This window comes from Sorex fumeus, unplaced genomic scaffold (assembly GCF_029834395.1).
Source record: "Sorex fumeus unplaced genomic scaffold, SorFum_2.1 ptg000008l, whole genome shotgun sequence".
NCBI lineage: Eukaryota > Metazoa > Chordata > Mammalia > Eulipotyphla > Soricidae > Sorex > Sorex fumeus.
The window spans coordinates 45,084,170-45,156,258 of record NW_026606065.1 but is presented as its reverse complement, the minus strand read 5'-3'; positions in this window follow the sequence as shown (position 1 = coordinate 45,156,258).

The following is a 72,089-nucleotide window of genomic DNA, read 5'->3' as shown; positions in this document are numbered from 1 at the left end:
GTTCCAAGCCGCTCTCTTCCTCCTGCGCAGCTCGAGTGCCAGGTCATTTGTCATGTTGACCTCTCGACCTAGGTACACATAGCTGTTGCATTCGGAGATGGTCGTTCCATTGAGAGCGAATGGGGCGTCAGGAACAAGGCTGTTTCTCATAAACATTGTCTTCGTAAGATTCAGCTGTAGTCCTACCTTTCCACACTCACGGTCAAAGTCGGCCAGCATTTGTGCCGCTTGGCTGATGTTTGGTGTTATTAAAACAATGTCATCAGCAAAGCGGAGGTGGTGTAGTTGCCGACCATCTATCTTCACTCCCATTCCTTCCCATTCCAGTCGTCGCATGATGTTCTCGAGGGTGGCACTGAAGAGTTTTGGTGAAATGGTATCACCCTGCCGCACCCCTCTCTTGACATCAACGATCACTTCTTTGTAGAATGGTGAGATCCTGGTAGTGAATCCGCAATACAGCTCACGGAGGATCCTGATGTATTGGGCTTGAATGCCCTGATTGGCTAGGGCTTCAATGACGGCTTCCGTCTCAACAGAATCAAAGGCCTTCTTTAAATCAATGAACGTTAAGCAGAGCGGCATCTTGAACTCCCGAGAAACCTCAATGAGTTTGGTTATCGTGTGGATATGGTCGATGGTGCTGAATCCTTTGCGGAACCCTGCTTGCTCACATGGTTGTCCTTCATCTAGTGTTCTGCCAATCCTATTCAGGATGACTCAATAACTGGTCTCATTCCTCACAAAGCTAAAAACAAAATAACCATGTGATTCTTCAATTCTTAATTTGGTTTCTATCTGGGGAATATTAAATCATTAGCTCAAAAATTATATGTACCTTAAATGAGTTCAACAAGTTGTATGTACCTCAGGGATTGCTCATGATAATTAAGCTATGACACACCCCCACTGTTCACTGATTGAAAAAAATTATGTATATATACACATAAGTCACTATTAATCTACAAAACCTGAATTTTTGCCATTTATTTGAAAGTAGAAGGAATCCGAATAGACTATGCAAAGCAAGATAATTCTGAAGAAGAAATAAATGAAGCTGATTGGTTACTCTCATTTTGTTTCCTGAGAGGTTTTAATGATGTGTGTGAAATATACACAAGGCTTTCTGTTTTAAGACATACTCTGACCTACCGGGTAACAATCTAGCAGCAACATGATTGAGGCAAAGGTTGATATATAGAAAGAAGGAAATACACACCTATTTTGATTTCTCAGCTCTCCATCCCCTTCTCCTTAATAAACCAAGTGAAAAAGTGCAAGACTATGACTTCAATAGCCCAGTCAATCAACCTTATATAAATCAAATTATAGACTATTCCATCAGAAATTGCAGCGGATAAATCACTTTCAAGCTCTAATGGAACATAAACAACAGACTTCAATATGCTCAATAAAATACACTGGATTTGTTAACATGTTATACAAATCTATAAAAATAGAATTTATTGGGGTTAGAGTGACAGTACAGCGGGTAGGCCATTTGCCTTGCACGCAGTTGACCCAGGTTCGATTCCCAGCATCCCATATGGTTCCCTGAGTACTGCCACGAGTAATTTCTGAGCACAGAGCCAGGAGTATCCCTGTGCATTGCCAGGTGTGACTCAAAAAGCATTTGATCACTTGACATCCTGCTACTCATCGATTTGCTCAAGCAAGTGCCAGTAACGTCTCCATTCATCCCTGTCACATGCTAGTGTAGCCAAATGGTGAGCAGATGCCACTGGGCTGCACTAACATGTGACCCAAAAAGAAAAAAGAATTTATCAAAATTTATTAAATTTATTTATTAAATTTATTAAATATATGTTCTATGATATTCTGTTAGCCAAAGTGCTTCCTATGTCAAACCTCAAATCATTGAATCAGAGAATACAGTGACTTCTCTAAGAAAACACCAAAATTAGCTTGGTTAACAATGCTTTGGTATAATTTTTAGAAGAGCACAATGAGAAATTGGATAATTTCATTAATTTGGTGGTCTTTTGTATGCATTTGTACAAAAAAGAGAAATCGGACCTCTGAAAAAAATTAAAAACTCTCCTATAATAATGCATGCCCTAAGAAGCATATTTTTTGTAGTCCATAGAGCTAAAAAAAATTGGTCTGCCTAATAAAAGTTAGGTGACCATGGGGAAATTTCTTCAATTCAACTTTTGAGCATCTAAATAAGAAATTAAGTGTGAGAAGTATTTTCTTTGAAACTTCTATAAAAATAGACACAATTTCTCACTACCAGGTACACAGTCATTTTGCTGTTCCATAACAGCATGTGGAATTGAAGATAATTAATGAGAAATGATAATTCTTCTTGTAAAAAAATTATAGATCTGCTCCATTTTCTTAAAATAACACAGAACAAATATTTGGCTTTAATTGGTATTTTTCTGGTTAACTCCACATTATAATATTCATTAGTAAATACAGAAACATTTTATATAAAATACTAATTAAAGGGTGTTAACATTTATAAACCCAACATATTCCACAATTTAAAATTTTTCTGATTAATGTATACATACAATTTATAGATAAAAATAAGGAATAAAATGATTTTGGGGGGCCATAATCTAAATATTAGCTAAAGCTTTTTGTTAGTTCACTGTAATTTTGCATTGTTTTTACAAAAAGTAATACTTTGTCTAGTTAAATACATGAACCTTAATGCATGAATATTAATGCACAACTTAATTCTGTTGAATATGATTACATGTTCAACAGTTTAAATTTAAAATGCCATAGTCTAGCAGTAGAATGTTTTTAAGCCTTTGACTTGAAATAAACTCTTAAAATTCTTTGAAGTTTTTCAGTTTGATTAAGTGATTTTCCAGATTAGTAAAATTATAATTCTATTATGTCAAGAAACATTTTCCTGCATTGAATAATTTCTTATTGTTATCTTTGGGTTTATAATTACACCCAGCTGTTCTCAACACATTGCCCTAACTCTGTGCTGGGGATTGAACATAGGTTAGTTGTGTGGGCACAAGCAAGGCAAGTACTTAACCTGCTACAGTATTTCCCCAGCTCTTTGGAGAAAGTACTCAGTTTTTTAAAGTACAAATTGAAAGACATGTACTTTTTCTGTTAATATTCTTTTCGTGATTCATTTCATAGAATGACATGATTAAATATTTTAGTCAGATTCACAAGCAAACTAAATGTGTCTACCTTAAAATTATCCAATTAAGTTCAGTAATATGGAACCAAATACTCAGATTAATTTTTATGATATATTTTGTCATTTAAAATGATTGAATGATGTAGCCAACAGTTTTAGAGATTTGTGAAGCAAATGATTTGACAGACACCAATATTTCCTCAGTTGTTTTTATCCCCCTGTGCTTACTCATAAATATTTGAGGCACTGTAATACTGTAAACAAGACTGATTGTATTATGTTTAAATTCAATTCTAATAAAATGCCTGTTTTGAAGGAAAGCTTATAAACATCTATACTTAATTATTCAAACCTTTGTCCTTATGCTTTGATTAAAATCTCCTCTATGTTAAACTTTAACATTTCACTTTTTTGGAGGGGACAGGCCTCATACTGTAATGTATGTTATTTTCTTAATTAGCATAAGCATGCCCGCCTGCCTTCTGTCTTCCTCTCTCCCTTCCTTTTGATCCTTATTTTGTCTACTGAATCATCAGGTAGTTAATGATTTTTTTTTAATTTTGGCAAGATCCATACGGTTTTCTATAAAACTGAAGCAGTTTTCATCATCAACCAACAGTACATAAATTTCTGTATCTTATATCTTCACCAAAATCTTGAAAGTCAGTATCATGGAGAGCTTTGCCTCTGCTTTTTAAAATGCATTTTATAGTTCCAGGCATAAAATCTAGTATGAATCATTTTGTGAACCCATTTTTGTGCAGGGTATAAGATAGAGATCCAATCTGAATTTTTCATACAGTCATTCAGTTATTTTCAATGCCAAAGAAGTAACTGCTCTTTATTTTATATTTTTGGATCCTTTATTTTGTAAATCAAATACATACATACATATATATATGTATTTTGAAACTTTAATTCTTATTTTTTCAGTTATGTTGCTGGTATCTCTTTATATTTTAGTGCTACTCTAGCTTTGATTAATTTATAAATCAAAGGAAGTTTGAAATATTTTTTTTTCTTTTTGGGTCACACCTGGCGATGCACAGGGGTTACTCCTGGCTCTGCACTCAGGAATTATGCCTGGTGGTGCTCAGGGGACCATATGGGATGCTGGGAATTGAACACGGGTCAGCTGCATGCAAGGCAAACGCCCTACCCGTTGTGCTATCTCTCCAGCCCCGGTTTGAAATAATTTTAAGTTGTAGATATTTATGTCATTTTTGCTCATTTCAGGTATTCTTTTTAAACTGCTTGTGGTCTGCTGTGGTTCCACAAAAAAAATTCAGTATTATTTCCTCAATGTTTTTTGAAAAATCCCTTTGGCAATTTGATAGAAGTTGCACCTTTCCTATAGAGACTATAAAACCCAGTTCCCGGAAGAGAACAGCGCAGAGTCTCCTGCCCCCGCGCCTGGCTGTCCTCACCGGGTCCTCTTGGAGGGTAGAGTTTTCTCCCTGCCCTGACCAGGACTCCGGCAGCCGAAGACGTCCAGAACCAGCCACCACCATGCTGAGACCACTCTCCGCACACATGAAGGTACCAGCAGAGGAACAAAGGCATGCAGGTCCCGGGGCTGAGATCTCCAAGCCTGCTCGGATCGGGCTGAGCATCCTCCACCCAGATCCTCCAAATGCCCGTAGGTGGGGGTCACACCCAACAACTGACCCCCTGGAGCCGTGTAATCCCATCAACATCTTATTGTGACATCTTATTATCTCATTTCTACTTTGGACAAACTGGCAGGCTACCGAATGTAACCTGCCCACATGGCAGAGTCTGGCAAACTCCCCATGGCGTACCCAATATGCCAAATACCAGTAACAATGATGGGTCTTATTCTCCTAAAGAGCCTTGAATATGGCACTTTATTAAAAATCTCAGAGCTAGGATGAAGTAGACGTTACTGGTGCCTGCTCAAGGCAATTGACGAATAACAGGATGGTCGTGATCACAATATCGCACCTTTCCTATAGAATGCTTTGGAAAGGATAGTCATTTTAACAATGTTTATTCTTCTAATGGACTGGAGTGATAGCACAGTGGGTAGTGTGTTTGCAGTGCACGCAGCTGACCCAGTTTCTATTTCCCCGTCCTCTATGAGAGCCCAGCAAGCTATGAGGAGTATCCTGACAGAATGGCAGAGCCTGCAAGCTCCCTGTAGGGTATTGACATGGCAAAAACAGTTACAATAGGTCTCACTGTGGAGATTTACTGTTGTCCCCTTGAGCAAATTGAAGAACAATGGGGCACAGTGCTACATTGTTACAGTGTTACATTCTCCTAATACATGCCATGAAATCTCTTTTTAAGCCTTGTGTCTTCTGTTTATTTTGTCTAAGGCATAGTTTTTAATGGACAACTCATTCATCACCTTTGTTAATTTTTTCCCTAGATGCTTAATTTTTCATTATTCTATTTTAAATGTATTGTTTTCCTTTTTGTTTGGTTTGTTGCTTGCATGTTGAAAACAACTAATTTTTGTCTAATAATTTTGTAGCTGCCACTTTACCACATTGTTTTGTTTCCTATTAATGTGTGTATGTGTGTATGTGTGTGTGTGTGTGTGAAAGGATTTTCTAGGTAAGACTATTCTCATATTCAGATAATGAATATAATATTTTTTACTTTTTAATTACTTTCCATTAATATAATAACTTTTGTCTTTGCAAACTTACCTATTTAAAAACTAGTAGTTTAGTGCTTTTTTGATTCTAATGTCACACAAATGATTGCCAAAATAAAAAATTTTGGAGCTCTATATTCCATGTATGTCACAGCCTCAGTTTAATAGAATATTAAAATGTTATTAATTTGTGTATTTTATAGTACATGCACAGAGATATACATATATGAATATAAATACACATATACATATATGTATATATATACATATATGTATGTACATATAATTATAAATCTGGGCTTACAAATGTTCTCTTTATGTTAAGGTATTTAAACTAGATTATCATTATTTTTTTCTTTTTTGGCCACATCAGCCCTATTCAGTTTACTGCTCTGCTTAAACTCAGTAATCATTCCTGGATGAGATTAGGAGAGAGTATGAGACTGAATGGATTAAATAGTGTTGTTAAAGTGCAAGGATTAACCTTTTAACTCTTACACTTTGTTTGACTCAATATTTAATTTTTATTGTCAATAACTTATTGAATTTCAAAATTCCTAATTTATGATTACTTTCTTTCAATAAAAATAAACTATGTAGAATTGTAAATCAATGAAGAAAATTTCATTATTTTTGTCAGTAGGAAGGGCATTTGTTCTATTCCCTAAAGTACTATAACATACTTTTAATAAATATGATATTGCTTTTGAAAGCTTCAAGAAAAATAAGATATTCTTTAATTGCTTCATTATCAATAAACTAATATGCTTTTTCATAAACTGTTTCAAATAAATGCACATCTTCAGAGTACACATAATGCACTATCTTGAAATAATGGAGGCTAAACAATTCAGTTTTATTGCCCACTAACTATTTTGTGTTTTACAAGCTGGTGTTGTTTTAGTCATATTTGTTGTATCTTCATATAATATTCATCCATAAATAAATTTTAGCATTCCATCTTATTCTGAATTTCTCAAGATATACTTTCCTCCAACATACTAGGTTAAAGCATCATATTTGATTTTTTTTATTAAATCCTAATTCCAAATTTTCTTTCCTATTTTAAAATTATGTTGTTCTAATTTCAGTAATCAAAAACATACTGTCATGAATTACTGTTTTCAAACTCCATGAGTAAAACAATATCTGGAATTTCATGGGTTTGTCTATCATACAAACAACAAAACACATTGAGAGGGATTATAATAGAAAGAAGAAATAGTTGAGCAAACGCCAGCAAAGTATTAAAAGCCAGCCTCTATTGATTTAACTATAATTGCTCTTTGTTTACTCTGAAGCTGATGAAGAGAACTAGTGTGGTGCTTGAGTAATAGAGATACAGGGGAAGGGCATTTGTTTTTTCTTGCAAGAGGCCAACCAGAATTTGATCCCTTGTATCCCAGATTATCCCCAAAACATCTCCAGGAGCAGTTCCTGAGTGAAAAGCCAGCCCTGAGCATCTGCAGGTGTGGCTCCAAAACAAGAAACAAAACACACACACACACACACACACACACACACACACACACACAGACATGCAGACAGACAGAAAGAGAACTAGTGTGTCCAAGTTTCTGTATAGAGACATCGGAATTGATTCATTAATATATCCTACTCCATTCTGTGAAGCTCAGAGCTAGACCTTGGCAAATTATTTTTAGTACCAGCTTTAATGAAGGCCACCAGGGACATAGTGGAGTTCTCAGAACCCAACAAGACCACTCTGGGAGTTCTCAAAGCCCATAAATTGTGTAGCAGTTGAACTCAAATCTCTGAAATACAAGGCATGTACCTTTGAGCAAGGTTTTTGGAGCAATTTTCATTGACTCTAATCTCATTTTTCAAAATACATGTTAAGCCTCACTTTAACCTAAATTGATTTACCTAATATAATTTCTTATTTAGTAATAATTTCCTTTATATTGATCACAATTAGTTTCATTTTTAATTTTATATGACTTAGATATTTTATCTCACAGTTAAGTTTTAAGTTCCATGAAGATGATACTGTTTATTAGGTCATTATTTTACGATGTTTCAAAATTGTTATACAAATAAATAAATACCTCATTCTCTATATTTCTAAATTCTGTTTTGCCCCTCTTTGGATTGAAGGGGGCATGTCTGGCGATGCTCAGGGATTACTCCTGGCTCTGCATAAGGAATCGTTCCTGGCAGTGCCCGGGGTGCCATATGGGATGTCTTTCAGCCTTCCCACCCCGCAGGCTTTCCAACTTAGGAAACTCAGTTCCAATGGAAGAATGTCAGGTTTTGATTTCATTGAACATTGTCTCTTTTCTTAATTTGATTTTCTATATACTACATGAGTGAGATCTTCAGGATTGTGTTTTCTTCTGATTTATTTTGTTTGCTGTTACATCATCCGGTTCTAAGAATGTCCAAACAAAAGACAAGATTTTATAGCTGACTACTGTTTTATTTAAAATATGTCCTTTATTTACTCATGTTTTGATAGCACTTGGTTTTTTTCTATGTCGTGATTATAGTAAAGAGTGTTTCAATGTATCTTTTTTTAAAGTTATATATACATATTTTAAATTAGTGTTTTGTTTTCTTGAGATAGATTCCTTAAACAGAAATGTTGAAGCATATGGTAACGATTTCATTTTGACTTAATTTTATATCTCAGGGGTTTTAGGTTACATCTGTCAGAGTTCAGGCTTACTCCCCGATTTGTACTCAGGGATCATGCCTAGCTGTGTTTGGGGAACTATATGTGCTTCCAGGGATCTAACCTGTGTCAGCAGCAAACTATGCAAGCATTTAATCCCTCTGGTATCTCTCCAGCTCTTCTTCCAATTCTGTTTCCTCCAGATTTCTCTATAATGTTTTCCCCCAAAGTTGAAATAGTTTACTTTCTCACTAACTGGGATTGAGAGATTCTTTTCTCCACATATCCCCACCCCATATTTACTTCTTTACTCTGGTCTTTTAGACATAGAGCATCCTAACCAGTGGGAGGTAAAATCTTATTGTTACAGATTTCTCTCATAATTATTTTTATGATGGCCATTCTTTTATTGAATTACTTTATTTATTTATTTTGCTTTTTGGGCCACACCCGGCTATTCACAGGGTTTACTCCTGGTTTTGCAATTAGAAATCACTCCTGACAGTGCTTGGGGGACCATATAGGATGCTGGGTATCAAACCTGGGTCACAAGCATGTAGGGCTAAACACCCTACCCACTGTGTCCCAGTGCCATGATCACTCTTTTAGTGTCCGCTACCCACCTGTATATCTTTTAGAAGACTTGTTAACCACATCAACTTTTATGTCATTTTTATTTTACTTCAATCTTTTTGAGTCTTTATATTGCTTAGATATATATCTTGAGCAACCTCAGAATATGCATTTGTTCTTATTTTTGGCAGTCTACTATGTTAAAAATACATATTTTTTTAGCTTCCTCAATTTTGATCTCCTCTCTTAAGTTGAAGAATTTCTCAGTTGATATTTCTTCGACCAATACTGTTTCCTCTATTTTTAGAACTCTAAAAATGTTAATGTTTTTGATGCTATTTCATAAGTATCCTATTTTCTTCTGCATTTAACCCCCCCGCCCCTCTTGTTTTCAGGCATCCCTCCTGGCTCTGTACTCAAGGATCATTCCTGGCTTGCTCCATTGACCATATGGGGTACTGGGGATTGAACCTAGATTGTACATATCCAAGACAGGTACCCTACCCTTTGTACTATTGCATCAGCCAAAATTAATTTTTTATGTTTTTATTTGTTTTATAATTCCCTCAAACTTTACTCAAGCTCACTGAATCAATATTCAACTTTTTGCAGTCAGATGTTGAGGTCCTTTGTAGATTTCTTTTAATTTTACTGCTGCATTCTTTAGTTTACTGATTCTTATTTGAATTTTTTCTATGTTCTCTTCTTATTAACGTTCTCCTTGATTGATTTACTCAATTCAGTGGGAATCAATAGGGTTGCTTCTTTAAAATCTTAGTGTGTTGAGAAAGTTTTAATGAGTTTGGTTTGCTTTCCAGATTTCTGTCTTCATCCTGCCATGCATTTAAATTTTTATTTTCTTTCATTGTCCCTTAGTGTTTTTCAGAACGTTTAGAACTCTTCCTAATTGCACCTTGATGTTTTCCAGGGATTTATTTCATTGCATAGGAATTTCTTATCTTTTTAATTAATTGAGGAGTTCTTCTTTTGCTCCTGACTCCTCTGTATCTGAAGTAACCTTACCCTGCTCTGTCTTCCTTTACTCCTGTAGTCAGCTAATTCCTTGAGAGTGCAGCCCCTGGAGGTTCAGAATTCTCAGAATTCTCATCCTGTTTGTAGCTACATGTTCCTTGGTGGAATCTTGACCCTTGGTGGGGGTATCCTCTTTCAGACACACCTGAGATCATCGATGGCTATACTACCCTAAAAACATCCACTGTAGCACTGTAGCATGTCCTCCAGTTGTTCATTGATTTGCTTGAGCGGGCACCAGTAACATCTCACAACAAATTGTGAGACTTGTTGTTACTGTTTTTTGCATATCGAATATGCCACGGGTATTTTGCCAGGCTTTTCCGTGAGGGCTAGATACTCTTGGTAGCTTGCTAGGCTCTCCGAGAGGGGCGGAGGAATCGAACCTGGATTAGCTGCGTAAAAGGCAAGCATCTTACCTGTTGTGCTATCGCTCCAGCCCCAAAGTATCCAATCTCACCAAATATACAAGAGCACTCATGGCCTACCTTTGGGTTACTGATTAATCAAGCTTTAGTGCAAGTCTTAATAAGAGAACAGGAAAAAATGGTCACCGTATTGGTTATCTTTATTCTTTCCAGATTTTAGTCTTTTTTTCTTTCCTTTTAGATACGAGATGTTATCAGATAATGCTAGTTTTACTTAACATATTTATTTTGTTTTACTTCTATTCTCATTTGCTGAATGTTACAAATGTATTTTTGTGCATGATCAAATTAATTTGCTTAAAGAACCTATCTTAAATCACAGCCATATGCTACAATAAAGTTGCAGTTAAATTATTCTTTGTTGATAGTTTTTAGGAAACATTAGTTAAGAAAATAGCAAAAATCTGCCTACCTCATTAGTGAAAATAAAACATTATTTACTGAGTATATATTCTTCCCTTTCTTTCCATAAAATGTCTTTTTTCTTTAAAATGTTTGTTTTAAGGCCTTAACACTATCCCAATCCTAAAAACATAAACTTTAAAGTACCATTTAAGCCAATTGAATCTTGTTTCCACAAGACTATAACCATTTGGTTATATTTGTGTAAGACAAATTTAATAAAAACACTAATATTATAAGTATATATGTAAGTATATTCATGATAAATGCATGTCTCCTATATGCAATCTGAAAATATAAACTAAATATACAATAACAAAATAATATCTATTTATCATCATTATTATGCTTAAAAGCATTTATGTGATAGAGTTTGGGGATGTGAAGGAATCTGAGAAAGAAAAAAAAGACAATTCTACTTAAAATAGCATCCAAAACAACAAATACCTAGAATTCAAGTTAAGTGAAGAATATTAAAAACTTATATGACAAAAACTATAAAATCATTTTTGGTTTGTTATGTTGGTCATATAATCTGTATCAGTTACAATACATTCACCATTGTTAAGGTTATTTCTTCAATCTCTGATGATGTTTTAGTGTTGTTTGCTGTCCAGAGTCGATTTAAGTCAGATAAATGAATAGATTTAAATAAATGAGATAGATCAGAGAAACAAAAAGGTGAAAGGATTTCTTCATCAATAGTAGTGCTGTTGCACTCACTCCATTGTCACAAATTCGGAATTTACTTTTAAAAAAACCTGAAAATACAAATTGCTCTATAAATAAGACATGAATTCTCACCAAAAGTTTAAGTTAATCCTGAACTCAAATGCAACAAAATACCTCTATTTTAAAAAAAAATAAAAGAAAAAATAGTTAAAATACTAATGACTGAGCCAAGATTTTAAGTGAATACTCTTTTGTTCATTCAAAATAAAGTTAACTTAATTTCTAACTTGAAAAAAATGGGGTGGGGATTAAGTCATAGTGATGGTGCTCAGGTCACCTGAATCTGTAAATTTTTCTTTATTAGATTCAAAATTTTAACATAATGTTTGTCATTCAGCTATGATAAAACTGCTTTAAGTTACTGCCTGTATATCAGCAAATTATTATTATTATTAATGTATTTGAGATTTGCCTTGATTGTTTATTTATATAGGAGTTGCACCCAAGGCTTATACCTGACTCTAAATTCTGGGATTACTCCTGGTGTGGTTGGTAACCAAATGGGGTGCCAGAGATCTATCTTGGGCTGGCAATATGCAGGAGCAAATTCATTACCTACTGTAATATCTACCTAGTCTCAGTAGTCTTCTGTTTTTTTAATTACTATAAAATAATTTTATTTTAATTCAATGTGTTTTATATGTCATAATTCTCTGAGCTACATATCTTGATTGTGACCAAAATATGCCATAACTAATTTGAATCTCAGCCTTCTGTTCTATAATTTATATTGTTTAAGAGCAATAAACAATTGAATTGTTTAAGAAAATTCTATTTGAATAAGTGCAGAATTTTTACCCACAAATTTGTATAATCTTTAATAAACATAAAAGTAATGAAAAATGCAGTAATATAGAGTGCTTAGAACTTTTAGCTTACATTTTGATGTAGTGTATTAATCTGTACTTAAAATCATTTTTCCTCATGACAAATGTAATATGGAGATTAAAAATTAACAAATATGACATAATAGATTGCACATATAACTTTATATGAAATTTTTACCAGACATATTTCTCTTTTTATAGCTTCAATGTGACCTAGATTTGGAATATTTGATAGCAGCTGTTATAATTTCATTAACAATGAAGATATATATATACTTTTTGTAATTCTAAATTCTAAATAATATATTTGTAGAGGAAAAAGGCAAAACTATTAGGAAAAACCTATTAGGAAAAACCTGTGTTTATAACCTCCTGTTATCACAGCAAATCTACACCTACATTTTATTTTATTTTTATTTATTTATTTTTAAATTTTACTGAATCACCATGATGTAGTTACAAGCTTTCATGTTTGGGTTATAGTCACAGAGTGATCAAACACCCATCTCTCCACCAGTGCACATTCCTACCACTAATCTCCCCAGTATACCTCCTTCCCTCCCCCTGCTTTTGTGCAGACAATATTTCCCATATTCTCTCTCTACTTTTGGGCATTATGGTTTACAATACAGACACTGAGAGGTCATGATGTTTGGTCCATTATCTACTTTCAGCACACATATCCCATCCCAATCAGTTCCTTCAGCCATCAATTTCTTAGTGATCCCTTCTCTCTTCCAGCTGACTTCTCCCCTCCAATCATGAGGCAGGCTTATAGCTAAGGAGTCATCCTTCTGGCCCTTCTATCTACTGTCTTTCAGTGTCAGTCTCATGTTATGTTCTTTTATACTCCACAAATGAATGAAGTTCTTCTACATCTGTCCCTCTCTTTCTGACTCATTTCACTTAGCATGATACTCTCCATGTCTATACACTTATAAGCAAATTTCATGACTTCATCTCTCCTGACAGCTGCATAGTATTCCACTGTATAGATGTACCAAAATTTCTTTAACCAGTCATCTGTTCTAGGGGACTTGGGTTGTTTCCATATTTTGGCTATTGTGAACCGTGCTGCAATGGACATATAGGTACAGATGTGATTTCTACTGTGTTTTTTTGCATCCTCAGGATATATTCCCAGAAATGGTATTGTGGGGTCATATGGAAGCTCAATTTATACTTTTTGAAAGACTATCCATATTGTTTTCCAGAAAGGCTGGACAAGTCTGCATTCCCACCAATAATGAAAGAGTGTCCCTTTTTCCCCACATCCACGCCAGCACTGGTTGATTTTGTTCTTTTGAATGTTTGCCAGTCTCTATTTCACCTACACTTTTATAAATCTATACAGAAAACAATCTTTAACATTAATTAACAATTTTATTATCAGGGAGGGTAAAATAACACGGGATGAGGGAAAACACTTCTGACAAGGGCGAACAAATTTCTATCCTGAAAAGATTCATCAGGTAAGGAACTTTATCCTGGAAGCCTTTGGAATAGGGGTCAGTTAGGCCAAGTACCCTGCACCCCAACCTTATGTTTGTATGACTTATAACTGAGAACAAGAAACATGTAAGAATATGGAATGAAAACAAGAGTCTTCAGTGATTCTGTTTCGGCAAGGAAAGTATAAAGCAAAAATAAACAAATGGGATTATCAAAAACTAAAATGTGTCTATAATGAGAAACATTTTAAGGCAATTAAATGGGAGAAATATTTGCACACCACATATCTGATAAATGCATGTAAGAAATTTCCAAAATTCAACAACAACAGTACAAACAACTACATCAAAAATATATATTGGAAGAAAAATATAAGCAGATATATTTATGGAGAAGTTACATGCATGGCTAAAAGGCAAATGAAAAAACAAAGTCACTGATTGTCAGAGAAGTATCTCAAATATTAATGAAATATCAATTTACATGTGAGAATGGCCAACAGCAAAAATGTCCCCCAAAATATGAACAGAAGTGTGGTGAAAAGGTGTTGTCATAGACCCTTGATAAAAATTCCAAGTCATTTAGTCTCTGTGAAATATAGTATGGAGAAATATAAAGCTAAATAGATAAAGATAAAACCAACATGCTGCCCAAATTCCCATCTAAGTCAGCTATAGATAACATAAAAGCAGCCATTCCAAAATAGATATGCAAACTAAATTTATTGCAATGCTGTTTATAGTAGTCAAGATTGGAATCAGTCCTAATGTCCAATATCCAATGGGGAGATGAAGAAAATATTGTATATTTCTTATAGTGTATGCAAACACTAGGAATATAAAAGGGATATGAAAGGATAAGTCTTACCAGTGTTAAACACAAGTGACACTAGACAATATTATTCTAAGTGAAACGATTTATAACGTAAAGACAAATACTGATGATCTCACTTCAATGCTCTATAAAACAAATAAAGGCAGGGAATGGTTTATGTATATTATATATAGATCATTAGACTCTGATCACAAAATGGACATTAGCACTGTGTATATGTGTGTGTGTGTGTGTGTGTGTGTGTGTGTGTGTGTGTGTGTGTGTGAGCATGTGTGTGGGTGTGGCAGTGAAGAACGGCAGTGATACAAGAGTATACAATCATTGCACCGAAAGGACAGCAAGGGGTGGTAGGGCATTTATTTTGCATATAGTCAGCCTGGGTTCAATCTCTAGCAACCCCCATGAGTGATCCCTCAGCATAGAGCTATGAGAAAGCCTTCAGCACTGCAGAGTGTTGTCCCTAAAAAAAAAAAACAAAAATAAATTAAAAGTGAGCACTCAATTTTCTGTGATAGAAATTGGTTCTTTGGGGTGTGTGTGTTCTGCTTACATAGTGTACGTTAAAAAAAGTATAAGCATATATTTATAAATAAGTATTACTTAATAAAAATTAAAGAGGCACAAAATTTAATAAATAGTTTTCAAGTTTTATTACTATACAAAATACAATTCAAAACAGAACAATGTATAACAATGAAACTGTTGGCATTTAGAATGCTAGCATGGTACTCACAAAAACCTATTTCATATTTCAGAGTTTAGAGGAAGACTTTAGAAAATATAGTTATAAGCCAATTTGGAATTACTATTGTTGATATTAATGATTATTATTTCAGATGAGAATTTCTCACAATGTAATATGCATTCAAGAAATTTGCTGTACTGAAAAAAATGTACATTTAGATTAAGTTAAGTATGAATGGGTAATGAAATGTTGCATTCATAATTGGCTCTCAAGTGACTAATTTAGAATACAAGATGAGAAGCAAGGTTTATATTATTTAATCAAATCACTTCATTTTGATATAAATATAATTATATATATTTTTGAGTCATCCCCTGTATTTAGCACAAAATTACAATTAGTTACGTTTTATTGAAGTTACATTTGTGAATGTTTTTCATTCATTATGTATTCTTATCATTCATTAAAATTCAGTTTTAGGCTAGATAACTTTGATCTTTATATGCTAAAATTTATTCAAAATATACCTATAATAAAAGACTCCTAATAATTTTTATAATCAAAAATTAACATGGACTAAAAAGCATTTAATTATCACACAATATGTGATGCCAATTAATAAACAAATTGATTTGTATTACTAATTTTAAGAACACATAACTGTTACAAATGAAATAAATATTAAGTATTTCCCATCAGCTTGTGACTATTAAAAATAATGTTCACTCCTCTATGAGAAGACAAAAAGCAAGATGAGTGCTATTTATGTAACTATATGAATATGTGTATATATATATATATAGTTTATGTATAATATAAGTAAAAGGCCCTCCCATTGATCATCGATTTGCTCGAGCAGGCCCAGTAACGTCTCCATTGGAGACTTTGTTGTTACTGTGTTTGGCATATCGAATACGTCACGGGGAGCTTGCCAGTCTCTGCTGTGCGGGCAAGATACTCTCAATAGCTTGCCAGGCTCTCCGAGAGGGGCGGAGGAATCGAACTCGGGTCGGCCATGTTGACTGCGTGCAAGGCAAACGCCCTACTGCTGTGCTATTGCTCCAGCCCTTGTATAATATAAAGATAAAGGCCCTCCTGTTGATCATCGATTTGCTCGAGAAGGCCCAGTAACGTCTCCATTGGAGACTTTGTTGTTACCGTGTCTGGCATATCGAATACGTCATGGGGAGCTTGCCAGGCTCTGCCGTGCAGGCGAGATACTCTCGGTAGCTTGCCAGGCTCTCCGAGAGGGGTGGAGGAATCGAACTCTGGTCGGCCATGTTGGCTGCGTGCAAGGCAAATGCCCTACCGCTGTGCTATCGCTCCAGCCCCTTGTATAATATAGACTTATTAAATTATATAATGTAAGCAAAAAGTATAAACTTGCACACACATACTTATTTCATATATGTGTGTATTATAATTGTGCATGCATATTGTCAAACATAAACAATCACTGTCCTCTCATTGTTCATCGATTTGCTTGAGCGGGCCCTGTAATGACTCCATTTTGAGACTTGTTGTTACTGTATTTGGCATATTGACTACGTTACGGGTAGCTTGCGAGGCTTTGCTGTGCCGGCAAGATACTCTCAGTAGCTTGCCAGGCTATCCGAGAAGGGCGGAGGAATCAAACCCAGCTCGGCTGGGCAGGCTGTGTGCCTGTCACCCCATTGATCACCAGGGTTGATTCGGCTGATCTGGCTGGCTAGGCGGGTGTCCCCTTCCTCCCTCACCACTCCATGTGCATCCCTTCGGAAGCTGCGCTCTCGTTCAAAGAGAATAGCTCTCCCAGAATAGAGATGAACCGGTCTTCGGTCGAGGGTATTCGAGTAGCTGCGATCCCCTGCTAGAACCTCCAAACAAGCACCGAGTTCGATTCCTCTGCCCCTCTTGGAGAGCCCAGCAAGCTACTGAGAGTATCTCATCCACATGGCAAAGCCTGGCAAGCTCCCCGTGATGAATTCTTTATGCCAAACACAGTAACTAATATAATAATATATTATTTATTCATTTCTTATTAATATATAGTCTATACATACAAATGTGCCGTATATATGTATGTATACATATTCACGCAAGTCAGTATACTTTCACTGTACACACATTTGTGTAAGACCATATACTTTCATTTTTTCTATGTTGGCAGCTGACTTAATTATTTTAGGTAAAAATAACAGTGAATTATGAGTATCATTAGTAATGCAACCACTACAAATGCAATCATTCTAAATTGCATAGAAGTGTAACCATTTTTTGAATTTTTAACATATGATAAACAGGTCATTAGAGACAATGGAAATTACTTTAAAAAAGGAAACCCACTTTTAAAGTTCAATAAACTCATTTTTATGAGAAAATTGAGATTATTTTCTTCTTTTCCCATCATGCAAATTGTGCTATTTGAAATAAGTTTGCAAGATACCAAAGGAAATTGTAACTTTCAACATATTTTCTTTAAAGAGGATCATATTATATTACTTGGAAATCCAACAGTCTGGAAATTGCTGCATGTTTCAATGTAACATTCATGCAATTTAATGAACTAGTGTATCAATGTACTAGACAAAATAAAAATTAAAATACTCAAGGAATGACAGTACAGAGGATAAAATACTTGCACTTGGCAGACCTGATTTTATCTGCGACATCATGAATGTATGGTCTCTGAACCATGCCAGGATCAATCCCTGAGCAAAGAGTCATGAGTCAGTCCTGACCACAGTCAGATGTAACCATAAAACATGAATCTCAATTGCCTATGAAGGTATTGGGTAGAAAACCAAAAAATTTGAATATAGAAAGGTTAAAAGCCTTTTAGTCAATATTTATGTTTTTTATTAATGGATTACAAATAAAAATTAACAAAATAAGGAAATATTTCACCATTAAATAAATAAAAACCATGCAATAATTTGTCACATTTAATATAAATTATATATACATATATATCTACATATATGTGTATATATACACACATATAGATATATGATTTGGGGTCACACCCATGGGTGATCAGGGGTTATTATTGGCTTTGAGCTCTTGAGTAACTCCTAGGATTACTCAAATTGATTTGAGTTTGGTTATCAGTCACAATGCCTGAATTATTTATTAGATGTTTCTTTATATATATATATATATATATATATATATATATATATATATATATACATACAAACAGACTCTAAAACTCTGTAGTAAGATGTTGAAGTACAAGGAGCTTAGGTTTATCAGGTTGCACCCATCACAGTATCCCCAAGTCACTCCCATTACTTGTGTATATGTAACCACCTCTATGCTCTCTTCCCCCACTGTTGGAGTACAAGGAGCATAGGTTTATCAGGTTGCACCCGTCACAGTGCCCCCAAGTCACTCCCATTACTTTGTTTATCTGTACCCACTTCTGTGCTCTCTTCCCCAACCAATTTGTAAGGTCTCATCCTTCTAGGACACTGAACTTGTACTGTAAGTTAATATTGCCTTTCTCCTCTCCTTGTGTCCCTTGAATAGTTTAATGTCATGCCCTTTTTGTACAGATACAGGAAGACAATTAATATTATGCTTTGTAACTTAGGAGTTGATTGGCCTTGAATATTATTCACTCCTGGGCATCTGCTTTCTCAACTTAAGCCTCAGTTGCCCTCACTTCCTAACACCTCAAAAGCAGGGTCCTGACGTGGTACTGGATGGAACCAGGGCAAGCCAGTAAGTTATGTGCTACCCTGGCATCACGATGGGCCAGACCAAGATGCCACGATTCTTAACTATAGGTTAAGAGTTTGATCATAGGCAAATGCTGTCATGATCCAAAAGTAATGACGAGACTAGAACCCTGCTGCTAAAAATAGGAAAGGTGTCTGGCCTAAGCACTGCAGTCTGAGATCGAGATGGCCCTAGGGGAGCAATTCTATAAGCTTAAGGTATTTCTTACTGTATCCATACAAAATAACTTATATTATATATGCTTATATGTTGATCAGACAAGGAGAAGAGAAACACATCCAGGGAATTCTGTTCTAGTGTAAATTGATCTGCTATATGAGAATCTGTCCTAGAAGCAGCCGTCCCATGTCTCCTGACTAGCTTGGATGAGACTGAACATTTCTCCCCTTCATCTGCCTTCAGTGCGCAAGAGGCAGCTTCCCTTATCTCACAGAGACCTTACTGTGGAGAGGCAGCCTCCTTTATCTCACAGAAACCTTACTGTAAGAGGCAGGCTAGTCATTGAGATGTAGATTCCAAGCTCCAGCAGGCTGATCTCTGATATGCTATCCAAGTGCTTGCAGCTTGTGTAAGGTGAGGCTAAGATTACTGGCATGCAGATGTATAGAAACAATGTATGTTCTGTCATCTCATTGTTCTTTCTGTAACTCTTTTTTGATGACATCTTTGTATTGCTCCCTTAAAGGTATCATGATCTATATAAGGGAGATTTCAGGGCTCTCTGGATGACACGTGCGAACACGTGCCTTAGAGAACCTGGGAACATGTGCCTGAGAGAACCAGAGAACACGTGCTTGAGAGATCCTGGGGCCTCTATGACCTACACTTCTTCCATGTAATAAACTGCTGCTAGACCAATCAGCCTGGCACTCATTTCCTTCATTCACTGGACCATTGCCATCAACCTCCCTGAAGTGGGGAAATGGCCTGAGCCAACCGAACACAGGTGGCTGAAGAGATAGGCCGCTGCCATTCCCCTTGACCGTCCTTTTATGTGTGTTTACACAGTAAGATATAATAAAAATAGATTAATGATACTGTGCAAATTTTGAAATAAAATTGATCTGGATTAATTGTCTCCTTAATCTTATTCTATGAAACTCTGCTTGGTATTGGGTGTTTAGGTGCTGATATAGGGTTTTGAGGTGCTGGATTTATAGCAGAGTGGGCAAACCACTTACCTTTTATGACACCAACCTAGCATTAATCTCTGGTATCTCAGAGCATCCCTGAGTCTTGCTAGGAGTGACCACTAAACAAAGAGTCAGGAGTAAGCCATGAGCACTGCTAGGTGTGCACCCCCACCCCACCCCACCAACTCAAATAGGGTACTTTCATAACTTCCTCAAATATTTTACAGATTTTATTTTGTTTCTTTGTTTTAGAGGTGTTTTTTATAAATTAGTTTCTGTTGAATACTCTAAAAATATTATAATATGTTGATAGTGAAAATTTCAATTATTTATATTTTAAAGGAGATTGTTTAAGAAGTGTCATAAACAGATGGCAAAAAGTTGAAGTAATTGAATCATAAGTTAGCCTCCTATTCCTGTAACACATTGAAAGAGCTTCAATTTGCAAGTGCTTGGTTAGTCAAAGATGGCAGTGATCAATACAGATAATAATTGCTGTATCATCTTTGCTTCTACCTATTTCTGGTGCTATTATTTTTAGATACAGAAGACTGTGAAGGCAGATAATATGTAATTTTCCAACTTTTTTATTCTTTACCAAAACTTAGTCAATTTCCATCAATCTTGATATAAAATGCACTTCTGAGTGTAGAGCTCTCCCTATAAATGTTGGTTTTAGAATATTTTATTTTTATTAAACTTATTTGTTTTGGTTTTGAGGCCATTCCCAGTTGCACTTAGAATGATTTATTTCTCTAGGCTCAGGGATAATTCTTGGAGGTACAGGATGGATATGTGGTGCTGAGAATTATACTAGGGCCACTGGTACACAAGTCAAGAGCTCTGATCTATCTATGACCTCTCCAGTCCTTCTTAGAACTTAGTTCTTTTATGCATTAAAAAACATACTAAATATTTGTGTAGTTTCAGTTCAAGCAAGTTTTTAATCATTATTTATGTCCATAATGATCTTTAAAGAATGTTTCATGTGTACAATTGTCTTTTCCCTTATTTATTTTGCATTGTTTTTGTGTGGGGAGCCACATGAGGTTATTTTCAGGCTTTCTCCTAACTTAGTGCTCAGAGATCACTCCTGGCCAGGCTGAAGAGAAAATGTGGGGTGCCAGAAATTGAACCCTGATCAACCACTTACAAATACCTTCCCCATTGAATAATCTCTCTGCCCCCTCATTCTCTTAATTGTAAGGTAAGGGTGATTATAAAAAGACACATATAAATATTGTATCTCCTAAAAAAAGGTGAATTGAGCTCGCTATTTCACTACTACTTTGCATTTCTTCTTTTATATATGATTTAACTACTTTCTAAAGTAGCTAGAATGATTTTACCAGCATATTTATACCGTAATTGTTTCCCACTGTATGCATCTTGTGAACTATCACTCTTGCTAATAGACTATGTTGAAGATAGAAGAGGAATTTTCTGTTTTATTTTTACAACAGTAATATATATGTATACATATAAATATATACATATAGCTAGAAAATTGCTAAAGTTATTATACTGTGAAAACAAATAAAATGTTCACATTATAAATACATTTAGAATATAAATGATAAGTGAATGCCTCCATGTAGAATTCAGTACAATTACTAGAAGTGTGTACTATTAAATATTCAAATCAATCTAAAGTTTCTTTGCATTGATTTCTTTCTACAGTTTAGGTTTCAATGAGAAATTAATAAAATAGCTTGAAACTGTGAGGGATCAAACAATCTGTAGTTGTTTGTAAGATATGATCATTCAATGTTATATGAACATTTAATAAAATGTAATAGCCTATGAAAAATGCATTCAACTTCAAAGGATTACAATTGAACACAAAAATCTTTGAGCACAGACTTGCTTCAAAACCTCCCATTGTCTACTTGTGATTCAAAAAGCAAACTGAACTCATACAGGTAGCATTTACTCCATTTCAAAACCCAATTTTGAAAGTTCAAAATAATAAAAAATAAAATAGCAAAAATATCTAACAACATCAACAATGTAGAGGCATTTGAAATTCCCAGACTAGACAATTAAGGAACATTTTTCACATATAAAGCAGGTAAGATAGCCTAAGAATAAAACGTATACACCACGCAAATAGAAACCTGCACAGAAGAAAAATTCTCAAATTGTAACACATGAAAATTCTTAGTATCCCCTTGAGATAAATGAGCATGGGGTAGAAGTAATATTTTGGCAGTTAATAACATATTTTAATTCTGATCCTGGTTCTATAGGATTAATTAAATGAATAATTGACCACTATGTCTCAAGGTAGTCTGTATTAATAGTCTCAAAACCTCATGTTTTAGCAGTATTTTTTTTCTCCCTCACACTTTGAGTCTGACATTTTGTCACTACGTTTAATTCGTTATACTTATTCTGGGATCCCAGATGATAGTACCTTAATATTATCATTCGATTCAAACTTTTACTGGCAATGGATAGGAAGAATGGACAAGAAATTCTCAAACTTTGAAAGTCTCCAGTGGAATTGAGACCAGTTTGTGTTGTATTGAATTAAAGACTAATATCTTTAAGCATGATATCTCATTTCTATGTATGCTGCCTTCATTTGAGATTATTTTACAAATAAAAATATATAGAGGAAACTATAGTAATGGTTACAATGTTTGTTGCATTAAGAAATTGCTCAGGCTAAGACATGCTTTAGTATTTTAATAAGATTGAGTGCTATGTTAAGATTGCCTTTCTAAAAATACACAATAGGTGGTGTTGAAGTAGGACATCTGGGTATCACTTGAGTGAACTAAAATTGTCTAAACTTTATCAATATTTCAAAGGTTCCAAGCTCTTGGTTTTACCCAGTTCATACTCCCCACATTCTACACTCATGGAAAATGCCAAATATGAACTGTGACAGAAAATGTAGGCAGAGAAATATAAATACATATTCTAAAGAAAAAGAGCTCTAAAGAAAAACCACATTTCCCCCCAAAGGTACTCTTTTAAGCCCTCTAGATAAATTATTGGATAATTTCCTTGCGGTCTTAGAATTACCTTTTTTTCTAAGAGTTTTTATGTAAATGTAATTTGGGTTCCGACAGATAGTTCTTAAGGCACTTGCATTGCACACAGGGTTTAATACCAAGTACAACCAGGATGACCCTTAATCAAGGAATCAGGAGTAGTTTCTGAGCACCAGTAGTTGTGTCTGAAAAGCAAGCAAACAAACAAAATAAATAAATAAAATATTTTTTCCCATAAAAGTGAACATACTATATCTTGTGAACATTAAATGCTATAAGGATATGCTATGTGATAAAGGAAGTTTCAAGAATATTACTTGAAGTGGTCTTATATAAGTAAAAGATACTTTTAGGACAAGAACGTATAAGTTCATGATCGATTTATTGTTTGCTTTGCGTCCAGTTCCCAGTTCTTAGAAAATCTAACTTTTCATTGTATCTTTGCAACAGGAAAGGTCAAGAGAGCTCTTTGACATCAAATTTATTTTATTTTGATAAGGGCCACAGTCAGCAGTAATAGGGTGATACTCTAGAAGATGTTGGGCAGAAGGGCATGTCCGAATGTTCAGTTCCAGTGATGCATAGTGGAAAACAGTATGCACAATTCAGTGGTGAGCACATATCACTGAAGTCATAACTACACACAGTATTAAATGCCATAAAGCCATACTAAGAAACGAAGGGTTAGGCAGATGATATTGGGGTGTCACTCTAAGGCTCTTTCACTTTGTGATATCATTCGACCACTCCCTTGCCTCTGTGAAGTCACTTTGTTGGGCACTTATCTAATTTTGAGATAATGACAGAATCAGTCAGTATCACATCAACCAATAGAATCACATGGAGCTTAGTATTTAATAGACAAATTGGGGGTAAACAGAAAAATTCAATCTTGTGTACTATTAAATTATGATTGTACTATATCCACAAATAATGATATTAGGCTTTGATAAGCTAGTGATACTTAACTGAAGTACAATTTTGTTGACACCTACTTTTATGGGTCTCACCAAATATTTCTGTTGTTTTGTGCCACATCCAGCCATGTTCAGGTTTTACTTTTGGCTCTTTTCTCTGGCGTCAGTTCCCAGGGGACTATGTGTGGGGATTAAGTATGGGTCAGCTTCATGCAAGACAAGACCCTTGCCTACTGTACTATCTCATTCAAAAGCAAAATTTTAATTAAAAAGATCACTATGACAATGATATTTGGAAATTATCACTCTGGACAAGACCTGACTGCAGAAAATTGATAAAGGGATATAAATGCTATACTTTCAGTACATGTATCACAAGCCATAATGGCCAAGAGGAAAGATAGAGAGCAGAGACAAAGAGACAGAGAGATGGAGAACAGAGAGATAGAGGGAGCAGAGAGAGAGAGAGAGAGAGAGAGAGAGAGAGAGCGAGCGAGAGAGAGAGAAACTAGAGGCAGTCTGGAGTGTTGAAGGAATTATTCTGGGGAAACTGGTGGTGGTAAATGTACACTGGTGAAGGTACAGGTGTTGGGACATTGTATCAATGTATAAATGAAATTCAATCATGAACAAATTCTTAACTGTGAATGTCACTGTGGTTGAAATTGAAAAAGGAAAAAAAACTATATTAAATTTTATGAAATGATTATTTTTATCTAAGAAAGAGCATAAATGGGAAGGATAAATTACCTTGTGCTCTAAAAGCATATTTTCTTAAAGTTAAAGATCAAGCAAGATTAAATCAGAGCTCAAAGATTTAGACAAATGTGTCATTTAGGTATACCTCATTTTAACTAATGGTCTAAGTCCAAAGAATCCAAGCATTGGCATACTATCTGAATGCACTATGGGGCTTCTTTAGCTGAAAAAAAAAAAGTTTCTGTGCCATATTTTCATCTTATTTGTTCCTTTTGCCTTCTGTAATTATATTGAATGATGAAACAAGCAGAATAATAGCATCTAACTCATCTCTTTTACTCCCACCTTTTTCAAATTTTGTTTCTTCTTTTCTGGACAGTTTAATTTTTTTCATTTTTTAAAATTTCTATTTGCAGAAATGTTCTGAAACTCATGTCTCATGTATCTGAGACATTGATTGTTTATGTGTGTTGAATATGTACATGCAAATAGCATGGAGATATTCACTTTTTTATATATAAAATGTTGAAAATATTAAGCAGAAACTGTGGTAGTATAGTCATTGAAAATTTTGTTTCCTATATATTTAAGAAACTATGATATTTCTTTAGAAAATACTTTTCTAATTTTCATGGTTACCTCTTAAACAAAAATGATATAAAATATGTCACTATGGTGATCATACATTACAAAATACATGAGTATGGTAGCTAAAATTTTACACAAGCACTAAGACGAGCCATGTTAGATGGCTTATTTTATTTAGGTCACTAAGCAGTGCTGCTATGTAAAGAATTAATCCTTGAGTATGAGTCTTTAAATTTCAAAAAACCTTCCAAATTAATTGTTCCACTTAAAAAGTTTATATCACTGATGTATTAGATTCTAAATTCTCATGATTGTCATATATTGCCTAAATTTGATTTCAAGTATTACTTGCTTATTCAGAAATATAAATTCGAAAATGTATTATCTCTAAAAATTCCTTCAAAATGACAATCTATTTTGATTTTTGGCCAAACAAGTGCAGGCTGCTCATGGCTTTTCACTGGAGGATCCCTTGGTAAAATATTTTCATTAAATTAAAGGCCCTTTTTGACTTAAAAACAATTATACAAAATTATTATATCTCAATTTTAAAATAAATACCACAATGTTCAGTAAAAATTTTCTTTCTAGAGAAAAGTGTGCGGCTCCTGGATGACTACCTATTGGGTTAGAATACATAATTACCATTCAATGGGCCCTCAGATCAATGCCGGCAACCATGTGGTTTCCAAAGCTCTGCCATATGTGGCCTTCTTGTCCCTCAAAATATCTGGTCTTGAGCAACACACTCTGCATATACTAAAGCAGTGAACTCCCAGGCATACAAAATTTGTACTTTTATTGTTCATTTATTGTATCTAGTCCTCCTGAGCACTGCTTTATTCTCCTTTCCTCTCCCAATAAAAGAAAGATAATAATGCAGTGAATGGAAAGATTTACTACATGGTACATTTCCATTTTGGAGTTATTAGTGAGCATTTACTTAAATTTGCTTAGAATAGTGAAAATATGAGCCAGAGAAATACCCTCAAACTTACCAGAAGTGATCCCTAAGTACAAAGTTATAAGTAAACCATGAGTAGTGCCAGGTGTCACTCAAAAGTAAAAACAAACAAACAAACAAACAAAAAACAGAAAGTAAAAATAAGGAAAGATAGAGTAATGGAATGATAACATGAAAATAGACATTTACAGAAGAGAAAACACATTTTTCATCAAATTGGATATCTTGAAAGCATTAGCAAAATGTAAACCTCAGGAGATTAGAATTGCTTCTGGCTCTATTTTCTAGAAAATTACCAGAGACAAACATTTCTCTGGGTGATACTATGATATTTGAATATTTATTTTCTCTTTACTAAATGATTCATGGAATAGAGAGATTGTGTAGTAGGTAAGGTGTCTGACTTGGATGAAGCCCAGGTGGCCTTCACAGTCCAATACCCCACAGAGTTCCATGGGCACTGCCAGGTGTGATCCCTGAGCACAGAGCTAATTATAAGAAATAAATACTGCTAGAAATGACCCCATATCACTCACACACACACACACACACACACACACACACACACACACACTCACACATAAAAAATTTAGGTATAAATACAATTAATCAAGAAAATTATATAAAACATTTAAATATTTTAGTTGTTTAGAAGTTACAGACATATAATTATGTAATTTTGCATACCACAAACTCCTGAGGAGATGCTTTTTCTCTTTGCAGAGGGCAAAGTTACAACTGTTGTGTTTAATTTAATTTTAATTTATTTTTGTGTTTGGGGTCACTCATTGGTACTCAGGGCTTACTCCTAGCACTGCATCCAGAGATAATTCCTGAATGTAATTGAGGGACTCTAAGGGGTGTGGTGAATGGAATTCAGGTTTTCAAGGCTGCAAAGCAAATGCTGTATAAAGCACAATTTCTTTGGTTCCATTTATAGATATTTGAAATCTAAAAAATGATGAATGAACAATTAGTAATAATGAATATAAGCTGTGGATGAAAACACTTTTGGTAAAGGTCAATATATCTCTATTTAAGTATTAACTACAAGATAATGACTAATTTTATTTATTTAATGTACTAAATTCCATATGTTAAACTCCTAAGGACAAGAGACTGCATCTGGAGATAGGTGTTTTAGAAGGTTATTAGGCCAAATGAGGTCAGGCAAGTGGAGCCCTAATCTAATAATTTGACCTTGATCTTAAAGGAAGAGAGGTCTCTATACTCTATATTAAACTCAAGAAATCAGTTCAAATGCGTGTCTGATCTTAAAAAGAAAGATGATGATACTGTTAGGACAATATGAAAAGATCACAGAATTTATCAATGCAGAACTATAAAGGACAATATAAAGACCATAAGTATATTTCACAAATACAAATAAAAACTTTTCTGACTTCCATAGTATTTGGAATTTTGAGCTAGATTTCTGAAAAACCATGCTTATGTCAAAGCAGCAGGAAAACCCAGAAGCTCTTCAGAATACAGGAAGGTGATTTATTAAGTATTGATTATTTTTGCCATTATTTTGTTTGAGGGCTAACAGGCATGCTCAGAGCTTACTCCTGGATTTGTGCTCAGGGATCACTTCTGTTATGGGAACTCCTGGGGTGTCAGTGATTTAATCTGGATGGGCCTTGTGTAAGGCAAATGACCTATCCACTGAAATATTTCTCTGGCCCCTCAACTATGTTTTTTGCATTCATGAAATCACACGCAAATAAATCATTTTTTTTTACTTTCTACAAAATGTGTTTAATTTTCCTTAATAATTTATACAAACTAAAAAGATAAGATAAATCACCTTGGTTAAGAAATGATTTGTCTCTCTTCCAGATTGCAAAAGAGTTAAAAGATTATACAAGAGCCGTATAGGTCATGTCATATTATATGCAAAAATTCTCATCTAAATATCACCTGGTTACCTCTCAGTTTCTAAAGCGTTGAAATAACATTAGATAATAATTATAAAAAGGTGTGTTTATCCAAACACACCCAAAACTCAATTGGAGAGCATTAAATATGGCGTCTAAATCTTGAATATGCATTATGTCATAAAGTAACTAGTCAAGATTTGATCACCACCGTGTCTTTAACATAATAAAGCTGTTTAACAAGTTCTTTTTAAAAACTATTACCCCAGGGATTGAAGCAATAGTACAGTTGGAAAGGTGATTGACTGGCATGAAGTCAACCCAGGTTTGATCCTAGGCATCCCATATGTTCCCGTGAGGACCCACAGGAGTAATTCCTGAGTGCAGAGTCAGAAATAATCTCTAAGCATAGACAGGTAGAAACCCCAAAAACCAAAAAACAAAACCAAAATTATTATTCCTGAGGACTATTTTCGAAAACTCTTAAGCTTATTCGCCAACGTGGTTTGGCGCATGCCTCAGGCAATCGCAAGCAAACCTCTGAGCTCGCAAAGCAGTGCAGAGATGCGATCAAGGAAGACCTCAAAGAGAGAAGAGCAGAAGTGCTGGTAGATGCGGCAGAAGCCGGGAAAAGTATTCGTAACGCCCGCCTGTCCTTTGCCAACTACAAGACCAAGATGACTGCACTCCGATGTCCTGATGGATCTATCACACCCTCCAGAACGGCAATGGAGAAGATTATACATGACTTCTACTAAAATCTCTTCGATAGCCATGTCCACTTGCTGACATACCAAATTCCACAGGATGGATATGTCATTCCCAATGTTCTGCCTACCGAAATCTGACACGCCATTTCGTCAGTAAAGAAACGAACAGCACCCAGCCCAGACAAGGTCAGACCTGAACACCTGAAGAACCTGCCGTCAGTACTCATCAATACACTGGCTCGGCTCTTCACATGCTACCTGTCTAAATGCAAGGTTCCGTCCCAATGGAAAACCAGCAGGACTGTATTACTGTTCAAGAAGGGAGACATCCATGACATTGGCAACTATCGCCCAATCTGCCTATTGTCTGTCATCTACAAGTTGTTCACTCGAGTCATCCTGAATAGGATTGGCAGAACACTAGATGAAGGAAAACCATGTGAGCAAGCCGGGTTCTGCAAAGGATTCACCACCATTGACCATATCCACACGATAACCAAGCTCATTGAAGTTTCTCCGGAGTTCAAGATGCTGCTCTGTCTAACGTTCATTGATTTAAAAAAGGCCTTTGATTCTGTTGAGACGGAAGCGGTCATTGAAGCCCTAGCCAATCAGGGCATTCAAGCTCAATACATCAAGATCCTCTGTGAGCTGTATTACAGATTCACTACCAGGAGCTCACCATTCTACAAAGTAATCATTGATGTCAAGAGAGGGATTCAGCAGGGTGATACCATTTCACTGAAACTTTTCAGTGCCACCCTCGAGAACATCATGCAATGACTGGAATGGGAAGGAATGGGAGAGAAGATAGATGGTCGGCAACTACACCACCTCCGCTTTGCTGATGACATTGTTTTAATAACACCAAACATCAGCCAAGCAGCACAAATGCTGGCCGACTTCAACCGTGAGTGTGAAAAGGTCGGACTACAGCTGAATCTTACGAAGACAATGTTTATGAGAAACAGCCCCTTCCAGATGCCCCATTCGCTCTCAACAGAACCACCATCTCCGAATGCAACAGCTATGTGTACCTAGGTCGAGAAGTCAACATGACAAATGACCTGGCACCCGAGCTGCGCAGGAGGAAGAGAGCAGCTTGGAACGCCTTCAAGAGCGTCAAAGAAATAGCTAAGAGGATGAAGAACCTCTGGCTCTGGGCACATCTCTTTGATTCCACTGTTCTTCCTGCATTAACATATGCCTCAGAGACCTGGGCCCTACGCAAACAGGATGAAAATGCTATTCGAGTCTCCCAAAGAGGAATTGAAAGAGCTATGCTTGGAATAACATGTTTCACTCAAATGAGAGAAAGAATACGGAGTTCCGACATCCATCAACGATCAAGAATCAGGGATGCTGTCTCGTTTGCCAAGGTGTCAAAAATCAGATGGGCTGGTCACGTAAAGAGATTTAAAGACGACCGCTGGACTAGAGCTGTTACTGACTGGATTCCACGGGATGTCCAAAGACCATGTGGCCTCCCATGTACCAGATGGTCAGACTTCTTCATCAAGATCATGAACGATCTGTTTGAGGCTCTTCATGTTCCCAGAGCGAGCAGACGCCATTGGGCTACACTAGCACGCAACAGGGACAAATGGAAACATTATTGGCACCTGCTCGAGCAAATCTATGATTAACGGGAAGTCAAGTGATCAAGTGATCAAGTGAGGACTATTTTATTTTATTTATTTGTATTTTTTGCTTTTGGACCAAACCTAAGACTGTTCAGGGCTTACTCCTGGCTTTGTTCTCCTGGTTGACTCCTGACATGATTGAAAAACTATATGGGATGCCCAGTATTGAATGTTGTAAGCTCCATGAAAGGTAAAAACAATCTATCCACTCATTGATTTAAAATATAATAAAGAGTAAAATTATAAACCTCAATGTTTATGAAAATTTAATTTTTAGATATATTGAGTCAAACATTATAAAACATTAACAATATAATTGCATTTTACCCAAAAGTGCAATATTAATTAAACCAATTTAATCTATCATATTTAAATAGTAAATATGTAATGAAGTTTACAAAGTTTGCTATAGATTACAGGAATTCCTTGTCAGTTATATAATTTAATAAAATCACAAAATTCAAATACATCCCTGCCACGCCGGTAACGGCGTCGCCCACGTAGCAACATGCTGCAAGGGGGCTCAGGCAAGGGCCTGGGTCCCTGGGAATTGGAGGTTCGTAACCTACAGGTCTATGCCTCCGGCAGCCCCCTTTCACTGTTTTCTAGGCGCCTCTGACATGCAGTCTTCACTTGCCATTCTGTGGGAATAGGAGCCTGCTTGTTAAATATCTTGATTTAACTTTTGGCCTTGGAAAGATGTTTGCTAGTAGAGTTAATATTAGTTTTTGCAAAATTCTGATTTTTACATGCCTGCTAGTAAAGTAGAGTTAATATTAGCTCTTATGAAGTCCTGATATTTTTTTTAGTTTATGGGTAGGCGTTTTTAGGGAAATAAAAACTTAATGTCAGTAAAAGTAGACAATAAAGGAATTATAAGGAACATAATAGTTCACTCAGATATTTTATTGGAACAAGCGGATCTTTTGCCCTAATCTTAAAACAGAACGTGTACGTGCCCCCTGATGTCTTGGGAACATGACCCATGGTCTGATGTAATGTGTGCTTTGCCACGTTGTTTCTGTAACTGTATAAAAACAAGAACTCTGGATGCAATAAACCGCAGCATCACTCAACCTCTCTTGTGTTGGTGTCTGTCTGTTCAACGCGCCTAATCTCCTGCTTTCCTGTGCACCTTCGCCTGGTCTCCCCTCAGCCTGGTGGTCTTTGACCGAGCAAGTCTGCGGCACATCCCACATCACCTAAAGAAGACAAAATGGAATTTCTAGCAAAATACATCTATATAATTAAAGATTTTTTTAAATGTAGGAGTACTGCTATTTATTCAGCCACTGATTAGCTGATTTAATTGGGCATGAACTACACCTTACTTTTTTTTATTTTTTATAATTTTATTTATTGAATCACCGTGAGAGCAGTTACAAAGCTTTCAGGATTAAGTTTCTGTCATACAATGAAACACCCATTCCTTCACCAGTGCCCATTCTCCATCACCAAAAACCACAATATGCCCCCATCTACACCCTCCCCCTACCTGTGGGGCAGATGACTTCCACATTACTCTCTCTCTCTACTTTGATTATATTTAATATTTTGACACCAGGCCCACCATTATTATTTTGGATTTTACCCCAACACTCAGATCTGCTGAAGAGACAACAGTAGACAATTTGTTTTCTATTGCTGGTTATGAGTAACATATGATGCCGCACAGCTGCAATCATGACCACACGTTTTTGAAATTCTGAAATTTAAACAATTAAATTTGGAGGGATTTCTGCCAAAACCTGCTGGGTTCCGAGATTTGGGATCGTGGCCGTTAAGCAGCTTGATCGGGAGCCAGAGAGCCATTTGTGGAAAGCTACTCGGGGTCTAGTCGGGACAGGAAGGAAAAGGGCCAGCTTTCCTTCCTTTACTCCACCCCCATCCTGTGAGGCCCCACGTGTCTCATCATTGAGAGCCCAAAGTTGACTGTCCAATGGCCTCTGAAGGATGGCGGCCATCAAGCTGCTTTGGGAGAGCAGGCAGAGGGACAGCAACCTTTCCCCCCTGGGGTGGCCTGGCGATAGTAACCTACTGCAGGGTCCAGATGCATTTCTGCCCAAAGCCACTGGGTTTTGAGATTTGTTTCTGAGTCTCTGGGATCATGGCAGTTAAACAGTTTGATCAGGAGCCAGAGAGGCTGTTTGTAGGTCGCAACTCGAGGTCATGTTGGGACGAGGACGAAAGGGCCAGCTCCACTCCCATCCCATGAGGCCCCATGTGTCTCGTCACTGCGGGCCCAAACCTGATTGTCCAGTGGCCTCTGGAGGATGTCGGCCATTGTGCTGCCAGGGGGAACAGGCCAAGGCATGAAACCTATTACCACCTGGGGTGGCCTGGTGCCAGTAACCTACTGCAGGAACTGGACGCATTTCTGCCAAAAGCCCTTGGGTTTCAAGATTTGTTTCTGAGTCTCTGGGATCAAGGCCGTTAAGCAGTTCAATCAGGAACCAGAGAGTCCATGCCTCCAATTATATAGCTGAACCTAAGGTGGTTTGTGAGTGTGTCTCCCACATACCTAACTTTTGGCTATTTACTCTCTTGGTAGACTTTGCCCCAAGGTTTTGGGGTCTGGCCAAAGGCACAGTGGCAATTTTGGGGTATCTGAAAATCTGATGGCGCCATTGAGCTGCTTGCTGATGCATTCACCTCACAGGTACAGACTGACCTGCTGGTGGCACCATACCTCTTATAATTGAAGATGTTAACATTAATATAGATCCTCCCTATTGAGTGACCACACTCTCCCAAATATTTGAGTGATATCATTAATTAACATCTAATTTATATTTGTAGAACTCTACATAAAAATTTCAGGATAAATGAATCAATCAATTTTAGTAGATTTGCAAAAAATAATTTTCATCAAAATATTCTTTAATAATATTATTAAACCAGAAAAATAGTATATGTAGAAGAAAATGAATAAATATATCAAATAGTATTTCTAAATGTAACATGCCAATATACAAGTATGATGATTTATATAATATTTTACTCAAAATGATATGTAAATTAGAACACCTAATTTATGTTACCTCATAAAAACAATGTATAAACCTTTAATAACAATTCAGATATTATAAACTAAATCCCTGACACGAATTCTGTAACCCTACAAGTACAGGAAACTAGTAAAAGAAATCTACAGGCATACAGTAAGTAGAAGATAAGTTGTAATACTATTAAGAACACAAATTAACAAAATGGAAAAAAAGAATAAAAACAGGAGTATACAGACTTCCAGCATAAAATTAAAAATCCTTAGTTAGTTTGGTTTTTCAGTGACTCACATTTTTTAGTATGACACAATGTTTTATGTGATATAATTATTCCTGAAAAATGCTGTTTTCTAAATTCAGCTTAATTGGTTCTGCATTGTAATTGTAAAATCTTTGATGAAAAATAACCTAAAAATTATTATTTGAAAGGTCAACAAAATCGTAAATGTACTCTTGTCAAGAAAAAAAGTGACAGATAATCAAAATTATCAAATGTAGAAGGCCCTAACTTAAAATTTTTGAGAAATTAGAATGATACAAAGGGTGAAGTATAAATAACTTTATGCCATTAATATGAAATGGGAAATTAGTTGGAAGTGATAAACTATTGAAAGTGACAATTTATCTTACAAGACGAAATCACAAGATTAACTCTGCAGTGTGAGGACACAGTCTGAAGTAGAACATTTATAAATCAGGAAGAGGAACAAGAACCTGATTATGAGATGATTTCTCTTAGAATCTTAACCTTCAAAATTATGAATAAAGAATATTTCTTAAGCAAGTAAACCTGTATTTTTTTGTATTAACAGACTGAGTTGACCAGAGTAATTTCTATTTCCATTAAGTTTTTCTAAATTTTTGTCTTAAATTACTTATAGTATGGAAAACATTATTATTCTTTTAGTCCCTTGCCCCTCTTTCCCATTTAAATTAAATTATTTTCACTTATTGATGACTTATGTAACTGTAATTGTGAGAAATCTGGAGAAGCCTTTTATGGTCTTTCTGTCCCCTGGACCCATATTTGATTCTAATTTTTTCATGGCTTCTAATAGTTCCTCTAAATTTGGATGCCTTCTCAATGGTAATGTACTAAGTAGCCTGCTGGTATACTGGACTTTAAAATAAAGGTGTATGCTGCTATTTCTCCTTCTCTCTCTACCTTCCTTCCCCTTTTATATTCTTTCTTTCCATTATCCATCAAAATATCTGTCCATTTATCTATCCAACCACTGCTGATCTTACCAGAGAACCGTTTACTTATTCACTGCTTAAGAATTGGGTTTGTAAAACAGGGCTTAATGTTACTCCTTGAATCCACTCTCAACCCAGGGACCTTGAAACAGAAGAATCAAAATTGTCTACATATTTCCTTCCTGTGGCATATAAAAGGAAGTGACTTATCTATCATGGTGTCACCAGACTTTTTCCTCAAACCAAGTAAAATCAGATGATCCTTTGGACTTGTGGTTTACTTAAAGACCTCTAGAGCTGATGGGAAGAGACTTTTTTTAATTTTATTTATTTTTTAATTTATTTTTTATTTTTAGTGAAACACCATGAGGTACAGTTGTAGATTTACAATTTTTTGTGCTTGGGTTTCGATTATACAATGATCAAATACCCATCCCTCCACCAGTGCCCATTTTCCACCACCATGGATAATATCCCTTCCACCCCCATCCCTCCCATCTCACCCTGCCTCTGTGGCAGGGCAATCCCTTGTGTTCTCTCTCTCCTTTTGAGTGTTGTGGTATGCAAAAGAGACTTTGAGTGGCAAACATGTTCAGTCCATAGTCTGCTTTCAACATGCATCTCCCCTCCTGGGAGGATCCTCCAAACACCCTTTATTTGGTGCTCCCTTCTCTATCTGAGCTGCCTTTTTCCCCTAGAATGCCTGGCTGGCCTCTAAGCTATGGAGTAATCCTCCTGGTGTTGATCTCAGCTATTCTTGGGTATTAATCTCATATTTTGTTTCTTTATATTCCCCAGATGAATGCAATCTTTCTATGTCTCTCCCTCTCTTTCTGACTCATTTCGCTTAGCATGATACTTTCCATGTTGTACCACTTGTATATAAATTTCATGACTTCATCTTTTCTTTTTTTTTTTAAATTTAATTTTTATTTTTTATTTATTTTTTTATCATTTTTTTATTAGTGAAACACCATGAAGTACACATATAGACTTATAAATTTTTGTGCTTGGGTTTCAGTTATACAATGATCAAGTACCCATCCCTCCACCAGTGCCCATTCTCCCCCACCACGGGTCCTAGCATCCCTCCCACCCCCCATCCTCCCCCCCACCCCCCCGTCCCACCCTGCCGCTGTGGCAGGGCATTCCTCCCTGTTCTCTCTCTCTTCTTTTGGGTACTGTGTTTTGCCAGAGAGGCATTGAGTGGCAGTCATGTTTGGTCTATAGACCACTTTTAGCATGTCTCTCCCACCCTGGGAGGGTCTTCACAACACCCTTTATTTGGTGCTCTCTTCTCTATCTGAGCTTCCTTCTCACCTAGCACATGTGGCTGGCCTTCAAGTCATGGAGCTAAATTCCTGGTACTAATCTGAGCCCTTCCTGGGTGTTAGTCTCCCGTTTTGTTGCTTTATGTTCCCCAGATGAATGCAATCTTTCTGTGTCTATCCCGCTCTTTCTGACTCATTTCGCTTAACATGATACTTTCATGTAGTACCACTTGTATGTAATTTCATAACTTCATCTTTTCTAAGTGCTACATAGTACTCCATTGTGTAGATGTACCAAAGTTTCTTTAACCAGTCATCTGTTCTTGGGCATTCAGGTTTCTTCCAGGTTCTGGCTATTGTAAAGAGTGCTGCAATGAACAAACAAGTGCAGATATCACTTCGACTATACATTTTTGCCTCTCTGGGATATATTCCCAGGAGTGGTATTGCTGGGTCAAATGGGAGCTCAATTTCTAATTTTTTGAGAATCGTCCATACTGTTTTCCAGAAAGGCTGAACCAGTCGACATTCCCACCAACAGTGAAACAGTATCCCTTTCTCACCACATCCGCGCCAGCATCAGTTGCTTTGTTCTTTTGGATGTGGGCCAGTCTGAAGAGACTGTTTTATTGACCTAAATTTGGAAAGGATTAGAGTACTAATATATATATATATATGAATATATATATATATATATATCAATGACAACATTGATGAGGAATACGATCGAATGATTCAGCACCTCCATGATTGTGCGAGGAATGCCAAGAGAGAGATAACCACAAAAAATCTCCTTTCTTTGAACACTCTTGAACTTATTCGCCAACGTGGCTTGGCACATGCCTCAGGCAACCACAAGTGAACATCTGAGCTGGCAAAACAATGCAGAGAAACCATCAAGGATGACCTCAAAACCAGGAGAGCAGCAGTGCTGGTAGATGCGGCAGAAGCTGGGAAAAGCATTCATAATGCCTGCCTGTCCTTCACCAACTACAAGACCAAGATTACTGCCCTCCGACATCATGATGGATCTCTCACATCTTCCAGAAGGGCAATGGAGAAGATTATTCATGACTTCTACTCAGATCTCTTTAATAGCCACGTCCACTTGACCACATACCACATTCACATGATGGATATATCGTTCCCAATGTTCTCCCTTCCGAAATCCAACATGCCATCTTGTCGGTAAAGAAACAAAGAGCACCTGGCCTAGACAAGATCAGACCTGAACACCTGAAGAACTTACCATCAGTACTCATCAATACACTGGCTCGGTTCTTCACACGCTACCTGTCTGAATGCGAGGTTCCATCCCAGTGGAAAACCAGCAGGACTGTACTACTATACAAGAAGGGAGACATCCACGACATTGGCAACTATCGCCCAATCTGCCTATTGTCTGTCATCTACAAACTGTTCACTCGAGTCATCCTGAATAGGATTAGCAGAACACTAGGTGAAGGACAACCATGTGAACAAGCCAGATTCTGAAAAGGATTCAGTACCATCGACCATATCCACACGATTACTAAGCTCATTGAGGTTTCTCGGGAGTTCAAGATGCCACTCTGTTTAACGTTCATTGATTTAAAGAAGGCCTTTGATTCTGTTGAGATGGAAGCAGTCATTGAAGCCCTAGCCAATCAGGGCATTCAAGCTGAATACATCAAGATCCTCTGTGAGCTGTATTATGGATTCACTACCAGGATCTCACCATTCTACAAAGAAGTAATCATCCATATCAAGAGAGGGGTTCGGCAGCGTGATACCATTTCACCAAAACTCTTCAGTGCCACCCTGGAGAACATCATGCGATGACTGGAATGGGAAAGCATGGGAGTGAAGATAGATGGTCGGCAACTACACCACCTCCGCTTTGCTGATGACATCGTTCTAATAACACCAAACATAAGCCAAGCGGCACAAATGCTGAACGACTTTGACCGTGAATGTGGAAAGGTCGGACTACAGCTGAATCTTACGAAGACAATGTTTATGAGAAACAGCCTCGTTCCTGACGCTCCATTCGCTCTCAACGGAACCACCATCTCCAAATGCAACAGTTATATATACCTAGGTCGAGAAATCAACATGATGAATGACCTGTCACCTGAGTTGCTCAGGAGAAAGAGAGCGGCTTGGAATGCCTTCAAGAGCGTTGAAGAAATAACTAAAAGGACAAAGAACCTCCAGCTCAGAGCACATCTCTTTGATTCCACTGTTCTTCCTGCATTAACATATACCTCAGAGACCTGGACCCTACGAAAACAGGATGAGAACACTATTCGGAGCTCTCAAAGAGGAATCGAAAGAGCTATGCTTGGAATATCACGATTCACTCAAATGAGAGATAGAATCCGGAGTTCTGATCTTCGTCAATGCTCAAGAATCAGGGACGCTGTCTCATTTGCCAAGGCATCAAAAATCAGATGGGCTGGACACGTAATGAGGTTTACAGACAATCGCTGGACTAGAGCCATTACTGATTGGATTCCATGGGACATCAAAAGATCACGTGGACGCCCACCTACAAGATGGTCAGACTTCTTTGTCAAGACCCTGAATGATCGGTTTGAGGCTCTGCATGTTCCTAGAATGAACAGATACCATTGGGCTACACTAGCACACAACCGGGATGAATGGAGACATTACTGGCACCCGCTCGAGTAAATTGATGAATAACAGGGATTATGTGATTGAGTGATTAAGTGATATATATATGTATACAGTTAATAAATAAATAGTCATAATCTAAAACAAAAATGGTACAAAATGGGATTGGACTGAGCCGTAAGGATGAGCCCTTGTAGACTGCACCGCACAACGGGCAGGAGCATAGAAAACAGGTGAGATTTCTTATGAGTCCTGACTGGTTTGGATGAAGCTGAACATCTTTTTCCTTTAAGCTTCCTTTAGTAAATAATTTCACGAATTTCCATACATTAAAGAGGCAGTTCTCCTTTGCTCACAGAAGCCCAGCCTGATCTTTGACATGTAGATTCCTGATGCTGGTCCAGCCTGGTCTTTGGGGATGCAAATTTCACAGGCTTGCCCAGTTTGTCTTTGGGATGTAGATTTCAGGTGCCAGCCCAGCCATGTCTTTGGAATGCAAACCCAAATACTATGTTTTCTAATATATTAAAGTACCTCTACTTTATCCTAAATATCGTTGTTGGAACATATACAGTTCCTGAGTAGATGTACCTGAGACATTCTGACATATTTAATTCAGATTCCCTCTTTACACCAAGTTTAATGTACTTTATGGTTTCATGTTCAAGAATCATTAATTTTTCTTTTCTCTATATAACCATAAATAACACTGGGTATCATTACAAAAAGTACCTAATATTTGAGTAGCACTGTAACACTGTCTGTAGCACTATCTTCCCATTGTTCATCCTTGCTGGAGCGGGCCCAGTAACGTGTCCATTGTGAGATTTGTTGTTACTATGTTTGGCATATCGAAAACGTCACGGGTAGCTCGCCAGGCTTTGCCATGTAGGTAAGATTCTCTCGGTAGCTTGCCACGTTCTCTGAGAGGGACTGAGAAATCCAAATTGGGTCGGTCTAGTTGACCGTGTGCAAGGCAAACACCCTACCACTGTTCTGGAAAATAAACAAGGGCTACAATTCAACACAGCAAAACTAAAAGTTTGTTGCTTGAATGTTTGTTCAGTAGGAGTTACCGAGACAAGGATCGCGAGAGAAATTATTTTAGAGGAGGATCACTGGACTCTCTCTGATCCTGTGACAAAAGGCAGAGTGTCCCCCGGTCTCTTTTATTCATCACTTTACCTCTAAAGTGGGCAATACAGTGACATCACTAAAAGAAGTTACAGAAAGAACACTGAGGCAGGTAAAGCATGTATTGTTTCCTTGTGTCCACAGGCCAGTGAATGTTGGCCTCTGAAAAGAGATACAAAACTGAAACTGAAAACTTTCTTGGGCTACAAGTATTTGGGTTTGCATTCCAAAGACATGGCTGGGCTGGCACCTGAAATCTACATCCCAAAGACAAACTGGGCAAGCCTGTGAAATTTGCATCCCAAAGACCAGGCTGGACCAGCATCAGGAATCTACATGTCAAAGATCAGGCTGGGCTTCTGTGAGCAAAGGAGAACTGCCTCTTTAATGTATGGAAATTCGTGAAATTATTTACTAAAGGAAGCTTAAAGGAAAAAGATGTTCAGCTTCATCCAAACCAGTCAGGACTCATAAGAAATCTCACCTGTTTTCTATGCTCCTGCCCGTTGTGCGGTGCAGTCTACAAGGGCTCATCCTTACGGCTCAGTCCAATCCCATTTTGTACCATTTTTGTTTTAGATTATGACTATTTATTTATTTATTAACTGTATATATATATATATATATATATATATATCACTTAATCACTCAATCACATAATCCCTGTTATTCATCGATTTACTCGAGCGGGTGCCAGTAATGTCTCCATTCATCCCGGTTGTGTGCTAGCGTAGCCCAATGGTATCTGTTCGTTCTAGGAACATGCAGAGCCTCAAACCGATCATTCAGGGTCTTGACGAAGAAGTTTATTTTTATTATGAAATCAATTATTTTAATGGCATAAAATAAGTAACAGTGACTCTATTTAATCGCATTTAGTAAGTCATTACAACGAAATAGCAACCAATGTTATAATTTAAACACATATATTTATTGAGAACAATTTATAATAGGTAAGGTAAAAAAGGCCTTCCCGTTGATCGTTGATTTGCTCGAGCGGGCCCAGTAACGTCTCCATTGGAGACTTTGTTGTTACTGTGGCTGGCATATCCAATACTCTCGGTAGCTTGCCGGGCTCTCTGAGAGGGGCAGAGGAATCGAACTCGGGTCTGCCATGTTGGCCGCTTGTAAGGCGAACGCCCTACCCTCTGTGCTATCGCTCCAGCCCTTATAATAGGTATAAGAGAATAAAATATATAACGTATGCCCATATAAATCACCTATAGCTATATATGCACAAGTATACATACCCTCTTTACTCTGAGTACTATACAATATGACAAAAATATTTACTTGATAACTATATCTTTCTTCTGTATGATTTTAATTTGGCTATTATATTTGTTCTTTTCTCAAGGAAATTGGTGTATATATGCCAAACACAGTAACAACAAAGTCTCCACTGGAGACGTTACTGGGTCCGCTCGAGCAAATCGACGATCAACGGGAGGGCCTTTACCTTTTTACCTTTTATACATATATATTTTTAATGGGAAAGAGAACCGTTTAAATTTATGGACAAAATTTCTGTTTCTGGACAATTATCTATATTTTTATAATTTCTAATCAGTTCAATCTCCCATTCCAATTCTACTATGTATCATGTAACAAATACATCAGAATATATTTAAATTGTAATTAAGTATCCATCATCAAGGTTATATTGTCAGCAATGTTACTAAGATGAGAAATAATGTTTCTACTGCTACATATATATATGCATATTCCTATGTAATTAATGTTTATTTAAATATTAAGTAAACATGAATTACATTTTGGGCAATTAGTTTTTATGTTAGTCTTAATAAATGATAAGTTTTATGTCATAGAAACTTTATCAAGTATTTCACAAGATATACACTAAAAGGGATCTTTAAATAGCTTGTTCCAATAGAATTTTGTATGCTCTTTCTGCTTATTAGGTTATAGAAAACTTTTTTCAATAATTTCTTTTTCTTTTCCTTGTGGATAAAAATTACATTTTCCTACCCAACTTATAACTATAAATGTGAAACATGGTTACCATGTGATCAGAAATGAAAGTCACATTCAACATTAAGTTGCACATAGAAACTGAGAAATATCTCCAATGACTTCAAACAATATCTAAACTGTATGCCTACTTGCCTCCAATGATTAGTTTTGAGAAGTAGCACCATTAATGTAATTTGTGTATACCCACTTTTCTAGCTTTAATGTAGTTTGTCTTTTCTATTTTATTATTCATGTGGGAAATCTTTTTGATTTAGCTCATAATCTTCCTGAAAAAGATGTATTGTACACTTGTGCTTTTTCATACAATATACATAACAATAAGCAAAATTTACAACAGTGTAAGCAAAATAGTTAGCTTTACTGCAATATACAAAATACAGCCAATTCAGCAAAAGCCTTGACACTCCAGTGGAAACACTTTCACAGACTCGGTATGTGTTACAATAAGTCTTTCAAATAGGAGAGCATATATAATTTGTTTTCCCTTTACAAAACAAATAAATGGGTTAGTTCATTGAAAGTGGCAAGTGGAATCGCAGTGTTCAGTTTGAAGCAAAATTGTTTGGTGTGGTAGCTTCAAGCTCTTCCACAGAATGTTGTTGGAAAGAATTTCAAATTTGCATAGAAGAGCTGAAGACATAGTCCAATTCAAAGTCGCCATATAAGACATGGACTGAAAACAGCTATGTCTGATGTAAAGAATCCCACTGTTTCCCTCAACTTAACTAAATTTCAGAAAGGTTTCCCTCCATTCCCTTTCTTTCTTTCTTTCTTTCTTTCTTTCTTTCTTTCTTTCTTTCTTTCTTTCTTTCTTTCCTTCTTTCCTTCTTTCCTTCCTTCCCTCCCTCCCTCCCTCCCTCCCTCCCTCCCTCCCTCCCTCCTTCCTTCTTTCCTTCCTTCCTTCCTTCCTTCCCCTTGTTGTTTTTTCTTTGTTGGTTTTGAGGTCACACCCAAATGTGCTCAGGGCTTAAGCTTGAGTCTTTGCTCAATAGTCACTCCTGCCAGTGCTGGGGGTACCATATGTGGTACTGAGATCTAAATTTGTCTGTGTGTAAGAGTTTCCTGTTGTGATGGCATTCCCTCCCCTCCAACCTTCCTTTCCTTTAAACAGGGCATCAGAAACTTTTCCCACCAGTCAACTCTCCCCAACCCAGAAATGCAGCCTGAGCAAATACTGTCAGAAACACTTTGGTTTCATTACTAGTAAACACTGTCTGAGAACTTCAAGTTTATTACAAACTTAATTTCAATTCATTTTTAGTCCTGAATTTAGTTTTGAATTAACTTTTAGCTCTGAATGTTCAGAAACATTTTACTGTTGTCAAAATTTTTGTCACCCTACATTTAGTTGCTTCACTCTCAGTTTAAGAAATCCAGTCTTAGATTTAACATAACATTAGCGCATTCTTTCTCTATCCTTTCAATATCAACATATGCTTCTAGTATTTTGACGGTTAATTAAACTTAGAAATATTTCCTCAAAGAGGAAAATTTTATATCTTTCTAATGGAAAACGACAGAGCCTCTAATTTCTGGTGGTGGTATGAAGGAAGGAGCTAATCTTAGGTAAACATCAGTTAGCAGACATTGATAAACCTCTCTCTCGAATGTCCACTGATATTTTGTCACCATTCTAATATGTAAATATTCCCAATATTCTGCCTTATTTATTGGGGGGGGTGGCATTTGGAGCCATCTGACAGTTCTCAAGGCTTATTCTCACCCTGTCCTCAGGGATTATTCCTGACAGCGTCCGGGGGACAATATGTGATGCCTAAGGTCAAGTCCAGATGGCCAGCTGGGCCTCCTGCAAGATAATTGCCTTATGCCAGTATCTCTGATGGTCCAACTCTAGTTTTTTGAATCATTATTGTTAAATTCAATCTCTCTGCCCTATTACAATGGCCTTCCCTTCCTTGCTCAGTGCAAATTTTCTTTAGCAAAAAGCCATCCCTGCTCAGTGCAATTTTTCTTTAACAAAACTTTGTCTAATATCACTATGTGTAATCATCTCTCTGAAGTTCATTTCTGTAAAATCTTTACCAGAAATGCTTTAGTACAGCTATGTTGAAATATGATAATTCAAGACGTTTATTATATTTCTTAAAGTATTTTTAAGATCGCATATCCCAATTGATAAAAAGGTGTAAATTTATTCTTCTCCTTGCCTATATTATGCTAAAAAGTCAACATAAGTTATTCCCCAGAAGAGACATGATGTCAAGTTCTGTTGTCATTTATAGTTCAGGAATTTAATAAAATGTGTGAGCAGTTCATATTTTATAATATTTGTTTAAATATTTTATAAATTTTGTAGTTTTCAATTATCACAAATCAAACTACATTTCTTGACAGACGCATACAAAAAGATACATTAACTCAAAATTTCAGAACAAGCATTTTCTCACATGGAGGTGGGATTAAAGTGATAATAATTCCTGTGACCTGATTGTCACTTTATTGAATAATACTTCCTGAGAGTAGGAAGGTGTACAATTTGTACTAACCAGTGAAATATTGCAGAGGACTGAATGCATGCATACATAGCTGTGTGATTATGGAAGACTGCTAACACTGCACACCTCATCCATTGCCTTCCTTTCCTCTATCACTCAGGCTCTGAGCTAGTACCACTTTCCTCTCTCTCTCTGTGTCTTGTTTTCACTCTCACCTGTTCTCATTTCCGTCTTTTACTCTTTCAATTTCTGTTTTAGAAGTAACAAGTTTCCCTTGGTCTTTTAGCCACCAGAAAATAAAATCTGTCAAGAAGTTGATGAAAAAGCTCAGAAGTGGATTTTTCAACTGTCTGCCTTTAAATGAAAATACTGCCCACCTGATTACTGGACTCCAGCTTTGACATGAATCCTAGAGGAGCTAGACCACCTAAGACTTCTGAAATACAAAAACATCCGTGTTGTTTCGTACAGCTACAGCCATGGGAATTTATTACATCGCAGTAGAAACAATACATTTCTAGATATTACTTTTTTTTTCTACTTCAATAAAATTGTCTTACATTCATCTATGTAAGTTTAGAACAAATTTATCACCATGGTTGTTATATATATATATATATGTATATAAATGTATATATATGCAACACTAGTAATCATTCAAGGAAACTTATCTATTGCACCTCAGTAATACTAAGTTCTTATACATCCAATGAAGTTATCAGACAGTTTCTATCTCAATTATTTTTATGTTGATGACTCCACTTATTCCCACACCTAAGCCTTGGGTAAAAGATGGAATTATAAGCAACCTAGGTTAGCTTTTACTTCTAGACCATAAATAATGAAACTACATATTATATAGTCATTTTTAACTGATTTATTCTACTCAGCTTAATCACATATCTGTGCATGCAAGTCATTTACTTTCATCAATTGATGGATTATCTTTATTTAAATTTTAAAATGAAAGTAGAAAATCTTTGGACATTCTTGTATTTGTCTTTTGTTTGACATGTTTTATTGCTTTTGTCATAATATCTAGGAGTAAAATGAATTCATCATAAATAGGTTTATGTTTAGCACCGCATATTTAGGGCCAAGGAAATAATCTGTCAAATAGTAAATGCCTTTTGCATAGGCAGTGATGAAGTCTGAATCTTTGTATCACATGCAAACTTGCCTCATGCACTGCCAGCATTGTCCTTGGTGAAACTCAAACACCACCAGGATAGTTTTTTGGGGTCGTAGCATTGCCAACCAAAGTGGTATGACATGGTTGGCACAAATATTGAGTCACCTTTCCAGGTGTATCACTTAAATACTTCTTGGGGTGTTAAAAATAAGTAAATCTATAAGAAGTCAGCAGTATTTCCCATCAAAGTATATTATTCTCATAACTGGAAGCAAATAAAATTATAGTTACAATGACTAACATTATATCTTAGAGGTAGACTATATGCCTTACATGAGTAAGACCCTGAGGTGATCCTCAACACTGAAAGACTAGTACACCAGTTACAACATATCACTGTCAGACTTGATACTGTTTTTAATTCACTTTTAAGCATTCTGATGGGCACATTTTTATCTTATTAAAACATTTTATTGTGATGCCATAAACCTTTAGTAATTTGATAATGAATGTCTAAGTACACTCTCCACTAGTCAAATGATTCATTTATCACACAACCACACATTCTACAGATGTATCTAGTATTCTTTTTTTGTGTCCTCAGGTGATATTTTTCTTTCTGTACTATTTGTATTTTTCTTAATCTTTTTTTGGCAATACATCAAGTTTATGCCTCAGGAATTTTTCCCTTGAGAACCAAATATAAGCAAATAACTATAATATTCTTCAAGTTGTAATTTTAAAAAAAGTTTTATTCCAAGATCATTAGCATCAGTGTAACTTGGGACCTTATTAGAAACTCAGATTTTCACTACTCCCACACCACACTTATTGAATCAGAAACTATGAGGATGGAGCCAAGCTCTGTTTAAATCATTCCCAAAGGTATTTTGATGTGTGCAAAAGTTTGAGAGACTTGTTTGTATAAACTAAGTTTAAGTGAACTCTTTGAAGCTAGAGACAATAGGTCATTGTGTTTTATAGTTCTCACAACTCAAACAGCAAGCTTTGAATAAAATGAAAGCTTATGATTGTTGTATTAAATATTGGGAAGTTAAATAATTTCTTGTATCTATCAGCTGAATAGGGCTGGAGCAATAGCACAGCGGTAGGGCGTTTGCCTTGCACGCAGCCAACATGGCTGACCCGAGTTCGATTCCTCCGCCCCTCTTGGAGAGCCCGGCAAGCTACTGAGAGTATGTCGCCCGCACGGCAGAGCCTGGCAAGCTCCCCGTGATGTATTCGATATGCAGACACAGTAACAACAAAGTCTCCAATGGAGACATTACAAGGCCTGCTCGAGCAAATCGATGATCAACGGGAGGGCCTCTACATAGTTATCATCAGCTGAATATAGATTAGGTGTTTGTTTTGTTTTGAAAATACATCATTTCCCTCGATTCGTATTTATTCCCTCACAAAAACAGTGCATAAGTAGGTATCAGAGATATAATATAGTAGTGTGTAGCATACTTGTCTTGCAACTGGCCAACATGGATACGATCCCCTTCACCCGTAAGGTCCCCTAAACATCGCCATGAGTGATCCTTGAATACAGAGCTAGTAGTAAGCGCTGAACACTACTGGTGTGCCCCCCCCCACCTTACCCCAACTAAGCAGTGTCAATAAACAAAAGACACTGTCAGTAATATCAAAAGGTAGCACTATACTCCCATTGTTCATCGATTTGTTCAAGCTGGCCCAGTAACATCTCCATTGTGAGACTTATTACTGTGTTAGGCATATCGAATACATCATGGGTAACTTGCTGGGCTTTGCCAGGTTGGCGAAATACTCTCAGTAGCATGCCAGGCTCTCCGAGAGGGGCAGAGGAATCAAACCTGGGCCAACTGGGTTGGCCGTGTGGAAGGCAAACACCCTACCTGCTGTGCTATCATAGCTCTAGCCCAAGACATGGTACCTCAAACAAAATTTTTTTAAAAAATTAAAAATAATAAAACCTTTAACATATTTCATTATGGGTCGAGAGGATTGCTTATTGAAATGTTCAAACAGTCGGTCAAAGTCTTGCCATGAAGCCACAGGACTGTTTCTCGCCAGGAAGCGGTCAGAGGAAGGACGCAGGCCTCTGTGAGACTGAGCAAGCCACTTGTGTTTCTTTATGACCCCACACCTTATGATTGGCTAGGAAGGAGATTCCCTCTCAAATTGACCCTAGAATCAACGGGTCCATGATGGAGAGTCTGCTCACAAGTCTGTCCTCAAGCAGCTTTCGCACAAGGCTTGTGAGGAGAAACTTTTGCGTTATTCATGTAAATGTACTCATGTACATTTCCTGGGACTGTTTGCCTTCTCTGGTCCCATTATTCACTGTCGTTTCTCTTCCTGACATGAAATTATTTTCCTCTCAATCCACCTGCTACAATCTCAGATGAGAAAGAAAGGTAAGTAATGACATTTCATACATAAATGAAATATTTCAATTTTAACGTAGCTAGAAATATTCTCTCTTGTACACCGTGAATTAAAATCTTGTAAGGTGAGAATACTAAATTCAGAGAAAATAGATCTTTGGAAATAAATTTCTTTTAAACAATCCTTTCTAACTTCCCTCGCTAGTGGAAATCCCCACATTAGGGTAACACTGTGTCTCACCAAGGGCAATCATGGTTTGTGATCCACCAAGGATAATCCTGGCAGTGCATGTGATGCCAGAATTCAAATGCAGATCACTATCTATGCAAGTTATGGACTCCGAATGGACAAACTATCTCACTGGCTGTAATCACAAAATCTGAATTAAGCCTTAGAAGCAAGGGAGTGGCAGTGGCGCACCCATTGACAAATAAATAGACATTAAAACAATATAATAATGATAATATAATAATAATAATGACAGAGTTTTGGCTTATGATATTTATAATTTTACAAAAATGTAACATAGAACTAGAAGATATATTGGAAGTGAGAGAGATAATTCAGTGGGAGGGTGTTTTTCTTGCATGTGGCTGATACATGTTTGATACCCAACACCTTGTATGATCCCAGAGTCTGACCAGCCCCCTAGCATAGGTCCTTGAGTAAGTCCTAAACACCACAGGGCTAAGCCCCCAAACAACAACAACAAAAAGAACTAAACACTTATTTTCCATATGCATGATATATATAAGTTTTAACTAAAACAACTTTTAAGTTATTTGTTTTCTCATCACACTTCATTTTAACTCCATTGAAGTAGCAATACATAAATGAACATGCATCTCCTTTATCTTTCTGAATACAAATGCATGCAATTTAAATTTTATTGATTCTTTCTATAGTTTCTTCCAGATGTGATTAAGATACTTTTAATGAAAGCTAGACAAATTTTTAGTAACAGTCTGCTTCTGTGCTCTAATATGAGGAACAAATCTAATTTACTACTAAGGAAATTGCTTCGTCAATAGAAAAGCTTATGTGTTTCATTTATTATAAGTTCTTATTTTGAGTAGAAAATAATATGAGGATATATTTGTCATCTTATTGGGAGTTGAAATAAATCATCTATGGTTCATGATGCCATAATTTAGTGATACCACAATTTGGCATGCTTCAGGAGCTCAGGATGATAAGATTAGCAATGCTTTACTGGACAGGAATAACCTCTCCAAGATATTTTGTCTATAAACAAAATTTTGATTATGAAATCGATGTGTTCTGTACTTATTAATCTATTTTTCAGCAGAAAGAATTGGGGCAACACCCAGTTCTGCTTACAGTTGATTGTGTACTAAGGGATTACTTCTGTCGTATGTGTACCCTGTGTTGAACAGAGGTCAGCTGTATGTGAGTGCCTTCTCTCCTGTACCCATAGGTTCTATATTAAATGGAGAAGTAATGATCTTTTGAGACAGGGATATAAGCTCAAAGAAAAAAACACCTTTTTCTTCAGAAATCCTTGTTCAATCTACAGCTCCACATATGGTACCTTAAGTATCCACAGAAGAGTTCTCGATTACTGAGCCATGAGTAGCCTTACACACAGCTGTGTATGAACTCAAACAAAATTATACTTGTATTCCAGCCAATTATTTTAAAAAATTTGTACCATAATGATATTGTTACAATAAGAAGTTTATATAAATATATATGTGCATATATATGTGTGTATATCACATATATACACATATAACTAGAGTGAAAATAGCAAGAGTGAAACTAGTAAGAATTAATTTATACATTTCTAAAGTCTATAGATTATTGATGACTTATTTCACTATTCTGCTTATTAGGAGGTTCAGAAAAATAGATAAAATTTTGTCCCTATTGATTTATATTTGATTTAATGGGAGGAGATACAGAAAACCAGTTTATGATTTGTTTTCTCAAATTATAACAATTTAAATAAGAGTAAAGGCCCTCCCGTTGATCATCGATTTGCTCGAGCGGGCCCAGTAATGTCTCCATTGGAGGCTTTTGTTGTTACTGTGTCTGGCATATCGAATACTCTCGGTAGCTTGCCCGGCTCTCCGAGAGGGGCGGAGGAATCGAACTCGGGTCGGCCATGTTGGCCGCTTGTAAGGCGAACGCCCTACCCGCTGTGCTATAGCTCTAGTAATAGTAGAATAGTACATTCTAAAATTTTTTTTCTTAGACATAAACTTGAGGAAAAATACAGAAAAATCTTCTGATTCTATATATATTAATCATTTAGTTCAAAGAGAGGGACTCATAATTTTCAAAAGTTAAACATGAGAAGGAATGAAATCAAGGGGTGAAGGAAAATTATGGAAAAGGGAAGTAATACATGAACAGGGTTGGGGCTTATTTATACTAGTTATGTGGAAAAGTGTTACAGCTATATATACAAAGCACAAACTCAAGAGCACTGAAAACATGAATACTTCTAAGCTGTCCTAGTGAACTTTGAAATGTTTCTTCAAGGTGACAGGTAGAGTGGGTGGGGGTGGAGTGGAGTATGGGAACACCGGTGGAGGGAAGTTGACACTGGTGGCGAGATCAGTGGTGAAGCATTATATGCATAAAATTCAAGTGATATTTCAGTGGCCTAGATAGTATTTGAGGTAATTTTATATTAGGATACCGACTCTAGAAACTAAAGGAAACCATCAGATGAGATTACATTTAGACATATTACCAACAACAAAAACATAAGATAGTATGGACAGAAAGGCAGAAATAGGAATTTATTTATTTTTATATTTTTGCTAGTGTCACTGCCATGATCTCATATTCTAATCCATTTGCTTGCAGATCTCACATATTTGTGCATATAAAAAATTTTTTTAAAGTAACTATTTTGGACCATAGACTTTTTTAAAGGATCATTCTTTAACAGTTTTTGAACCTATTTGGACTTGAGACTTGTTAAAAGGACAATAGGTATAGTGAGAGAAAGTTTGTCCAATAAAATGCTTAGTGTCTTGCTAGGTGCTTACAAGAAGGGGTGATACCATTTCCAGCTTTGTAGGAAAGAGCAAATGCAAAAACTCAGACTAGGTTGGAAAATCTACTTTTCTTGACAAAGAAAATTGGTAAAAATTATGTGTTTAATACCCCTACCTTCAGCAGCATCTGTCCATGTTACTATTCTGACTTAAAGAATTTCATTCTTTTTTTAAGAAATGCCCTCATTTAATTAAAAAAAGAAATTCCTTCATTTAACAGATAAAAGGAATTTTCTATGATTGAAAAATCATTTTAGATTGAAATTTAAGCACTGTATATTCCAGATTGGGTTTTCAGAAACTTTATCTCAGCATCTACAGGAGTTAAAGGATTCTTTCAGGTTACATATGGAAACTTTCAGATCATATGAACTGAGGTTAAACTGGGAATTTAAATCCCTGGATTAATTCTTTTATTTTCTACACTTTTCCCAGTACAATTATAAGCAAGCTGTGACTTCCATTATTTCATTTGACAAATTGTAGTAAGGATATTATTTTATAAATATTTTATGCTGAGCATTCAGCAATGATATTTTCTCTCTCTTATGCTACATACGACCACAGATGTTTAGTGCCTACTCTACCACTGGAGGCTGATGGCATTAGCACTAATCAGAGACACTCTTCCAGACACCTAGGAAACAACTCAGAAAACATCCTTAAGCTTCTATTCTCCAGAACCACTATCAGTTCAGAATACAGTATTCAGGGTTCACCAGAAATAGAAAATTATGAGTATAACTTACATATCTCTGAGTTTGTACACATTTGACTTAACATCTAATATAAACACATAAATGACAAGCAAATATATGTATTACATTTGTATCCTTATAAAACACACTGCATGTAATAAGGTCACACTTTCATAGAGAATTGGACTAACAAAGTGGTGAGGATCTCATTGCTGAAGATTGGACTTGAACAATGGATCAGACATAGAGATGCTCATCCAGATGATTCTTTCCCCACTAGGGTCAAGCTGTAAATACACCTGGAGCAGCAGAAAAGACTCAGATTTTTCTTGACACCAAGGTCCTCTGCCTTACACAGTTATTCTCAGAACTACCTCACCCACTGGTTCCTACACTATATTCTAAGAATGAAAAAACCCAAGTAGTTACCAAGCCCATCTGTGTCTGCTGAGCTTAGTAGGGAAAATGGGAATTGAAAGCCAGGGGATGAGCCTGGTCTCAGTCTAATAGCTCATTTTAAACCTTTTTGAAGTATTGTGATTATTTACTCCCGGAATATTTGTGTAATATTTGTGTAATATTTATATTACACAAATATAATGCATAGATAAGGGAAAAACATTTGAGGAGAAAAATGAAATATATATATGTGTGTTTGTGTGTGTGTTTGTGTGTATGTTTATATTTGAATGTCTGCTTATATTTTCAAGTGTGATAAAAATATGTGGAACCTCATTATCTTAGACAGCGGTTCTGAAACAGTGAAAATTCTATCAAGGAATTACCCTTTAAACAATAACATAAGCACTGCTGAAATAATCATCAATTAGATGGTTAGATGTATATTCATTGTGGTTAGAGAAATAGTACAGCAGGTAGGGTGTTTCCAACCAATCCGTGTTAAATCTCCGGCATTCCATATGGTCCACTGAAAGTGGTTCTGGAGAAGCCAGTACACAAAGGAGACCAAGTTAGTGATGTATGCACTATTTATCCAGCCAGCATAGTATCTTAGCGGGGTGCTTTACATCTTCTATATTGTTTGCTCCGTTCCTGCTGTGTTGAGGGTGAAGTTTTGCATTTAGATATCTTGTACCACTTCAAGAGTTATAGTTGTAGAAAAAAGGGAGTCATTGAAAAGAATTTATTTAAATGATGTTACCCTTAAATTACTTGACCTTAGAAATTTCAGGATTATATATTTCAGAAAAGAAGTAGTTAAGTTTGTAAGTCTTCCAAACTATTATCATTACTTTAAAACTGTTTTTCCTTTTAAGTCTAATCAAGCATGTATCTGATGATAATATTTCAGATTAGAAAGCATTTATAAATGCTAAAATTTTATGAAATCAACATTTATTTAAAATATTGCTTATTACTTATTTATTCCTACTTTTAAATACATCTGGAATTCTATCTTTAGACACTATTTATACCTGAGTTAAAAATGCTGTCAATTTTCAAATAAAATGATATAGCAGCTGCATGAAAAACAAGCATTTTAGATATGGCAGTGAAAATCATATTTAAAAAATAAACATCTGCTTCATACTTTAAAAATTAAAACTCTTGGGGCTGGAGCGATAGCACAGCGGGTAGGGTGTTTGCCTTGCACGCAGCCGACCCTGGCTTGATTCCCAGTGTCCCACATGGTACCTCAAGCACCGGCAGGAGTAATTCCTGAGTGCATGAGCTGGGATTAACCCCAGTGCATCTCCTGGTGTGGCTAAAAAATAAATAAATAAATAAATAAGACTCTTCCACTTTCTAGGAGTGTTTTCTGAGTGCAGAGTCAGAAGTCCTGAGCATGGCCAGTTGTGGTCCAGAAAAAAATATAAAAACAGAAAGATTTTTTAACATCCTCTAATTACCCTCTAGTAAATTTTGAATGCTTATCATTGGTTATAAGGATCTAATAGGAACACTGGTTTTAACTATTGTGTATACACTTTTTCACTTGTCTTAGATTTAAGTAGTTAAGACAACCAGATCTTTAACAGTCACTGTCACTGTCCTCCCGTTGTTCATTGATTTGTTCAAACGGGACAGAAAATGTCTCACAACAAATTGTGAGACTCGTTACTGTTTTTGGCATATCGAATGCGTCATGGGTAGCTTGCCAGGTTTGCCCTGCGGGATAGATACTCTTGATAGCTTTTTGGGCTCTCAGAGATGGGCGGAGGAATCAAACCCGGGTCTGCCGCGTGCAAGACAGATGGCCCTATCTGCTGTGCTATCACTCCAGCCCACATCTTTCACTATTATTTAAAAAAATACTCAGGTTCCCAGTTTAATTTCTAAAACAAAATGAACAAATGGATCATGATATATGTAGTTTAAATTATAACTTTCTTAATAGTCATGGAAGTGTTAAGAGTAAAGATTTCTTAGAAATGTCTGGTTTTAATATTAACTTTCCTATTAATTTCTTGTCTGGCTTTCAGGAAGATATTCCACAGAAAATTACTGAGTCTGGCTCATTACAATAAACTACGTTACTACAATGTTGTTTCAGTATAATTGAAGGTAAAGGTAAAGGCCCTCCCGTTGATCGTCGATTTGCTCGAGCGGGCCCAGTAACGTCTCCATTGGAGACTTTGTTGTTACTGTGTCTGGCATATCGAATACTCTCGGTAGCTTGCCGGGCTCTCCGATAAGTGGAAAGCAAAAAGAAAATACATTCAGAAAACATTAATAATAGAAAAATAGATAATAAAAGACATAAATAAAAATAAACAAAAGTAGGGATTTGTCTAATTCATGACATTTTGCATAACTAAAAAGAGCCATGAACATTGTCAGAATTTTATTGCTTATTTCATATATTTTGATAAAAATGCAACTATATAAATTATTGAAGAATTACCAGAATATGAATAGAAAAATGAAGCATATATTTTATAATCAATTTTTAGATATTTTATATTAGAGGTATATATATGTATGTACATACACACAAACACACAAATATATAGAATTTGTATAATTTGTTCTTTTCTTCTTGCGGTAAGAGTAGGTAAATAACATCAAGATGGAGATTGATATTCCTGTACTCAACTGTTATTTTGTCTGGTATGTCTACAATACCGAAAATGACTCTGACAAAAATATTTTATTTTCAACTTATTAAAATAATAATAATGTATTTAAAATGTTTCTGCATTCAGAGATGTAAAATAAATGCATAAAGTTGGCAACTTCTCAGTTTCCCTTTGGCAATGTTTATTAAAGTATGCGAACTATAGAATCCTTTAAATTTCCACTGCTTAATAATTTTTTTTCAAATGTAAGAGTAATTTGAATATATCAACTTTTCATATTGAGTAGGATTTTATATAGAAATGAAAATAGAAGAAAGGCATAAATGTTTGGTTGCAAGAATAGCTACCTGACTATTGTATCCTTTGTATGATGATAGAATAGCTTTCTACAGTGAATGGTGTCCAAATGGTTAAAAATCTTGGGACTGGAGAGATAGCACAGCGGGTAGGGCGTTTGCCTTGCACGCGGCCGACCCGGGGTTCAATTCCCAGCATCCCATATGGTCCCCTAAGCGCCGCCAGGAGTAACTCCTGAGTGCAGAGCCAGGAGTAACCCCTGTGCATTGCCAGGTATGACCCAAAAAGCACACACAAAAAAAATCTGAAATTTTCCCCTCTGTAAAGTAGATTCCTAGGCTGCTATAGCTGACATTTGCTGAAAACATCAGACATGCCAAAGAATTTTGTTGTCAGTCAGAGTAAGAAACATCAACCTCAGTTCTTTTATCCACATTCAACCTACATCCTTATAGGTAATACTTTAGATTAAAATGATACAAAATTCACAATGGGCTTTTAGTTTTAAAGAAAAAAATATGAAATCTCAATATTTTATAATGAATTGTATGTGAACTTGATCATTTAACTTTGCAGATGGACAGATCACCTTTATTAAACAGAATCCCAAACAATTCTACTTTCAGTTCTGGAGGGAAACTATAGATTTCAGAGGTATAGAAGATAATACAGGATGTAGGGCACTTTTCTTATATGAAACTGACTTAGATTCAATGCCTGACAACACATATTGTTCCCTAACACAGGCCAGGAATTATTCCTAAATCCACAGCCAGGAGTAAGCCCTGAGCACATTCTGTTGGGTCCCAAAACAAAACAAACAGATAAAAAAAATCTGTGATCTCTGGAGTTATTCTCTTTGTATTGTTTTCTTTGAAGAGAAAGCCAGAAAAAAAATAAGAAGAAAGGTTATGGTGATACTTAAAGATATTGCTAAAGTGTGAGAGATGTTATAAACCATAACTCTAAATAGACAGTTAACTCTATTGCTCTATTGTGTGAATAAATAATGGAATAGAGGCTGGGTTTTTACTCCAAATATGTATGTATGTATATATATATATATATATATATATACATTCTTTCAATGGTCAACCTCTCCTAAATTAATGATTTTATTATAAAAATTATTTAAATTTGTTTATAATATTTATGATTTATTTATATATTCATTTAAAATGATTGACTATTTTCTCATTTTATATAATTCATCAAGATATTGCCTGACATATGCACACCAATTTGTGAAGTCATCACTTTACTTTCTTATGAGATTCAGAATCAAATGCAATAAGAAAGGAGATTCTCACAGAATAAATTTCTCATGGTATCTAGACATGTCCAGAGGGTGTTGAATGAACAAAAACAATTATAGTTTGAAGACTGTTATATGAAGTTAGTAGAAGAACAGTGGAATAAAGGTAGGAAAATATTCTAATTAAGTCTCTGTATTCTCCCTTTGATTTGCCCTCATGATTTAAATGGTTGCTTTCCCAAGAAAATGATTTCATAAGGCTATTAGGCCACTTCAATTGCATTTTGGTTGAATGTACATTATTGTAACTTTATAGACATAATTGAGTACACCGTCAAAGCAGAGTATAAAACTCATAAAAAACAATTTCTCTAAGCAACAGTGATAATGTGCTCATAATTCAGACCTCAGGCACTAGAATTACATAAGCTTAGATTCAACCTTCTGCCACTTACTAGCTCTATGAACATATACAAGTTGTTCAATTTTTCTGAGTCATTTTATTCTTTGAAGAATTAGAAGTCACATTTGTACTTAATAGAATCAGTTCTTTTGTTTACTCACCAAATACTTGTGCAAGGAATATGAGTTAGAACGAAGAAGATATTGAAGTAGAGTATTGTTATCCAACAACATGTAGTAGATTTTATCTACTTCACATCAAGTATTACCATTGTTAATGATATTATTATTTAAAGAGCAAATGAATGCCCTTGGATTAAAATAAACAAGTGAAATAAAAAATAAATAAAATAAATGTTATAAAGTATAAATAATATGTATTAAAGTATGTCTTAACAGGCATTGGCTTTTTTAAGTTTATTTTGCAATATAAATATCTGATTTAAATGTTGATTTGAATGATGATCGGAGGGTTATATCATAGCTACATTTTGCTAGCATAGGAACAGGTTACCTTCCATCTGTGAACTTCTTTTTTTTTTCAGAGATATTGATTGATATCATAATCCCATCATTTGGGTCTCATGTTTTATCTATCTCTGAATTTTGAACTATTCTTATGTTCTAAGTTCACCAGTAAAGAGTGTCTTCATGATACTGCAAGCTCCTGTCCTCCATCCCCATAAAGCAGGATGCAAGCAAAAAGCTTCACCCCATCCTTGTCCAGACCTTATTCTGCTCCTGAAATTTTCATGTTAAACTCCAAATATGTTGGGAAATTTTTTGGTCTTGTAATTAGTAATACTTATTATTAAAACCTTTGCGAATTTTATTGTTGAAGGCCATCTTGTGATTATGATATGAAACACAAATGTTACTCCAACTGCTGTGGAGTAGTAAGGGAAAGATAGAGACGCAATCTAATAAAGACAGTCTTTCTATATATTGCCAACGTGAAGGGTAGATCATTGAAATGGCTAAGGAAAAGGAATAAGAATTTTTTAAAAAGGAAAATGGGTAAGATACAGTCCTCTTTGACCTCTCACCTGTGCCCGAGAAGGGCATAAAGCAGCAGTTCTCACCCACTGGTACCAAAAGATAAATAAAGACTCCAAATCCAGAGATCCAAGTCCAGAGATATGGCTTCCAAATGCAAAGAGTGAAGGGGCTAAGGGCATTGGAGGCAGGCTGACTCCAGAGCAGTGAGCCCCAATAAGGGAACATTGATTACAAGGTTGTAGGGAACCCTGTAACTTAGAGTTATTCTCTTGGTCAAGTGCAGTGTGGGACAGGATCTTCAGGACCTGATCATCATACAGGGGAGGAGAGAGGACAGTGAAGGGACAGAAAGGGTCAACAAGGGGATGATAGAGTGACTTCATGACAGGATTAAAGAAAGAATGATCTGGAAATACAAGAGAATGCTAGATTAGCATTTTTAAGCTGTTTAGTAATAAAAGTCTAACTAAATAAAAAAAACTCTAGTTTTATGTTGATTTTTCATACAAAATTCAAGTAATAAAACCAGTTTAACAGTAACAGAAGTACAATGGTTATATAGAGACTAAAATCAGCTGTGAACCACTCCGAGAATGAAGGAGACCAGAAAGAATGAGTTAATATTCAGGTGATTTCATAAATTACAGAGTCAAGATTGCAATATTTTTGAAAACAAAAAAGATAAAATCTTATTTAAAATACTTAATTGAAATCAGTTGCATCAAAAAAGCAGTTGCTAGGCAATAAGCTATGCAAGTGCAAGTAAATTATTCCAGGCAATGAATTTTCTGATATATGAAGCTGGATTCGGAGTCTCAGAAATGTGAAAGAAAGAGAACTAATGTTACATTTCCCAACACAGAAACAGAGTTTACTCTTAGTCATGAAATCATGCTGTCACATAGCTCCAGTGCCCACAATATTACAAATTAAAAATCCATACAAGAATAAGTTGAACCAGCTACTGCAAAATGTTCTATAGTCTGTTTCTTGGCTACCTACATTTTATGCAAATTTTTGGAATGATGATGTTGTTAGGACGAAATAGTTTGAATTTTTTTCACCTTTCTTTTTTTGCAATATCAGCTCACGAAACTATTTAGTTCTGTTGCAAAGTGGGATGTTTACAATAATCTGGCAGACAATGGAAAATCCTCCACCCTCCCTGGTTTTTCAGTTTTTGGAAAAGTAGTCAAAACAGTCCTAGATAAGTAAAGAGGAAATATGTTTCAGAATACATGTATGGAGAATGGACACAGCAACAAATTAAAAAAAAACAAGTACACAGAGCCTGACAAAATGACTTTGTATTTGGAAACCTGAGACATCAAGGAGAGGGGATGACATTGAATTGGGGTGATATTACTTCATATTTAATCTGATAAGATAAAAATTAGTAGTTCTGAGACTATGCCAGATGATATGTTCACTATAAGCTCATGTTTGATTGATACTTTACCCCACTCACAGACTTCATCCATCTAGATCCTAAGAGACTGCACGTGCTCATATGTGTGTATGTGTGTGTTTGTGATGTGTGTGTTTATGATATGTGTATGTGTATGTATGAGTTTGTTATGTGTGTATATTTGTGGTGGAATTAGTAGCGATTATTTTTCATTATTAAAAAGGAAAAGGAGGGGCTGGAACGGTAGTACAGTGGGTAGGGCGTTTGTCTTGCACACGACCAACCTGGGTTTGATTCCCAGCACCCCATATGGTCCCCAGAGCACCGCCAGGAGTAACTTCTGAGTACAGAGCCAGGAGGAACCCCTGAGCATCATTAGATGTGACCCAAAAAGCAAAAATAAAAATTAAAATTAAAATTAAAAAATAAAAGGCAAAGGATCAAACAGATGAAGATTTTCCTTTCAGCCTTCAATGCCTCCCTGACTCTTAAGTAATTTTCATTCCTAAACAATAGCAATAGGTTTTCCAGTAGCCCCCATGGAGTTCATTGACCTCTGTTTCCCATCACAGGGTGATGCTTATTAGAAGCAGGCAGCTCTGGGAATTAGGAGAGAACTTCCTTGAATGAGTGAGACCTGTCCTGCACTCAAGGTAACTATATTTATTGATTGATTTTTCATAATGAGATTACTCCATTCAGGAATCATGAACCTTTCAAGTTTGATCTCTAGTCTTAAAGGACTCTGATTTATGGGAGGGTTCCCTGTTGTTCTCTAAGCCTCCCTTATAAGAATACTTAAAGTGGCAGAGTTGAGAGCCAAAGGAGAATAGGAGATAGAGTGCTTCCCAGGCAAGAGACAAACTCCACTCAGTCACCAGCAGCTCCTGAGGCACCCTGACCACGATCATGAAGGACCCCTGAACACAGAACAAGGATTAAGCCTTGAGCACCAACAGTTGTGGACCGTTCACACACTTTTCTAAAATAAATAAGTTAATAAAATAGATAAATAAAATTAATAGAAAGAAAAAAAAAGAAATGGCATAAGGAAGTAAACCAAAAATGGAGGACGCGGCAAGAAAATCAACACAGAGTTTTCAAAAAAACACAGAATAAGAAGCTCAATTTATGGAAGGAGAAGTGCCTGGTGTAGCCATATTGACACAGCTCACCTCTGCTCCTCAACGCTTACAGTAACTAATGGTGCTTTACCTACTAGGGTTTTCTGTAATATGCTTACTGAATTGATTTGCTCTCTTTTAAATCCTTATTAAGTTGTCAACACTACTTATACTTATTTATTCCAGAGCCTCCAAAGATTCCTCTGAAAGAAATCCAATGAGTGTGATATTAGTGGGAAGGAAGACTATTTGCTTTGCTTTAAATTGTTTGTCCTAGTTGTAGGTCATCTGTGTCTCAAGAAATCAAACAAAATATTTGCTTGTTTTCTGTAACTAGTGTTCAATAAAGTGCTTTCAGTATAGCAGAATTCAATGAAAATTTACATTTTAAATAAAGTTTATTATAATGAGGATCTGTCTAAGATAGTTTTCTACTGGTTAATTACACTTGTTTTCTGTCATTTTTTTATTAAAAGTAAGTTCTTTTTCCTTGATATTAAATGAGTTTTCTGGAGACTACAAGTCAATTATATATATATATATATATATGTGTGTGTGTGTACATGTGTATGCATATATACATTAACACACATGCAGACTATGCAGTATTTTGTTTGATTTATTTTAGTTAGTATACTGACCTCAAGGTTGTTCCATATTATTAAAACAAACAGGTTTTCTATATTTCTTAATACTGAAAAGTATCGGAGCACTAGCATATCTATTCAATACCTTTCCACCCCCCCTTGTTTCTTTAATGGACACAATTGTTTACATAGTTTGATTCTTTTTATTGATGTTTCAGAAAACATGGGTTTTGTATATATCTCTTTGATACCCCATTTTTATTTCTGTAGAATATATAGCAGGAACGGGACCTGCTCAATTTGCTGGTATGTTTCTTCAAGAAATCTTAATATTTATATAGTGGCTGAAGTTTAAGAGGGAAAAAAAGTGGCTTACAGTGGTATTACCAGATATTAAATAAACAGAATTTTTTGACAAACATTTCAAAATATTTTTTTTATTGATTATGGAAAGAGAGAGACAGAGAAAGAAAAGGTGGGGGTTGAACAAAATTTTGGTAAAAATTATCAGGGTAGAAAGTTGTTCTGTGCTAAAATTTAAATTTTTTCATATATATATCTTGAGTAGCAGGGGAGGACTGAAGGAAAGGGAGGGTAAGTCAGAAAATAACTTAAGCATTCTGCTTTTATATTTCTATTAAGAGTTCTTACAGGTATGGAATATGGGGTCAGTTCTTGGCACTGGAAAAAAAATAAAACAAAACAGTACCAAGGGTTTAATATCGAGTGGATAATTACTATTAAAAATCATAATCTCATAATAAAAAATAGTTTAAAAGAGAAAGTAGCACTGTAGCACTGTAGCCCGGTCCTCCCATTGTTCATCAATTTGCTCAAGTGGGCACCAGTAACACCTCCATTGTGAAACTTGCTGTTACTGTTTTTGGCTTATTGAATATGCCACAGGAAGCTTACTAGTCTCTGCTGTGTGAGTGAGATACACTCGGTAGCTTGCCAGGCACTCTGAGAGGGATGGAGGATCAAACCGAGATTGGCTGCGTGCAAGGCAAATGCCCTACTTGTGTTATCACTCCAGCCCAAAAGAGAAAGTAGAATAAAAATCTATAATTGCTTATCATTGGAAAAATCAGTTAATGCAAGTTCCAGATGATTTGAAAATTAAAAACAGATCTATATTTCTTTTTAAAAAATCTCAGGGCTAGGATGAAGGAGACATTACTGGGGCCTGCTCGAGGCCATCGTCGTGATATATCTTTACCTATTAATTTTTTTCCTAAATAGTGGATCTTGTTTATTTGGTTTTGCATTATACCCAGCTGTGATCAGGGCTATCTCTTGGCTCTGAGGTCAGAAATCACCTCTGTTGGTGATTCTGTTGGTGCTTGCAGAATCATATGGGGCTCTGGAAATCAAACCTTGTTCAGTTGCATCCTGACTATATTTTCTTTTAGACACTATATCTGTTATAGTATCTCTCTGACCCATTAGCTGACATTTTAAACTGCTCAAATTTATAAAGTTTCTTTACAGAGTCTCCTGCCCCCTCGTCTGGCTGTCCTCACCGGGGCCCTTTGGAGGGGAGCGGGTTGAGTTTCCCTCCCCGCCCCAAGCAGAGCTCCGGCAGCCATAGAACTCCAAAACCAGCCACAACCATGCTGAGACCATTCTCCACGCGCATGAAGGTACCAGCAGAGGAACAAAGGCATCTGGGACCAAAATCACCAAGCCTTCTCGGATTAGGGCTGAGCATCCTCCATCCAGATCCTACATCTTCCAGTAGGCGGGGGTCGCACCCACCAACTGGCCCCCTGGCGCCGTGTAATCCCATCAATGGCCAAGACCCAGAGACTACAAAACCCAGATCCCGGAAGTGCCCGGCCACATTTGTGGCGGCACAATATCTTATTATCCCATTCTTATTTTGGACAACCTGGCAGGCTCCCCAGTGTAATCTGCCCACACAGCAGAGTCTGGAAAGTTCCCCGTGGCATACCCAACATGCCAAATACCAGTAATAATGATGGGTCTCATTCTCCTAACCATGAAAGAGCCTTGAATATGGCACTTTTTGAAATCTCAGGGCTAGAACGAAAGAGACGTTACTGGGGCCTGCTCAAGGCAATCGACGAACAACAGGACAATCGTGACCGTGATAAAGTTTCTTTAATTAACCTAATAATTAATGTTTATTTAAATTAGATATAAATATCATAAATCTATGTGGAGTGAAATTTCAAACATAAAGTACAAATTTGATTCTATGCTAGATTTGTGTGTGTGTTTTGCATGTGTGTGCATAGATTGGGAGTGGTGTTTGATTTTCATAGCTATATCTATACATATATAGTTGTACCTGTACATGTATCTATATATTTATATGATATAATATATACGTACTATATGCATATTCTGTATCTACCATCATTACACAGATATTTATGAATCCAAGTGTGTAGAGAACCTAGTAATTTCAAGGCATTCATATTTAATGTGTAAAATGCAAATGAAAAAATATTGAGTAGGCTGAAATCTTCTGTAAAACCTTAGTGTGTTATATGATATAGCTTATTGCTGTGGAATTGGTTGTTAAAAATGTTCACGTTATTTTTTAAAAGCCAATTTTACTCTGTACACTTGTTTGACAAAAAGGGAAAGAAAGCAATTTAAAACCTTTTTAAATGATGCATCTATTACAGTATAATAGGTGGCATCATACTGTGTGGAGTAGCATCAAATCCCATATCAGGTCAGCTATTACCTTTTCATTTAGTTCAAATGACCTTGTAGAATGGGCCAACATACTGTGCAGAGTCAAATACAGTAATCTAGCTTTTAAAATGCTGTTTATATATCGCAATTTATTTTTCTTTGATAGAATGTCAATTGTATACCATTCACCCGACAAATACATGTGATTTTTATTAAAATATACACCTGAATTTATATTTACATATTAAAGAAAAAGAAAGTAATTTGTGTTTTAGAAAAATAAGCCTTTTATTTTGTTTGATGTGTTTCTCATGTGTTCACCACCAAATTTATGTACACAGCCAAATAAAAATCACACCTTTTATTTCTAAACATGATTCTTTTAAATGATTATAATTTTTTATTTAATAATGCAAACTTTGGTGGACATTGTGTAGTTTAACCATTATATATTCCCGGGGGGAAATACAATGCTGGAAAGAAAGATTGTTATAAATAGTAACTTTCACTGTTTTATTCCCCTTATTTTTGAGTATAATGTATTATCTTGGAGATTTAGATAGGATTCTCTTTTATGTGTGTACTTTAATATCAGTAACTATGGCAACAAGATTTTAAATACTGTATTTAATGTAAGTAAAGGAAAAATAGGGAGCATAAAACATCAAAAGATAGGCTTGCTCTTAATGCCCAATTTCTCCATAAAAACATACCTTGCTTACTTGTCCTGTCTCTCTGCTTGCTTTCTTACTCTTTTGATTTAATATTTTCTTCAACTGTTTCTTTCCTTTCTGTCCCTGTCCCTCACATCTTTCTAAGTTTGATTTAATAAAAATTACTTGCTTCACACACACATGCGCGCGCACACACACACACACACACACACACACACACACACACACACATCCAAAGATAGCACTCTTCTTATTGATACAGGAGTAACAAAAATTATATTCTGAATTATCATTTTTGCAGATGATTTGTCTTGTATGTCACAATGAGATTCACTTTAGTTTGGAATTTTTTTTAAATGAGTTTATTTATAATGATCTAATTTCTCTTCTAATCTTTGCTGCTAGTCATGATTCCGCATAGCTGGCATTAATAATTTACACAGTCAGATTTTAAATTCTGAATAGTGCCATGCGTAGATCTATAGTAGCAATCCATGGTAGACTTTACTTAAATAGTTATATATTTTTAAAAATTATTTAAAACAAAATAAAGAAAAAAGTCATGGAGATAGCTCAGCATTCAGGCTTTGCATACACCGAGACCTGAGATCAAACTCAGCAGTATACGCTCCTCATTAGGACCACAGCCTATAATCCTTGAGGATTCAGAGCAATGCCTGATGAGGTCTCATGTACCATTCAGATAGCCTTGTTCCCTGGTACCACAGTGCCCGGGAGACTCCATATCCTCAGACTCTAGCATCGAATTTTCCAATCTTTTTGACCAAGTATCACCACCGGTCTCCTGAGCACTGTGGCAGCACCTCCCTAATATCATTACCCGCCAAGTTTTATCACTGTCACCGTATCACTATCCTCCCGTTATTCATCAATTTTCTCGAGCAGGCCCAGTAACGTCTCCATTGTAGGACTTTGTTGTTAATATGTTTGGCATATTGAATATGTCACAGGTAGCTTGCCAGGCTTTGCCATGCGGGCGAGATACTCTCAGTAGCTTGCCAGGCTCTCTGAGAGGGGCGGAGGATTTGAACTTGGGTCGGACATGTTGGCTGCATGCAAGGTAAACGCCCTACCCGCTGTGCTATCAGTTTCTCGCCAAGTTTTAGTTTTAAAATTTTGGAAAAAAATTTTAAATGTATAAATATTTTAAATACATTAAAAATATAGACTCTAGAATTTGAGTCACTGTCTTCTACTTGCTTCTAGGAAGAATCTCTATTTACTGCAAAAGATGATCTACCCCAGGAGAGTAAGTTTCAAAGTTTCAAAGAAAAAGAACTCTACCCTATCCGCACCCAAGCTGGAAGAGATGATTTCCCCAGAAGTTAAATCTCACACAAGAGAAAAGGTTCTCTTCTACAACACAAAGTCAGTATAAAACCTGCAATTGTGTCCCAGATGAACTCTGAAGATGTGAGGAGTTAAGACCATCTCTTCTCTTCTCTTCTTCTCTTCTCTTCTCTTCTCTTCTCTTCTCTTCTCTTCTCTTCTCTTCTCTTCTCTTCTCTTCTCTTCTCTTCTCTTCTCTTCTCTTCTCTTCTCTTCTCTTCTCTTCTCTCCTCTCCTCTCCTCTCCTCTCCTCTCCTCTCCTCTCCTCTCCTCTCCTCTCCTCTCCTCTCCTCTCCTCTCCTCTCCTCTCCTCTCCTCTCCTCTCCTCTCCTCTCCCCTCCCCTCCCCTCCCCTCCCCTCCCCTCCCCTCCCCTCCCCTCCCCTCCCCTCCCCTCCCCTCCCCTCCATTTCCCTCCCCTTCCCTCCCGTCCCCTCCCCTCCCCTCCCCTCTTCTCCTCTCCTCTCCTCTCTTCTCTTCTTCTCTTCTTTTCTCTTTTCTTTTCTTGCTTTTTTCTTTCTTTTATTTCTTTTCTCTTTCTTTTTCTTGTTTTCTTTTTCTTAATTTATTTTCTCTCTCCTTGCCTTTCCATTCCTCTCCTCTCCCCTCTTCTCATCTACTTTCCTCTCCTATCCTCTTCTCTACTCTCCTCTCCTCCCCTCCCCTCCCCTACCATTCTCTCTCATCCTCTCCTCTGCTCTTCTCTCTTTTAAACTTTTTTCACTTCTTTTCTTTTTTAAATTTTGGATCAGGGTTACTTTGTCTATGGAAACCTGCATATTTTCATACATTAATATTTTCTCTATTTTCTTCAGAAAAAAACAAGGAAGGGGATCTGTTGGGGTTACACTAAGTGGGTAGGTTTCATTGAGTAGAATGCTCATTTTGTTTTGTTTTGTTGTCTTGTTCTTAGGCCACACCCAGCGATGCTCAAGTTTTACACCTGGCTCTGTTACTACCCAAGGATCACTCCAGGTGGACTTGGGATAATGTGATGCTGGAGATAGAACTTGGATTTGCTGCATGCAAGAGAAACATCCAACTCTGGCTCCCAAGAATGGTCATTTAATCAATAGTGATTCTTCCTGCTTATGAGTACACGATGTATCCTGATTTCTTTGTATCTTAAACTTATTTTAGAAGTCACCTATAGTTCTTATCCTATATGTGTTTCATATTTATTGTATGATTTATTTATTCCTAGATAACTTCTCTGTGGTTGTAAATGAGATTTTTCTTTGTTTTTCTCTTTTGTATAATTAGTCACTGTCACTGTCCTTCCATTATTCATCGATTTGCTAGAGTGTGTCCAGTAATGTCTCCATTGTGACAATTGTTACTGTGTTTGGCATATCGGATATGTCACGGGTAGCTTGTCAGGCTTTGCAGTGCAGGCAAGATACTCTCAGTAGCTTGCCGGGCTCTCCAAGAGGGGCAGAGGAATCGAACTCAGGTCGGTCATGTTGGCCGCTTGCAAGACAACACCCTACCCACTGTGCTATCACTCTAGCCCTGTAAAATTAGTATATTAGTTTATTATTTGTACATAAAAATAACAAACCTTTTCATATTAATATTATTTCCACAACATTGCCCTACTTCTTAACTAATGTTAATAGTCATTTTATTTAATGCTAGGGGAAGTCCCAAGTAGTAACCAAGGATCCTGGAGGCTCTCCCAGTTCTACTCTTCCTCTCTGTGTGAGACCGATGGTTCAGTGCTTGGGACAAAGAAGTGTAGTACTGCTCAGACACAGGGTGCTCCTAGACCTCCAGTTCTCCCTGCTGCACAGCAGTGCCTGGAAGGACATGCTGTGCTCCATATTTAACCTTGAGTCTAGCACATGACTTGCATGGACTCTTAACATGTTCAACTGTCTTGCTCCCCAGTTCTTCTAGTACTTACTTGACAAGTGTCTTTACTTTTCAATATATAATTTGTAATCTAAAATGATCATGGTTTTAATACTCCTATCATTTAGAAATTTATGCACTTGTTCTGGATATAATTGCCTACATTAAATATCAGTGATGAGAATGGAGATCACTGTTTTATACCTTATTTTATATGGTGGCAAGCTCTCTGCTTTCCAACATTAAGTACAATGTTAGGTGTGGATTTGTCAAGGGTATCATTTATTATGTAGGTATGTTACTTTCATTACCACTTTATTGAGAGTTTTTATCATGAATTGAAAGGTAAATCTGACCAGATATAATTTATATGCTTATGGAAATTGACACAATTATGTCCTTTCATTTGTAATGTGGTTCATGCATTAACTGAGTTGAAGATATCAAACCATACTTACACTCCTGAGATAAATCCCACTCAGACATGGCATATGATCCTGTTAGTATCTTCTTGAGTTTCTTTGTTTTGATGAATTTCTTGATAATCTTCATAGTCTTATTTATCATAAAATGATATTAAAAAACAAGGGCTGGAGTGATAGCACAGTGGGTAGGGCACTTGCCTTGCACGCAGCCGACCCGGGTTTGATTCCCAGAACCCCATATGGTACCTGGAGCACCACCAGGAGTAATTCCTGAATGCATGAGCCAGGAGTAACCCCTGTGCATAGCTGGGTATGACTCAAAAAAAAAAAGAAAGAAAAATCTTTACCTTTAGGGCTGGAGTGATAGCATAGCGGTAGGGCGTTTGCCTTGCATGCAGCCAACATGGCCGACCCGAGTTCAATTCCTCCACCCCGCTCAGAGAGCCTGGCAAGCTACTGAGAGTATCTTGCCCACACGGCAGAGCCTGGAAAGCTACCTGTGATGTATTCGATATGCCAAATACAGTAACAACAAAGTCTCCAATGGAGATGTTACTGGGCCCGCTCGAGCAAATCGATGAACAACAGGAGGACAGGACCACAGGACAGGATCTCATTAAAAAGTGCTTGCAAACATAACTCTTTAAATTTGGGGAAGAATTTTATATTTATAAGTGATGTGCTATCTTTGGATGTTTTGCAGAACTTACTAGTAAAAACCATCTGATTTTATTCTCATTTTTAGTGAGACTTTTATCAAATAGTTAAAATTTCCTTGTTATTGGTATATTAAGTTTTCCATTTCTTTTTTTTTGGGGGGGTGTCCCATCCAGCATTGTTCACAACTTACTCCGGTCTCTGTACTGAAGGTACATAACCTGGCAATCTCAGGAAACCGTATAGGACACTTGAATCAAACCCACGTAAGCCATGTGCAAGGCAAGTACCCTATGTACTGTTTTATTGTTTTGGCCTCATAAGATTGTTTCTTTTTTCTTTCTATTTCAGTTAGCATTTGTTGTAATTTAATCCACTTTCATTTTTATCCTGCTTATTAATAGTTTTCTCTTATTTTTCTGCTACCGAGCATAATAGGAGCTTTCAAGCTTGTATTGTGGACATTCAGGAAAACTACTAATGGTTCTTGGCAAACTGGAATGGTGGCTCAAACAAGTATTTGTAAGAATGTTGTTCCACGTACACTTGGTAAAAATGTGTACTGAGCTTTTTGGTGGTTGTATAATTGGTAAATGTCTATAAAATTCATTTTGACTAACTCCTCTTTTAAGACTATTGTTCCCTTATTGATTTTCTGTCTAATCAATCAGAAGCACTTTAAAAGAAATACCAAAAGAATTTGTGGGGCTGAAAGCAATAAACAGTGAAATTAAAATTCACATCAAATAATTAACAACAGAAAAGTAATTATACAATTCAAAATACATGGGAATGCATCATGCTCCCTTTTTTATTCGGCTCATTTAAAAAGTAATTGCATGAAACATCTTGAATATAATAGCATTTTAGACCTATAAATTGTTAAAAGGTTATGTATTCAACAAAACTAGTGCAGAAGAGTTATCCAAGAACAGGGATATGTTTAAATAAGTGGATAACATCAGATTGTAGCTCGTATCCACATGAACATATGAAAAATACCCAAATATTCTCTCTATATAGTTGGTCTCAGCTTTATGTTATTTTAGTGATACACTTATATAAATGAATAAGTATTTCAAACTATAGCAGATAAAATTAACTAAATTAATAATAAAGCTAAAGTTGTATTGATTGCTAATTTAATAAAATGAATTAAGACCATGAATAAATGATATACACTATAGATTTTCAGCCAAAAACTGTATTCACTTCAGATGCAAATATATGGTTAAATATATGTTTTAGATTGACAATAGTAAAGTAAAAGTAAAGGCCCTCCCGTTGATCGTCGATTTGCTCGAGCGGGCCCAGTAACGTCTCCATTGGAGACTTTGTTGTTACTGTGTTTGGCATATCGAATACTCTCGGTAGCTTGCCAGGCTCTCCAAGAGGGGTGGAGGAATCGAACTCGGGTCGGCCATGTTGGCCGCTTGTAAGGTGAACGCCCTACCCGCTGTGCTATCGCTACACCCTATACGTCATGGGGAGCTTGCCAGGCTCTGACGTGCGGGCGAGATTGACAATAAAAATATATAAAACTATAAGCAGGAAAACCCACTTGAAAGCTGAATTGCTGGGAGTTGAGAGTTAGTATAGGAGTTAAGTGAATGCCTTGATTATGACTGATACTGGTGTGATTCCCTGTACAAGTTACATTCCTTGGGCATTTCCAGGAGTAATCATTGAACACAGAGCCAGGAGTAAGTCACAATTACCACATTTGTAAAAAGAGAAAGAGAGAGAGAGGGAGATGAAAAAAAATGATTTCCACCGTATTAGTACAAACTAATATACTTTGAAAATTAATATTTAATTTCTTTGAAAATTACTTGCTCTCTAAAATCAAACCTGAAATTTTCTGATAAATTCGACTGCATCTTATATTAAAAATGTGAGGTTAAGTAAATCCAACATATCAGATGCATGGAATATTTTTCTAGTTCATAGTGGGTCATGACTTAGTAATGTCCTTATTTCTTACTTCCGCCTGAAATTTTAATAATTAATATCAGATATGTTATCTATATATTAAAATATTACTAAAAATTTAAAAACATTAATTTTTATATTAATGAATTTGATTTATTTGTATAACTTTAAGCACTTTCATAAATATTTTGATCTATTGCTCACATTTAGGTAGAGAAAAATTTCAACTAAAATTATCTATTTTATTATATATAAAAGGTAAAATATATATGATGTGAAAATATTATGAATGAGTATTATTAAAAATAAAGAATACTGTTAAGCACTTCTTATGTTGAAGCATTTTCTTAGTAGTTTATCAATAAAGAACTTGATATTTGGGACTGGAAAGAGTACAGTGAATAGGGCACATGCTTTAATTCAGCCGACGAGGATTCTATTCCAGAATCACATACTGTGCTCAAGCAACTCTTATAATGATCTCTGAGTTAAGAACTAGGAAGTGGGGGCTGGAGAGATAGCACAGCGCGTAGGTGTTTGCCTTGCACGCAGCCGACTCGGGTTCGAGTCCCAGCATCCCATATGGTCCCCTGAGCACCGCCAGGAGTAACTCCTGAGTGCAGCACCAGGAGTAACCCCTGTGCATCGCCAGGTGTGACCCAAAAAGCAAAAAAAAAAAGGAACTAGTAAGTAGTCCCGGGCACCTCTGTATATGACCCTAAAAGCAAAAATAAATAATTTTTAATTAAAAGTTTATTTCTCTTGCTGCTAGTTTTGTGTCTGCAATTTAACTCCTCTTATTTCACTTTATAATAATAATAAACAAGTCGATAAGTTATTCCAAACATACCTTATTTACTTTGTTACTCCTTGGGTCTGTGATAAACAATCAATCCTGGTGGGGTTTGGGGAACCAAAGGTAGTTCCTGGATAGAACTGGTATCAGCTTTCAACAATGTAAGCAAGTTATTAAAACCCTGTACTAGCTTGTTGGTTCAGAACTGAATTCTAAACTTAGGACATCTGAATCCAAAAGCTAAGATGTAATTAAAAAATTCTAATTTTCCAATTATATCATATTAATAATTATATTAAGATGCCATTACATGGCTCAACCTTTTGATATTTTGTGAAAATTTTGTGTTATAGCTAATATGATCCAAACAGCTTTTTGTACATGGGGGTTATTTTTGACCCGGTAAAGATTATACAACAACAACCTTCTCCTTTATAAACATTAATCATCAGTATACATATATCTAGAAAAATATTAATAACTCTATTATATGTTTATATTTTATATAAATTTAGAGAAAAATTAACTTTTCTACAACTTTTGACAATCTATTATTTGTATAAAAGAAATGTATTATTTTTCTCTTTCTCTCTATATGTGTGCGCTTAGATTTATGTATTAAGCTATATGCTTTAATATTATTGTATCTTTTGTGATGGAAACTCACCTAGCAGTCCTTTGGTTAGTGTCATGAAAGGCAAGTGCCCTACTCACTGTACTATTTCTCCCACCCTCCTATTTCATTTTTGTGGTATGTTTCTGACTTTGAGAAAATATACTGTCAAAAAGGTTTTATTAAACAATGAACAGCAGTGATCATGATTTGGATACCGTCTATCTGGAAGGCAGATTTATTTTAACAGGAAGATATGTTTTTGTTATAAAAATGATGCCATATATATGTCAATGGAACCATGTGCTCTTTGAGAAATTTAAGATTTAAAAATCACTGGGAGTCTATATTAAGGAGGTAGTATCAGAAGTTGTTCTCAAAGAAACAAAAACCCATATTGTAAATTCTTTTGAAGTTAGAAATAAATACCCAATTTCATAGACTGCTCCAAGTGCTAGAAAAAGACTGAGA